Source organism: Giraffa tippelskirchi, chromosome 3, assembly GCF_054371585.1.
Source record: "Giraffa tippelskirchi isolate mGirTip1 chromosome 3, T2T-mGirTip1v1.2.pri, whole genome shotgun sequence".
Taxonomy (NCBI): domain Eukaryota; kingdom Metazoa; phylum Chordata; class Mammalia; order Artiodactyla; family Giraffidae; genus Giraffa; species Giraffa tippelskirchi.
In genome coordinates, this window is record NC_137277.1 from 191,728,234 (window position 1) to 191,798,381 (window position 70,148).

At 53.8% G+C, this 70,148-nt stretch overlaps 1 protein-coding gene across 7 annotated transcripts; it reads left to right on the plus strand.

Moving 5' to 3' along the window:
- The first annotated feature begins 7,445 nt into the window (after window positions 1-7,445).
- Window positions 7,446-59,611, plus strand: PADI2 (peptidyl arginine deiminase 2). 7 transcript variants are annotated; one of them, XR_014078363.1, is made up of 16 exons: window positions 7,446-7,617; window positions 21,128-21,311; window positions 22,653-22,725; window positions 29,457-29,518; window positions 35,371-35,488; window positions 36,232-36,357; window positions 42,197-42,375; window positions 44,660-44,763; window positions 45,428-45,539; window positions 46,045-46,152; window positions 49,137-49,288; window positions 51,226-51,370; window positions 52,139-52,232; window positions 53,889-54,012; window positions 55,796-55,996; window positions 56,623-59,611. XR_014078363.1 is itself a non-coding variant. In XM_081575006.1 (16 exons), the coding sequence occupies exons 3-16, from the start codon at window positions 22,669-22,671 to the stop codon at window positions 56,854-56,856; spliced, it is 1,770 nt and encodes a 589-aa protein (XP_081431132.1). In that variant the 5' UTR covers window positions 7,446-7,617; window positions 21,128-21,311; window positions 22,653-22,668; the 3' UTR covers window positions 56,857-59,611. The 7 variants fall into 7 exon arrangements, 6 of the variants coding, with proteins under 6 accessions (XP_081431132.1, XP_081431133.1, XP_081431131.1 ...); XM_081575006.1 differs by having other exon boundaries at window positions 22,653-22,763; window positions 29,431-29,518; window positions 53,889-53,974; window positions 55,868-55,996; XM_081575007.1 differs by having other exon boundaries at window positions 22,653-22,738; window positions 53,889-53,974; window positions 55,868-55,996.
- The last annotated feature ends 10,537 nt before the right edge of the window (window positions 59,612-70,148 follow it).

A 70,148-nucleotide genomic window follows, 5' to 3' on the forward strand; every position in this document is an offset into this window, starting at 1 on the left:
TAATGCTGGGCAGCACAGGTCTACACAGACCACTCAGCCGACTCTGGCCCTTGGCCACTCTTCAGAGATTCGACCATCACATCTTCTTCAGGGTCTACATTTGTAGTTTTGCTTTAGGGGCGTGGAAGGATTAAGAGGCCAGGTTCCTTCCTCCCACTGAGCTGGGTTTGAATCCCGGGGCTTAGAGACAGGACCATGGGCAAGTCATTTCACTCTTTGAAATGTAAAAGGAGGCTACCTCTGGGGTTGTAGCAAGAATGCCTGGCAGGAAGGACATGACCCATGAATGGGATGGTGACCTCGGCATCAGAGCCTTAGCCTACTTTTTGGCATGGTTGCATGCGTGTGTGCCCAGTCATTTCAGTCGTGTCCGACTCTTTGCGACCGTCTGGACTGTGGCCCACCAGGCTCCTCTGTCCATGGGATTTTCCAGGCAAGAGTACTGGCGTGGGTTGCCCTTTCCTTCTCCAGGGAATATTCCCAACCCAGGGATCAAACCCGTGTCTCCTTTGTCTCCTGCACTGGCAGGCAGGTTCTTTGCCACTAGCGCCACGAAGCCCTTTGGGCATGGTTAATGATGGTTAATTTTATATGCCAGTGTGGCTCGGCTCTGGCTCCCCAGTTGTCTAGTCAGACACAGACTAGGTGTTGCTGTGAAGGTATTTTTTACATATGGTTAACATTTAAATCCATAGATTTTGTGTAAAGCAGGTTGCCCTCCCTACCACCACCACCTCATACTGTGGATGAGCCTCATCCAAGCAGTTAAAGGCCTTATGAGCAAAGACTGAAGTTTCCGGAAGAAGATGAAATTCTGCCTCAAGAATACATCATACAGGGACTTCCCTGGTGGTTCACTGGCTAAGACTCCATACTCCCAATGCACGGGGCCCCGGGTACGACCCCTGGTCTGGTAACTAGATCCCACACACAACAACTGAAGATCCTGCATACTGCAGCTAAGACCCAGTGAAGCCAAATAAATAGCTTTACAGGGAGGGAGGAGGGGACTTCCTGGAGGTTTCGTGATTCAGAGTCCGCCTTCCAATACAGGGCACAGGGGTGTGAGCCCTGGTAGGGCTCACATGCCATGGGGCTTCTAAGCCCTCACGCCACAACTCCTGAGCCCAGGCCACAACTAGAGAGAAGCCTGTGCTCATGAATGAAAGCACCCACATGCCACAGCAACTCAGACCCAATGCAGCCAAATAAATAAATACATTTCAAAAACAAGAATACATCATAGAAACCCTGCCTGAATTTCCAGCCTACAGATTTCAGACTCAAGACTGCAGCATCAACTCTTCCCGAATTGCCAGCCAACCTGCCTACTCTACAAACTTCAGAATTGCCAGCCCCCACAACGGCATGAAGCAATTCCTTAAAATAAATGTCTGTAGGTGACAGTAGCCCCGGAAGGCTTTGAAGGGTGGTTATAGAGCAGGACAGACGTCCCTCATTCTGAATACCTATGGTTTAGTGGCTGAATAACAGCCTTGCTCCAGCCGCTGCCATAAATATAGTGGTTCAACACCCCAGCCCTAAAACTGTAACTATGTTAGTTGCTCAGTCCTGCCTGATTCTTTGCAACTCCATGGACTGTAGCCCACCAGGCTCCTCTGTCCATGGAATTTTCCAGGCAAGAATAGTGGAGTGGGTAGCCATTCCCTTCTCCAGGGGTGCTTCCTAACTCAGGTATCAAACATGGATTTCCTGCATTGCAAGCAGATTCTTGACCATCTGAGCCACCAGGGAAGCCCCAGCCCTGTTCTCTCCCTAAGTGAAATATCCAGCAGGACCAAGGGCTGGAACAGAAGGAGAATTAACCCCCCATCCCAGAGCCCATCCTTCACTGGCTGGCCAGAGACCCCTTCCGAGGGAGTGGGATGAGAGGGTGGGCTTTGCTGGAGAAAGGGGCCGTGAGGGCCCAAAGAAAGACCCAGGATGTGGGGGCAGAGTTGGGGGTTGAGGAGGTCCCTGGGCCCAGAGGAGCTGCCTTGGGGACAATGACCCAGGCCCCGTCACCTCACCGCTCTGGCCTCTCGTCAGAACTCCTGCTGAGTTCAGCCCTCTGTGGCAGGCAGAGTGCTCTTCCTAAAGCCTCCACCACGTCACTGCCGCGTTTCAGAGTCCTTCCTCGGCTCTCCTGTGACAGTCCAGGCCCATCACCTCACCGCTCTGGCTGGTCTCCCATCAGAACCTGTTGACTTTGGCTCACGTGCCAGCCACAGTGATTTTCCTAAAGCACGCATCATGTCATTGCCACGTTTTGAGGTCCTTCCCCAGCTTTCCTGTGACCTTAACATAAAGTCAAAAGTCCTTTACGTGACATAAGATAAGGCCTGGTGTGACACGGCCATGGCAGGCCGGCCTCTCCTCCCTGCAGCCTGGCCAGATGGAGCTCACCGGGCCCTCACATGCGTACTTCCCTCTGCCACCAACAGCCTTTCTCATCTTCCCCTCCCCACGGTCAGCCCACCCCTCCTGGGCCCCCCAGCTCCACGCCCTTAGTCTGCATGGCAGCTCTGCGTCCCCTCCTCTGGGCTCCCAGGGGCCCGCTCAGCGCCCCCTCCCGAGCTGCTGTATTTAAGGATTTTAGACACAGCCATCTGCTTGGGTGGCTTCAGAGGGCCTGAAGATGATCACAGGGCAGCCCCGCTCCTGCCGTCCCCCTCCCTCGAGGCCACAGCTGCACCGTGGCTGCTGTACCAGGTCTCGGACCAGCTGGTGCCTGGTGCAGCCTGGCACACAGGGGTTCACTGGATCATCTCCGCTGCCCCTACCCTGGGTCCCCCCTTCTGCAGTCTGGCTGGGGCACCCTACACCCATCCTTATCTTCTCTGAGTCTCCTCAGCATATTAGAACCCTGCTTTGATTTGCAAACTGTGAAGTCCTGGACAATGTGAACAGAGATTGATGCTAAAATCTTGGTTCCCTGTTCACTGACGCTGAAAAGAAATAAGGATACAGATTGGAGGGGAAATAAAAAAGGAAGAAGAGCTTTATTCTTTGCCAGGCAAAGGGGAAACCGGCTTGTTAGCGCCTCAAGAAATGTGCCCTCCTCCCTGGGGAATAGGGATGATTTGATATCCTCATGAAGGTCTTGGTTTTTTTTTCCTTTTGCAGAACTTCAAACCAGCCACAGCTGGCATCAGGTTCTTTTCTGAAGTTATCAGCCCATGACCTTCTTTCTAAAATGAAGAATGCCGGGTGCAGAGTGTAATTCAAATGGACTCAGCGTAATTGGCTTCATGACGGGCAAGTCCAGCCACAAGCATTTGTTAGTTGTTGTTGTTTAGTCACTAAGTCGTGTCCAACTCTCTGTGACCCCATGGACTGCAGCCCCCCAGGCTCCTCTGTCCATGAGACTCCCCAGGCAAAACTATTGCAGTGAGGTGCCACTTCCTTCCAGGGATCTGCCCAACCAGGCATCGAACCCGCACCTCCTGCATTGGCAGGTGGATTCTTTACTGCTGAGCCACCAGAGAAGCCCAAAGAATAACCAAGATTGCTTAACTCTCTCAGGCCTGTTCATGTTGTTTGCCTAGCCTGTTCATTATTTCCTTGTTTCCCTTGTTTATTAGAAAAGAAGGGCTTCCCAGGGGGCTCAGTGGTGAGGAATCCGCCTGCAGTGCCGGACGTGCGGGCTTGATGCAATGCAGTAGATCCCTGGGTCTGGAAAATTCTGTGACGAAGGAAATGGCAACCCACTCCAATATTCTTGCCTGGGAAATCCCATCGACCAAGGGAGCTGGGCAGACTACAGTCCATGGAGTTGAAAAAGAGTCAGACAACTTAGCGACTAAACAACAATCAGAAAAGTCTCATTTTCACTTGAGGAAAGTCTCACTCCTGTGTTGCTGCGACAGAGTGAGTGCGCGCTGTGACACGCCGCAGGGGTTTTTAAGCGTGTTTTTAACTAACACGTGCAGTTCGAAGCCTGTTTTTATAAAAACTTGACTGTGTGCAGGTGTAGAAAGTAATCACCACCTACCAGCACTTGAGTCTGTGGTCCTGATGTGCTAAGCATTTTGCTAGGTATCAGCTGGTTATTCCTTACAACCCTGTGGGCTGGGTACTGCTGATACCTCCTGTGCAGCGGGAGAAACCGAGGCCCAGAGAGGTCCCCTAGCTACTGAGGAGCTGAACTGGACTTGACCCCAGGTTTGCCAAGTCCAAAAGCCGTGCATGCTTTCACCTCCAGGCTGATCGGTGCCTCTGTGCAAATTAGGGATATTATTAGCTCCCAGCTCATAGGGTTGTTACGAGGATTAAATGAGCTAAGAGGTGTCAAGCCCTTAGAGAAGTTCCTGGCACAGCCGGAGGGCTCAGTAAGCGCAACCGCCCACAGCAGCATCGCACTGCCTTGGCGTGGGCCCTGTGAGATCACCCACCAAAATGTTCACAGTGGTCATCAATGTCCTGGGGTCATGGGAGGCCTTTTTTAAAATTTTTTCCAGAATGATCAGGTAGGGGAATTCCCTGGCAGTCCAGCGGTCAGGACTGGGAGCTTCCAGTGCAGGGGGGCACCAGTTCAATCTCTGGTTGGGAAACTAAGATCCTTGAGGTGGCAAGGCACGGTCAAATATTTGACTGTAGTATGTAATAAGAAATACGTATTACTTATGTATTTCTTTTTAAATTCTTGCTCGTGTGATGCCCTAAGTGAACTTGAGGACAAGGCAGGCCCGTGAGATATCTGGGTCATCTCCCAGCTCCCCTCATGGCCTGGCACAGATCGCCCCCCAGTATAGGGTCCCAGCAGGGAGCAGCTCAGATGGGCTTCTCCCGGCCCAGCTTCTCTGGCCACTTGCTTGGCAGGAGCCAGAGTGAGTCGGGGCTGTGGGGTGCAGGTCGGAGCCAGAACTGGCCCCAGCTAAGCCTGCCCTTTGCTGGCCTTCCCCAAAAGGCACAATGAGGTGCCCCATGGCTCTTCCTGGCCCCAGGGGAGCAGCCGTGATGGGTGAGACCTCCGGCCCTGAATCCACCAACAGCTGTGACCACTTCAGCTATTTTAAACCCTTGCACCCGGAGGCTCCTGTCCCACCAACCACGCGCTCTGACCCAACATCACAGGCCCCAAACCAGGCATGGGAGCCCTGAACGTGGGTCTGCCAGGCCTGGGTGGGGTTTTTTTTTTTTAAGAAGGGGGAATTTGATTTCTTGAGCACTCGCCTTTTACCAGAGACTGCGCTGGTGTTTTCCATACATTGTCTCATAGCAAGTCATCCTTATATCTAGGCTGAGAGATCACTTTGTTCACAGATCAGGTAAATGAGGAAAATGAGGTCCCAGGTCCCACAGAGGCATGAACGGGATTAGAACTTGGGCTTCCTCATCCGCCAAGCAGGGGACAGCATTCCTTCCCTGCTCTTACCCGCTTTGCCCCTACCCCCACCTCACCCCCACACACACCCGGGCAAGTTCCTATCCTGGCTCTGTGCTCGTAGGCGCTATGAGACCAACCAAGGGCAAATTCTTGATCATTTCTGTGGCTCGATTTCTTCATCTGTAAAGTGGTGGGGTTATCGGGAGGGTGTAATGCTCTGATTCTAATACATGAAAAGTGCCGCTGGAGCAGCACCCAGCACACAGAAGGAACGCGTTCGGGGCCCGCTGTTCTTCCTTGTCTCCTGGCAGTCATCGCCTTTGCCTGTTTTTCTCTCTCCCCTGCACCTGTGATGACCCGCCCAGACCTCGGTGGGGGTGCGGTGCTTCCCCCCCATTCTGGGCCCCAGCAGGTGACGTGAGGGTGCTGGATTCTAGGATCCCCGGGAACATGGGTCCTGGCATATGTCCCGTATCTGCACACAGTAGGGGCTCAAAACTAATTTTGGTAAAGGAATGCCCAGACAAGAGTCCACCCTGGGGGCCTCGGGGTTAGTTCTGAGCTGCACAGATATTTTACCACTTTGGCGGGTGGCCACTCCGCCTCCTGATTGGATGGTGCCCCTGGGGGGCAGAGGCACCCCCCCAGCCCAACTCAGGCCTCCCCTTCCCCAGCTGCATGCCTCCTAGACCTCGGCTACCCAGGAGCGGCTGGGCTCTCGGCTATCTCCCAGTGTGGGCCCCCCGAGGAGGCCGCTGGGGTCAGGCGTCTGGGTATGTCTCCACTCTGAGCAGTTGTGAGCCTGAACCCTCTTTACTCAGACGCACCCTGTCCCACGGCTCCCATCCCCCAGCAGACCTACCCCCTTCATAGCCTGCATGTCCTTCTTACAACCTCTGCCCTCTCAGAAACGCCTCACTTCCGGCCCCTTCTACCAAGGGCCACTCGGTCCTTTGTGAATTATCTGGCTTGGCTTCAGAGCTGGAAGGATCTGGGATGGGGACCCCGCCCAATGCCACCCTGCACCTCCAGCGGGCCCACACACAGGCTGACGTCTGCAGGGGCACCCTCTTTGGCCCAGGGCCCCAGTGATCCCTCACTGTCCCTGCACCGGAACATCAATATTTCAGTCCGCAAACACTGGCCAGATAACCCCCTTCTCTCCAGAGCTCTCAGCGGCCCAGCGGGGGTCTTCGTCGACCCTGCCCAGGACACCTCCTGTCACTCCCTCCAGGACAGACAGAAGGGCCTCCTTCAATTCCACCCCCAGCCACTCCTCACTGAGGACACCGTGCCAGGGCTCTCATTGCCCGCCCATCAATCAGCGCCTTGGCTTGGCATTCTGGCCTTACTGCCACCCCCTCCCCATTCCCCCCTGTAACATTGACCTGATTGTTGGGGGGTTAAGAGGGGGAGTCAGACTGTATCTGGCTTCCCCGTTTGGTCAGGAAGCTCTCTGCCCTTCCCCTCATTCTGCACACCCCTCTTTTTAAAAAAATTTATTTATTTATTTTAATTGGAGGATGATTACTTTACAATACTGTGATGGTTTTTGCCATACATCAGTATGAATCGGCCGTAGGTACACGTGTCCCCTCCACCCTGAACCCCGCTCCAGCGTCCCTCCCCACCCTGTCCCTCCAGGTCGTCACGGAGCACCGGCTTTGGTGCCCTGCTTCGTACAGCAGACTTGCCCTGGTTTCGGCAGAAGGACCGAAACAGACGTTTCTCCAGAGAAGACACACAGATGGCTAAGAAACACAAGGAAAGATGTTCAGCATCGCTCGTTATTAGAGAAATGCTAACCCCTCCTTTAAGAAGGCTCACTCCCCAGCCCTGGCTGGGTCAGCGCATCCACTCGCTCTGTCCCCGCCCCTATGGCGTTTGCATTATCTGCCCCGCGGGGTGCCCCGAGGGGCGGCTGGCCCTGAGCCCTGGCGGCGGGCAGCTACTCTGTTGAAGGCAAGAATGAGCAGCTCAGCTGCTGACGTCACCCAGACCACGCGGGGGCGTGGCCACGCTTGACGGACGGGCCCGTGGCCCACTGCGCTAGGAGGCCGCGGGCTGCCCCGCCCACCGGCGGGCCGATAAAGGCGGGCGCGGGCCGCCGGCGGGCGGCTGCGAGGGGCTGACCTGAGGCCGGTGCTGCGCGGAGCGGCCGGGCGGGGACGCGCGCGGGGCCGGTGCTGCGCGAGGATGCTGCGCGAGCGGACGGTGCGGCTGCAGTACGGCAGCCGCGTCGAGGCGGTGTACGTGCTGGGCACGCACCTCTGGACCGACGTGTACAGGTGAGCCGGGCCGCCACGCCCCTCCGCCTGCAGGCTGGGCCCGAAATCTGGGCCCAGGAACCCCGAGACCCTCGCCGGCTCGGGGACACGACCAGGCTGCCTCCAGCCCGAGTCGCCCCTCGTCCGAGGCCCCCGAGCCCAGAAATCCTGAGAACCAGCCCCCAAACCTGTGTCAGACTCCCCCACATCCAGAGACCCCCAGATACGCAGCACAGCATGCGCACCCCCACTACCCCTTCCCCAGACCGCCCCCTCCCCGCCGCTTCACCCCAGCCTTCCCGCCCCCGACCCTCTCCAGCCCTTTCCCCGGGAAGACCCGGGCACCCCTCGGCCACCCCAGCCTCTTCTCTTTCCCCTCCCCGCTCTGCCCTCAGCAGCTCCCGGAAGCCCCCAGACCCTCCAGGCTCACCTCCCACCGCAGCCCAGACCCTCCCCGGACTCCTAGCCAGCTGAACTTCCTCCTGGATCGGCCTGGGGCAGGGCCAGAGAGAATCTGGCCGAGGGGTTGCCTAGGCTCCAATTTCGCCCTGTGGGGGCTCCGGGTGGTGGCCTGTCCCCAAGCACTGGCCAGGAGCGTCCTGTCCCCAAATGCCTTCCCCTGACTTCACCCTGGGGTCAGAGAGGGACCTTGTTCCGCCAGACGGAGGGTATGGACATGGGGGTCTTTGTCAGACGGGCTCTGCTGATTCAGGACCCTGTGCCCACTGGCCCTGTCCTCCTGTCCTCAAACTTTGGTGGGGTGCAGGATTTCTGAGACAGCAGGACGCGGGATGGGGGAATTGAAGTAAGGGCCCCATCGCTCCCGCCCCCGCCCAGGAAAAGGCCAAGTCCCAGACTGGTGGGAACGAAGTGGTGGAGAGTCCCAGGTGGGACCCTGCAGCCGTCAGCTCCAAGCCCTTGAAATGTTCCCCGTTGCTGGCACAGGAGGGATCGGTGCTGAGAGGAGGGAGCATGGAGGACTCGGGGTGGGGATCCCATGCTGATACCTGTGAGGAAATCCCCCGAACCTCTCCGTGCCTTGAATGGCTTACTGCTCCCAAATCATTCTGTCATCGGGCACCCTGCCTCTCCCAGCCCCTCCGACACCCCGTACACCCTCCCCTACACCCTCCCAGCCCATTCCCTCTGTCACCTCCAGTGGCCCTGGCAGCCCTGCCAGGCCAGTCCCCTGCCCCCTTCCTCCTCAGCAGGCACTGGCCTACCCTGAGGGCAAAGAGCCGGTCACCATGCAGACCAGGGGCCCTGTCCACCCGCCGGCCCCTGCCTTCAGTTGTCCATGTGTAAACCTCAGGGTCACAGCTCAGAAGTGCAGTGTGGTCCAGGCCTCCGTGGCCCTGGGGGTGCTCCCCTCCCTTCCCCACCTCCAGGCCTAACTGGGAACTGCCAGCAAGTGGGGTGGGAGCCAGGACGCTCAGGCCTCTAAGCCTCAGCTGTCACCATACCCGTCTGTTTGTCCACTGGGGCACTTTTAGTGCAGCCTGAAAGGCTGGCATGATGCCTCGGTTGGGGGGTGGGGAGTCAAGAAGGGGTTCAGGCTCAGGCCCACCCTCTGTCCTGGCAGAGAGCGGGGGAAGGGTGGACTCATCCCCCCTCTAGCAGGGCACAGAGGTGCGACAGTCCCCTCTGTCCTTTCTCAAGAAGCCAGTCACAGCCCCTGCAACCCTCACCTCCTACTTGCATTTGACCTAAGACCCTCTCACACCCCCCGCAGAGAAGTAGTACACTCCAGACCACTGCTGTCCAGTGGAAATAGAATGCAAGCCACAAATAGAGCCACGTGTGTGATCTTTAATGTTCTAGTAACCGTATTTTTAAGGTTAAAGTAAGCAGGTAAAATTAATTATAATAATATATGTGTGCGTGTTAAGTCACTTCAATCGTGTCCAACTCTTTGGGACCCCATGGGCTGTAGCCCGCCAGGCTCCTCTGTCCATGGGGATTCTCCAGGCAAGAGTAACTGGAGTGGGCTGCCATGCCCTCCTCCAGGGGGTCTTCCCGACCCAGGGAAGATCCCGTGTGTCTTACGTCTCCTGCACTGGCAGGTGGGTTCTGTACCACTAGTGCCAGCTGGGAGGCCCATAATAATAATAAATATACTTTAACCTAATATATCCCAAATAGTAGCATTTCAATATTTAATCAATATAAAAATTGTTCATGAGCTAGTCTGACATCCTCTTTTTCATGCTGAGTGTTGGAAACTCAGTTTGGGTTTTGTATTGTCCAGCACGCCTCTGTGCGGACTAACCGCGCTTCAGGCACTGATAGACACGGGTGGCTGAGACCGCTGTGTGTCCTGCACAGCGCAGGTCCAGAGCGACGCGTCTCAGCCTCGGCACCACCGCATTTGGGCCAGGACGGTTCATTGTCACGGGGGGTGTCCTGGGCATCGTACAATGTTCAGTAGCATCCCTGGCTTCTCACCCCTAGATGCCAGCGCATGCTTAGTCGCTCAGGCGTGTCCAATCTTTTGGGACCCCATGGACCATAGCCCCCCAGGCTCCTCTGTCCATTGGATTCTCGAGGCAAGAATACTGGAGTGGGTTGCCGTGCCCTCCTGCAGGGGATCTTCTCAACCAGGGATCAAACTCGCGTCTCCTATGTCTCCTACATTGGCAGGGGGGTTCTTTACCACTAGTGCCACCTGGGAAGCCCATGGATGCCAGTAGCAACCCCCAGTTGTGACACCTAGAAATGTCTCCAGATAACCCAGCTGTCCCTGGTGGGCCAAGTCACCTCCAGCTAAGAACCACTGGTCCAGTGGTAGGAAGCCCCTTCTGATACTAAGGAGACTGAGCTATTGTCATTCCTGATAGCTGTAGTGATAAGAACATCTGTCAACATGGCGGAGGATAAGATGGTTAGATAGCATCACCAACTCAAGGGACATGAATTTGAGCAAACCGTGGGAGATAGTGCAGGACAGAGGAGTCTGGTGTCCTGCAGTCCAAAGAGTCGGACATGACTTAGTGACTAAACAACAACAGACCAAATGCATTATCTCCTCTTTTCCTCCCACAGACCTTGGAGATTGTGCCTGGATCATCTCATTTTGTAGATGAGGAAAGTGAGGCTCAGAGAGGTGAAGCCATTTGCCTGATGTCACACAGGACTCAGGTCTAGTCCTGTCTGGCTCAGAACGCATGCTCTTAATCTCCTCTCTAACCTCTGTGCCCTCAGCCACTTCAATTGTGTCTGCCTGTTTGTGACCCCGTGGACTGTAGCCCGCCGGGCTCCTCTGTCCATGGAATTCTCCAGGCAAGAATACCAGAGTGGGTAGCCATTCCCTTCTCCAGGGGATTTTCTCAACCCAGGGATTGAACTCACATCTCTTGGGTCTCCTGAACTGCAGGCAGATTCTTTAATCACTGAGCCGCTGGGGAAGCCCCTCTAACCTCTAGTTCAGATTGAATTAGATGACCGTCTTAGCCTGTGTCCCTCCCACCCCCACCAGGGCCCTGAGACACTGCCCCCGGAGACTTCACCCACCCCAAACTGACCTTCCGCTTCCCACTGAGCCCTTCCCCACCCAGACACATGTCCTGACTGAAACCCCACGTGATGCCCCCCGGGTCTCCAGTCTCCAAGGAGACACCGAGGGACAAGGCGGTGGGCTTTGGGCCCTGTCAGTGAGGGAGTGGTGTCTTGACCCCTCAGTCCTGAATCACAAAGATGAGTGAACAGACCTCAACACCCACCCGCCTTCCCAAGGGCTCTGGGTCCCCTTTCCTGGATGCGCACAGACCTCCTTCACCTCCAGACACAGGGCAGGGGCCTCGCCTGCCCCTTCCTCGCTGGCCCTGAGGGTCACCCAGCCTCTCCCAGCAAAACCAGTCCTTTGGGGATGATGACCTGACCCAGCGACATTCTGAGGTCTGGCCTGCAGCAAGCTAAAAACAGATGCACAGAAAGAAGGAAGTAGGACATGTTTTTGTCGAGATTCACTTCGGGATCCTTGTTAAAGATACTTGCTGTTTCCTCTCCCCTCCCCGCCCCCACGCAGTGCCTGATCTGAGGTCTGGTGCGTGTGCCTCATCGCGCAGTCTCCCCCGACGGTCCCTTCAGCCCGCAGCTGCTGCTTTGGTGGGCTGGCCTGGGTCCACATCTGGTTCTGACTTGTTGTTAGAGAGAAAGCGCTGAGTGAGCGGCACCCCCATGTCGATTTCATCCTCCCTGCTCACCTCTGCCAGATCCTCTGGGAGCCTGGAGGGCCTGGAGAACGTGCAGCCTTGGAATAAGTTGACAGGGTAGTTGCACTCTGCCTGACTTGCCCTCTGACTTGCCATATACACTGGTCTGTCACTAGACTCCACCACCAGCCTCAAGGGATGGGCACCGCTGGACAGAGTGGTGGAAGGCCAAGGGCGTGTGACCGAGCTTGGCCAGAGCAGCGTTGCTCCTGAGAGAATGACAGAGGTGGAATTCGGGCCAGGCCAGGTGGCCCCATAAATTAGAACAACACCCGGGGCCCTCAACTCCTAAAAACAAGGAAAGGTCTGGTGCCAGGCTAGTTCCTGGGGAGCGGCAGCTCCCTGCGGTCGAGCCCACCGCCCCCTGCGCAGCTGGGGTCCCCCAGATCTTTTGTCCCTACCCACAGGGCCTGAGTCGGGTGGGAGCACAGTGGCAAGGGCTCACCCCAACGCCCACCCCCAGCTGGACAGGCACGTGGTTCAGCTTCGGGGGAGGCCAGATTTTGGCGGCAGCTCTGTCCTGCCCAGGACACTGACGGCTTGTTTTGGTCACTTATCCGAGGACCTAGGGTAGGATGCCAGCCTTTGGTGTCCCCTCTGCGGACTGATGCCCACCTGCAGAATAAGCGGGGGGCCTCTCGTTTGATCCTTTCCTGACCCAGGCCTGGCACTCCCCCTCCCCCACCGGGTGTCCCTACCCAGAGGATTTTGGGGGAGGACTGGGACCTCTAGACCCTCTCTCAGGACAGGAGCGGCCGGGCCTGGGGCTCAGAGAGCTTGAGTTTATCCCGCGCCCTGCCTGTCTCAGTCTGCCCCTGAGACTCAGAGCGAACGCTTGCCCCCTGTGGGCCTCAGGACGCTCATCTGTAAAATGGGATGACGTTAGCACGGGCCTCGTGGGTTATGAAAAGGATAGACTGAGATTACACGGGCTTAGGACCTGAAACAGTATCTGGCACATAATCAGTCAGTGAATTAGCATTGGGTTTTGTGCATGCTAAGTCTCTTCAGTCGTGTCCGACTCTTTGTGACTCCATGGACTGTAGCCCACCAGGCTCCTCTGTCCATGGGATTCTCCAGACGAGAACGCTGGAGTGGGTTGCTGTGTCCTCCTCCAGGGGATCTTCCTGACCCAGGGATTGAACCTGTATCTCCCGTGTCTCCTGCATTGGCAGGCGGGTTCTTTACCACTATTGCCACCTGGGAAGCCCATTGGGTTTATTATAATATTATTAAGACTGATAATAATAAACTGTGGCCTCAAAAAGTTTACGTGTTCATAGGAGAGAAATGTTGAAGACGTGTTAAGTATTGTTTGAAGCACCAGCAAAGGGAGGGAGAGGTGGGTCCTGACTGATAGAATCGGGGAAGACTTCCTGGAGGGGGTGGCAACCCAGCCGGAGGATGGACAGGGATTCATACCCAGACAGGCCACGCAGGAGCAGAGGTACCTGGCAGGAAAGTAGGGACTCTGGGGGGCAGAAAGGGCATAGCTTCTGTAGCCTGGAGTGTCAGACTAGAGAGGGGATTTGTTTACACCTGGGCTTTGAACGCTAGGGTCAGGCATTAAACTGTGTTCTGCAGGGAGTCGTTGCAGGTGTCTGAGGAGGGAGTGACCATAGATGAGATGGTTTCTTCCCTGAGGAGAGGGCCCCTGGGCAACTGGAGGCACCAGTGCCTAGTGAGAGAGGCCGCTGGGCCTGCCAGGCACAGAAGAGGCCTGGCTAAAAGCAAAAGTTACGGTCTGTCCTCACGGACCCCTGTCCAGACCAGCTGCCTGCTCCAGGGCTCCGGCTGCCTCCACACCAGGAGGCTCCAGGAGGGTGCCCGCTGTGGGGCTGCACGCCAGGCTGGCACCCACAAATCCCCTCAGATTCCTGCAAAGACCTGGGGGCAGGATGTCACACCCAGGCTGCCAGGAGCTAGGCTCACAGCGGAGTAAGCCCCGCTGGTGTTAACGAGGCCCAGGGCAGGTGGACAAGCTGGAGAGCCAGACGCCAGCGAGCCGCAGGCACGTCCTGCCCTCGAGTCTGGGGCTGAGGGAGCGTCCCAGCCCTGCGAGGCCAAGCTGGCCCTCCCCACTGACCAAGGGAGGACCAGAGAGGCTGATGGCTCGCTAGAGGTCACACAGCATTTGTGGGGCTGAGCAGATGTTAGGTTGCAGCACCCAGAATCCCCTTGGGCCAGGCACAGTGAACCCCCCTCTTCTGCATCCGACACTGCTTTCCAGTCTTGCTCAGAGTTCCTTTGTTTGAAGCCAGCTGACTGGCCGCTCCCTCTATTCCCCGGCCAACACCCCGCCCCACCCCACCACCACCGCTCCCTTGGACAGAGGCGGCCACCTTCCCACTGGTTCCCCCACCAGCACCGCTCTCCTGACTGTCTCCCACCCTGCACCCTGGAGGACCTGTCTGCAAGGCAAACCGCTCTCATTCCCCCTGCACAGCAGCCTCGGGGCCTGCAGGGGAGCGGCCAGCCCCTCACCGTGGCCTGGGTCCTCTCCCCACTGCTCTCCCTCTGTCTTGCTCGCAGACTCCAGCCATGTTAACCTCTTTCCAGTCTCTCGCACATGCTGGGCTCACGTCCACCTCAGGCCAGCACCCATGCTGTCCTTGCTGCATGGAAATCTCTGCTCCTCTTCCTCTCCTCACTTTGGGCGAATTCAGCGGTTCTCACGCTGGTCCCTGGACCAGCAGCTTCACCTGGGAGCTTGTTAGCAATGCAGTTGCCTCGCACAATGTATGTGTATCACATCTTCCTTTTATACACTTTAAATATATGCAATTCTATTTGTCAGTTCTCCAATAAAGTTGGGGGGAAGAAATGCAGGTTCCTAGGCACCTTCCCCAACCTGCTGAATCAGAAATTCTGGGGGCAGCCTGACAATCTGTATTTTAACAGGCCTTTCGGGTGTGGCCAGTGCAACTCAAATTTGAGAACCACTGATCTAACTAACTCTAAGCTGTAATTTAGAGTGTAAAATGTAAACTTCAACTCAAATGCCGCGTCTTCCAGGAATCCTCTCTCGACCTCCAGACCAGGACCTCATGGAACCCCATGCTTCTCCTTTAGAGCAGTTTTCACAGCTGTCATCGTAACTGTGCAATCCATCAAGAGTCTTTCTCTTCCACTAGAGTGTTTGCACCATGGCCCCAGAAGCATATTTTCTATTTTGCTCTATCCCAGGGCCTAGCACACGCCTGACACATAAAAAGTCCTCAATAAATATTGTTGCGTGAATGACCACATAAGCAAGTCCCCTCTTCCAGCCCTTCCTGGGGCGAACATTCACATACTGTGTACCTGTGCTAAGCCAGGTGCTGAAAGTGAAAGAAAATACACTCTGCCTCCAACAAGATGAGCTGCCACCAGGGAAAATAAACATGGATGGAGCCAAATCAATTGAGTTGAGTCATCCGGGAAGGATGAGTTGCCAGGCAGAGAAGTCGGGGGGAAAGGATTACAGGTAGAAGGACCAGCACATACAAAGCGCGTGGTGAGATGAGACCGTGCCGGGAGTTGGCAGGGTGGGGGCATTGCAGGCAGTGAGGTGGGGAGTCGGTTTGAGATGCGGTGGTGGAGTACCACTGAGTGAGTATTGCATTTGAATTTTACTGTTTGGTGGTCACTAAAGAGCCACTGAGTATTTTCCAGCGGGCAAGTAACCTGATTTCTTTCCTTTTTTTTAAATCGCTCTGATAATACAGTTTGGAAAACCAAGAAGGGTGGGTCCCTTCATTCATTGATTCCTGAAATACATATATTGAGCATGGCCGTGTCCTGGGTGCTGGGATATGATGGGCAGTGCAGAAGCGGCCCCCGCCTGTTCTTCTGTCCGTGTATCTTTAGCCTCTTTCCTGTAAGCCGGAGGTCAGGGCCACCGCGATCCTTGCTCTGTCCCCTCCATAACCTCCTGAGCCCCTCCCTGCAGCCTCCAGGGAGAAGGGAGTTGCCCACAGCCCCTGGCTCTTGGGTTTCTGCAGGGGATTCTGAGAGGTTCTTCCTGGGGAGGGAAGCAGCCAGCAGGCTCCCCAGGGGACAATGGGTGCCTTTGTTGCTTCTGCCAGGGCCTCTCCAAGAATAGCTGTTTGCTCAGCTCAGAGCAGGGCTGGGACGGGAGGGTGTGGGGCTCCAGAGCTCCAGTGTGGGTGGGCTATTAACCCCCAAGCCTTGGGGCCTCCTCCAGTTTCTCGCTGGCTCAGAGGGACGGAGGGAGGGGGTGGGGAGCATCACTTAGAGTGACCATGGTCAGAGCTGGGCCCGAAAGGATCGCCCTGCCCTGTGCGCTTACAAAGCAATTGTTTTACAGAAACCCAACATATAAAACAAGATGAAATAATCGTGGCTCTGGTGAAAGGGGGTGGGCATCTAGCAGAGAGAGCCCAGCTGGTCAGCACCTCCTTCACCACCCCTTGGTCCAGACCTGCCCTCTGCGCTCCCCGGGCTCCAGCCACCCTGGTCCTGGTCCCATCCTTTCGCTTTACACTTGGTGAGACATGGAGGACAAGCGCTTCACCCAAGGCCGCGCAGCAGGCTTATGGCCAAGCCCAAGGCTTACACTAGAGTAATGTTTCCTGGACCTGAGCGCACAGCTACCCAAACTCCCATGATTTTTACCAAAAGCATATTCTAACTCTAGCATCATTGACTTAAAATTTTTCTTTAAACCATCTCTTATTTTGCTTATAACTTTAAGTGGAGATCTTATATCGTTACCATAAATGCCAAGCCTTTATCAGTTGCCATAAAAGATAACATGTTTAATAAATACCTATCTTCTTTTAAATTATGCATCCGTGTGCCACCTAAAAGTATCTCAAGGGTACCCGCACCTCCTTTTGGGATTTCCTGCCTGGCATGTCTAAAAGGTTCACTTCTGTCCTGCTCAGAAAGTGTGAAAATGTTAGTCACTCAGTCACATCCAACTCTTTGTGACCCCGTGGACTGTAGCCCACCAGGCTCCTCTGTCCGTGGAATTTTCCAGGCAAGGATACTGGAGTGGGTTGCCATTTCCTTCTCCAGGGGATCTTCCTGACCCAGGGATCGAACCCAGGTCTCCTACATTGCAGGTGGATTCTTTACCATCTGAGTGATCAGGGAAGTCCATCCTGCTCAGGTCCATGCCCTCTGCTGAGTGGGTGTGATGTGCTCAGCCCTGTGCTAGGCTCTGGAGGAGACCAGGCCTTGCCCTCGGGGTCTTACAATCCAGAGGAGGACAGACATCCCATGGCAACAGAGAACACCCCGCCCTGAGGAATGAAAGACAAGGCCTGTGGGACAGGAGGGGTGGGTGGTCATCCTTCATCTTATGGGTTGACAAGTGGACACTCAAAAGGTGCAAGGGACACACTCAAGTCCCCCTCAGCACATCAGTGGCAAAACGGGTTGAAGCCAGATTTTTGGCACATACCCCCCAAGCCAGGGTTTCTGCCTTCTGCCCAGACTCTGTGCCACAGCAGACCACAGCCAAGTGTCGCCATGATGGGCTGAGTGGTTTGCAAGAAGACAGGCAAGAAACGGTGATTCTGAAACTTTTTCTTACAATCTCCTTTTCCAGCCCGGGGCATGGGGCTGCCCAACCCTGGCCTACTCTCTCCTGCCGGGGCCCGGGAACCCAGTAGTCTTTGCCAGTAACTCTTACCGTCTGTGGCCTGGATCAGAGAGACCCTGCCTGGGGGTCTCTACAAACTCGCACTCAGGGCCTCGGCCATCCTGTCCCAGGACTCTAAGTGCCAGAGTACATGCTCTGGTGGTTCTCAAACTGTGGTCCGTGGACCAGCAGTCCCAACAGTTCCTGGAAACAGGATAGAAGCGCAGATTCTCAGCCCCGCTTCGGGCCTTGTCCAGCTACTAAGTTGTGTCCGAGTCCCTGCGATCTCCTGGACTGCAGTGTGCCAGGCTTCTCTGTCCTCCACCATCTCCCAGAATTTGCTCAAATTCCATTGACTCAGTCCTACTATCTAACCATCTCATCCTCTGTCGTCTCCTTCTCCTTTTACCTTCAATCTTTCCCAGCATCAGAGTATTTTGCAATTAGTCAGGTCTTCGCATCAGATGGCCAAAGTACTGGAACCTCAGCTTCACATCAGTCCTTCCAATGAATATTCGGGGTTGATTTCCTTTAGGATGGACTGGTTTGATCTCCTTGCTGCCCAAGGAACTCTCAAGAGTCTTCTCTAGCACCACGGTTCGGAAGCATCAATCCTTCAGCCCTCAGCCTTCTTCATGGTCCAGCTCTCACATCCATACATGATTACTGGAAAAACCATAGCTTTGACTAGACAGACCTTTGTCAGCAAAGTGATATCTCTGCTTTTTAATACATTGTCTAGGTTCATCATAGCTTTCCTTCCCAGAAGCAAGCATCTTTGAATTTCATGGCTGCAGTCACTGTCCACAATCATTTTGGAGCCCAAGAAAATAAAATCTGTCACGTCACCCACTTTTTCTTATATTTGCCATGAAGTGATGGAACAGAATGCCATGATCTTCGTTTTATGAATGTTGAGTTTTAAGCCAGCCTTTTCACTCTCCTCTTTCACCCTCATCAAAGGCTCTTTAGTTCCTCTTCACTTTTTGCAGGTAGAGTGGTATCATCTGCATATCTGAGTTTGTTGATATTTCTCTCTGTAATCTTGATGCCAGCTTGTGCTTCATCAAGTCCGGCATTTTGCATGATGTACTCTGCATATAAGTTAAATATGCAGCGTGACAGTATACAGCCTTCTTTCCCAATTTTGAACCAGTCAGTTCCATGTCCAGTTCTAACTGTTGCTTCTTGACCCATATACAGGTTTCTCAGGAGACAGATAGGATGTGCTGTTATTCCCATGTCTTTAAGAATTTTCCACAGTTTATTGTGATCCATGCAGTTAAAGGCTTTCATGTAGTCAGTGAGGCAGATGTAGATGTTTTTCTAGAAATTCCTTTCTTTCTCCATGATCCAGTGAATGTTGGCAATTTGATCTCTGGTTCCTCTGCCTCTTTGAAAATCAGCATCTGAGATGCTGAGAAGGGGCCAGACAATCCATGCTTTGAGAAGTCCTCCAGGTATTGGTTCTGCTGCTGCCTCTGCTCCTAAACTCTGAGGACTGCCGTTCTGAAGCTTTCATTCATCCCTGGCCAGGCGCACTTCCATCATGCCAGCTGGACTCTCTGAGAATGGCACCCACAAATCTGTAGCCTTAAAAAAACAGTGAAGGTTTAAACAGTACCCACTGATGATTCTGATGCCCGGTCGTAGTGGAGAACTCTTTGGGAGCCCAAGAGCACCAGATCTCCGAGACAGCGGCCGTGCCTCTGAAGCCACACTTGTACCTCTATCTTAGTCCTAAACCCACGAGAATCCGCTTAAAGCCCCCTGAGCCCTCTTGAGCTTTTGGGAACCTTCAGACTGCGGCCTGGAGACTCAGCGAACTGTCAGCCCCGGGCGCCTCCCTCCTCTGTCTCCCGGTCCCTCCTGTTATCGCCCTGTGAGTCGTAGTCTTAATCTGCTTGAGCTGCTGAAACAAAATACCATGGGCTCAGTGGCTTAAAAACAAACGCTTGTCTCTCCCAGGTCTGTAGGCTGGAGTCGGAGATCAGAGCACCAGGCTGGTCAGGCCCTGGTGAAGGCTGTCACCCTGGTCCGCAGCCAGGGCCTCCGGCTGTGGGCTCATACGGCCCCGCCTCGGTGCCCGCGGTGGGAGACCACACTCTCTCTGCCTCTTCTTACGAGGAGACAAACCCTATCGCTTAGTCCTTACTCTCGTGACTTCCTCTAATGTTCAACGACAATCACACTGGGGCTCAGGGCTTAGTGTCTGAATTTGGGAAGACGTCTAGTCCACGGCAACCAGCTCAAACCAGTTACTTTCTTGCCCTGAAATCTTGATGGCTTTTCAAGAATTCCAAGACTATTTCCCATTCAATAGAAAACTCCTCCAGAACCCCGGAGAATGACTCTCGAGAATTCCAAGCCGTGAAAGCTGTGGCGGAAAGGAGGCGTCTTTGTGAGGAGCCGGCCCACCCCTGCTCTTCACGCTCCTCGCTCACGGCTCCGTCTGTGCGCAAACCCAGCACCTGGATGCTCGCCTCCTCGCTGGCAGCCGAGCGGCCCTGGTCTTCAGCTCCGACGCTGAACAGGACTTGGGAGACAGAGTTCTAGGCCCAGCACTGTCTTTGGAGCAAACTCAGTCTTCTCTCTGAGCCTCAGACCTCCACACTTACAGTAGCAGGTGGCTTCCAAACTGGTTGCCCACCAGAAATGCAAGGAATCTTGTTAAGAATTCAGGTCCCCAGGAGGGGTGGCTGGGTGGAGCACAGGGAATTTTTAAGGCGGTGAAGCTATTTTGTCTGATACTGTAAGCGTGTATTCTTGACACTGCATTTGATAAAACTCGTAAGACTACAGAGGGAACTATGGACTCTAGTTAATAATAGTACATCAATATTGCTTCATTAATTATAACACGTATCACACGAATGTAAGATATTCATAATATGGGAGACTGCATAGAGGAGAAGGGGTATATGGGAACTCTCTATACTATCTGATCAACTGTTCTATAAACCTAATACAGCTTTAACAACAAAGCCTACTAATTTAAAAAAAAAAAGCAGATTCCCCAGGCCCCAACCTGGAACATTCTGAATCAGTGGGTACTAGATTAGCCCAGGGAATCTGTTTCTTTTAGCTTATTTACTTTTGGCTGTGATGAGTCTTCGTTTCTGCTTGGGCTCTTCTCTAGCTGTGGCGAGTGGGGGCCCCTCTTCACTAAGGTGCGTGGGCTTCTCCCTGCAGTGGCGTCTCCTGTCATGGAGCACAGGCTCTGGGCACAAGGGCGCAGTAGTTTGGCTCCCGGTTCTGGAGCCCAGGCTCAGCAGTTGTGGCGCACGGCCTTAGTTGCTCCTTGGCATGTGGGATCTTCCCAGATCGGGGGTCGAATCCGTGTCTCCTGCGTTGGAAGGTGGACTCTTTCCCTCTGGCACCAGCTGGGAAGCCATATACATACAGACCCTTTTCGAGATTCTTTTCCCTTCCAGGTTATTAGAGACATTGTTCCCTGTGCTCTTCAGTAGGTCCCTGTCTAGCTCTTTTATGTAGAGTAGTCTGTATCGGTTAATCTCAACCTCCTAATTTATCCCTCCCACACTGAAGGAATCTGTATTTTTAGCCAGCGCCCTCTTCACTAACGGGTGATTACCGTACAGCTGAACCCTCTGGGAGACCCGGCAGCCTGGGGGAGCCCTGCAGCCTTGCCCCTCCAGGGTCTCCTCCTGAAGGCCCTCGCCCCGCCTGCTCAGGGGTCCCTGTGACACAGCCTCCTCTCTCCCCACAGCGCGGCCCCAGCGGGCGCCCAGACCTTCAGCCTGAAGCACTCGGAGCGCGTGCGGGCAGAGGTGGTGCGAGACGGGCAGGCTGAGGAGGTGGCCACCAACGGCAAGCAGCGCTGGCCCCTGTCGCCCAGCACCACGCTGCGGCTCACCGTGAGCCAGACGAGCCCCGAGGCCAGCGCCGACAAGGTACCATGGACGGGGAGGCGCTCCTGCATGGGCCTGGGGCCGGGAGCTGGGGGCCAGGCCGGATCCACGCTGCCAGGGGGAGCCCGAGCGTGGGCCACACACGTCGGTTTCAGTTTTCTCACAACCACGTTAAAAGAGCAAAAAGAGGGACCTCCCCGGCGGTCCAGTGATTAGGACGCCACGCGTTCTCTGCAGGGGGCATGGGCATGATCCCTGGTCAGGGAACTGTTAATAAGGTTCCCCTGTACTGGGCGGCATGCTGATAAGAAAATAAAAGAGCAAAAAGAAACAGATGGACTTAATTTTGATGATATTTTTTACTTAACTCCATATATCCAAATACTGTCATTTCAACATGGCTGCTGCTGCTGCTAAATCACTTCAGTCATGTCCGACTCTGTGCAACCCCATAGACGGCAGCCCGCCAGGCTCCCCTGTCCCTGGGACTCTCCAGGCAAGAACACTGGAGTGGGTTGCCATTTCCTTCTCCAATGCATGAAAGTGAAAGTAAAGTCGCTCAGTCATGTCCGACTGTTCGAGACCCCATGGACTGCAGCCCACCAGGCTCCTCCATCCATGGGATTTTCCAGGCAAGAGTACTGGAGTGGGGTGCCATTGCCTTCTCCCATTTCCACATGATATCAATGTAAAAAACAAGACCAAGGTAGCTTACAGGCTTTTTTCACACTGAGTCTAAATCTTCTGTGCATTTCACACCTGTAGCCCATCTCAATTCACACTAGCCACTTTTCAAGTGCTCGGTGAACACCCGCAGCTCGTGGCTACAGCCACAGAAGGATGAATTCATGGCAGGTTGGCATCTTGGGACTCTTAGTACTGACTCTTAGACACTGGAAGTGACAGCCATGGACGTCCTTGGTCTCATCGTGTATTGGATGGGACGCTGGCCGCCCACGCCCAAGAGGTAGGGCCGAGACCAGACCCTTTCTTCCCTGGGCTCTCGAATTATTAACATGAACATCACATGTGTCCCGTGTCAGTGATGGCGCTGGGCGTTGTCCAATGAGAACAGCCTAAGCCCCACGGCTGCCTAGTGGGAGCTAGATACACACCCCGGTAGAAGTGGGGACCGGCAGCAGAATGTACCAGGGGGCAAGTAGCAGACGGCACCCTGGATGCCCTCTGAGAGAGGGGAGTCCCCTGTCTAGTTGGATATTCTGCGAGAAACAGCCCACCAAGCTAGGAGTGCTTCCTGGAGGAGAGGGTTCAGCTGGTTAGAACAGACTGTCGGCTTGACAGACTGTGGGGTGGTCCCTGCAGGTCTTCCTGCCTGTGACCTCTGTTCTCTCCCTCCCCGTGTGCCCCCCCACCCCCATCAAGGTCACCGTCAGCTACTATGAGGAGGAGGGGATCACGCCCATCAACCAGGCTGGGCTCTTCCTCACGGCCATCGGTGAGTCTGCTTGGTGAGTCTGCGTGGCTCCGGCCTGGGTGCCTTTGTTCCCCAGAGGCTGGCATTGCTGCCCTTCCCAGACACTTGGGCTATTCTCAGTGCTGCCGGCCTGGCACTCGGAGCATCCTCTAATAATGCGGGCCTGGGGAATGCTGCGAGGGGAGGCGTGCCTTGGTCCTCCAGGAACTCAGCCGGCTGTCAGAGTCCCCGCAGGCTCTGTGGACGGTGGGGAGAAAGAGCCAAGGCTGCTCCTCCCCCGCCTCTGCCCTGCAGCCCGGAGAAAAGCTCGCTTGTCGTTGAGAGGAGAATGGCCTGTCTACAAAGCCTGCACTGTCCTTCCCAACCCCAGCTACACCCTTGCCTACCCCAGACTCAGCCCTCAGGGGGCAAAGATGCAGCCTAGGTCCTTAACCCACCTCGTCCTAGCCCTTCATTTGATTCACAAGGACACTGAGGCCCAGAGAGGCCAGGGACCTGGTTCAAAGTCACACAGCAGCACTGTGTAGGTTGGGTCCAGAGCTCAGGCTCACCCCTTTCGGGGTTCTTTCCGTTTGCACTGCACTCCCCACCCCACCCCGGATGCATGCCAGGGCACGTCGGACGTGAGGTTCTGGGGCTTCACTCCCTGGGCTCCTCTGCAGTGAAGGTCTTACCTGTCTTTTCAGTTTAGCTCATATAATGTTTAAGCCAGGGAGACATTTCAGTGAGTCCTCAGTTTAACATTGACAGAGTGGCCACAGGTCAGGGGGAGGTAAGCTACCTGTTACTCAGAGTCAGCTATGTCCTGAGGGCTTTAAAAATAATAGTGATGTCTATTTGCTGAACACCTGCTCTGTGTCCAGGACTTTGGCACAGAGGTGGCGTTTACTGAGCACCTACAGTGTGCCAGGCTCCAGCACTAGGTGGGTTAGCTATCATGAGCTCAATCTATTCTCACATCTATTCTAAGAATACATACTATTATAGTCCCCATTTTACAGATGAGAAAACCAAGGTTTGCCTGAGGCCACAACACCAGAAAGTGATCTACGGAACACCCAGCCGTTTCAATTATCTCATATTCTCTCCAGGGGGGGTCTCAGAACTCCCCCCAAAACAACTAGTTCCCAAGCCAGCCCTTCCTTCTCCGACGCTGTGCTTTCAGCCCCTAATAGGCTCGATAGCATTGCTCTCCCACTTCTGAGCTGATTCCCAAACGGGCTTGACTGCTGGTCACCTGCCGTTCTTTCCACAGAGGGAGTGAGTGTCTGGTCTCCGGGGGGGACGGTCCTCAGGGCTACTTGGCAGGGAGGGGCCTTGGGAGACGAAACCGAAGCTTCCAGAGCTGCAGCTGAGGGCTGGCACGCGTGCGAGCCTCACGGGTACACGGTGGCCCAGGCCGTCTCAGGTGACCGTCCCCAGGAAACCCAGCCCCACAGAGACAAGGACACCTGAGGACGCTAGCGGGAAAGGCAGCGGCCCGAAGCCTGGCAGAGGAGGGAGTTCCCAGGGGGCTGATGATGCCACAGACGAGGCTTCCACCAACCACAGCGGGCCCAGGAGGGCGGCGCGGTGACACTGTGAGGAGGCGGGCGTGGCTTCCCTGGTCCTTCAGGGGCAGAGAATCCACCTTCCGATGCAGGAGACATAGGTTCGGTCCCTGGGTTGTTGGGAAGATCTCCTGGAGGAGGAAATGGCAACCCGCTCCAGTGTGCTTGCCTGGGAAACCCATGGACAGAGGAGGCTGGCAGGCCTGACTTGGCGACTAAACAACAGCAACGAGGCAAGTGAGGGTGCCGTAGGGCTGAGACCGCAGAAGATACCAAGTTCATGATGAATGACCAGGCTCTTCCTTCCGGCCTGTTGACGCTCTCACTGAAGAGTTATTTCCTTAACTGCCGCAAGTTCCAGATATTTAGGCTCCATGGGTCAGTAAAATGTCCTCTCCCTTCCCCACCAAATTAGTAAGCCTAACGATTTTGAAGGTTGGCAAAAAAAAAAAAAGACATTAATAAAGCAATTTACCATCAATTATCACCATCGTGTTCACATGTTAGCACCTAAAAAGTAGGCAGGGCGTAATCTCAAAACAGAAGACGGTCGTTCACATTGCAGAAGTAAAGCTTTATGAAAAACTCACCCCACTGAACTTATGTTTCCCCAGGGAGCCTGGTGAAAACTAGGTTTCCCTTGGGACCCACCCACTGGTCTGTCTGACCCATCCAGGTCTTGTCTTCCCTCAGGAATCTGCCCCAGGAGCCCCACAGCCTGAGTGATCATTTGGGGGTGGCGGCTCAGAGGCAAGAGTGCCCTGAATGACCCAGGATGGTGGGACTGTCCCCCAGGGATGTATTAGTGTCCATCTCACCCCACTTCTGTCCTGAGTCCAAACTGGGTAGAAAGAGCCCTGGCCTCAGAGTGGACAGAAATACAGTAGGCCTAAGTTCTGGCTCCCCGCTCCAGCCACATCATGACCACCATTCCGCTAAGCCTCAGTTTCCTCATCTGTAAAATGGGTTTCCAGTGTACTCTTGCACAGTGCTTATAGGGGTTCAGTGGGATGGGCATCCCCAGGCCTGGCAGGGGCTAGGTGCTCAGGTAATGCTCTTTGCTTTTGTCCCTTCCTCTTGGGGCATGGGGCAGCCCATTTTCTCTCTGCCTGTGTGACGCTGAAGAACCTTATTGTGCCTCAGTCATCCTCCTGGTATCGAGAACAAAATCATGATGCCCTTGGTCAAATCAGGCTGTGGTTCTCGGTGCCAGTCTCGGCAAAAACCTGTGATGTGCCCTCCCCCTGTAGACCTCACTTTTTTTGGGGGTGTGGGTACTGTACCACTTGGCTTGTGGGGCTTTAGTTCCGCAGCCAGGGATCAAACCCAGGCCCTTGGCCGTGAAAACACGGAGTCCTAACCACTGGACCACCAGGGAGTTCCCTGAACCTCACTTTTTCGCAGCTATAAAGTGAGTTTCGAGCCCATTGACCCCGGAGAGCCTCCAAGCCCCTGGGTAGGGCTGATTCACAACGTCCTCGCTGTTAAGGGGGCTCGAGGGGAGGATGGTGGAGAGGGGTGTAGCCTCACCCTCTTTGCCGAGGTCCTGTAAAGGGAGGAGCACGTGGACGGGACCCTGGAGGATTTTTCGCATCAACCCACGGCCCTGGTTCCTTGCACCCCCTCCCAGACCCAGGATAACCGCCCCCGGTGACTGTTGGGGAGAGAGTCCCCTCCCAGCCACACCCCACGCTGCCCCGTCAGGCAGGAAGGCCAGGCGCCCCGCCACCATCCAGGGGCTGGCGGCCACCAAAGCGCTCGTGCGGAAGCCGAGGCCAGTGTCTTGATTCCCGGGGCAGGCTGCCTTGAGCCCAGTCCCGGTGACATTTCCAGTTAATCTGCCCCCACCCAGGTGCCACCTGACACCTTGGGGCTATTCTGAGGAGCTGAGGCAGGATTTGGAGCCTCCGGGAAATGTCTGGAGCCCAGAGGCCCTGAAACAGATGTCGCCTACCCCTCCCCAGGGAAGACAGAGCCGCTCCAGGAGGCAGAGCCCTGGGCGGGCCCACAAGCCTGCTCCCATCCCCTCGGGAGCATCCCACTGGAATCCAGTTAAACTGGACATTGAGGGAAACTTTGAAGGGGAGACGTCCTCGAGGAGTGGCTTGTAACTTGGGGGAGTTTCTGAGGGAGCGCGGGGTGGGGGGAGGTGAGGAGGCCATTCCAACTGACCTTGAAGTTTTGTCAAGAGTCACGAGAGAGAAGGTGTCAAGCACTGTGGGAAGTCGGGAGGTGAGCGATAAGGGAGTCCGATTATGTGATTTCATGGGAAGTCAGTGAAATTTGTCCCAATTGAATAAACCGAGAAAAAATAATAGGCATATTATTCAGTATTATAGAGCTTGCCTCAGGCAGGTGAGGGGACAGGCTGAACAAGGAGCCCCTGGGTTTTTTTAGAAGCTGTTTGGTACTCTTTTTGATTTTTTTTTTTTTTTTTTTGCACTTGTGCAAATACTGCATTGATAACAAAAATTTAATGTAAGAAATTCATCATGGGGAGTTCCCTGGTGCTCTGGTGGTTAGGACTTGGCACACACCTCAGGTTCTGTCCCTGGTCGGGGAACTAAGATCTCGCAAGCCACGTGGTGCGGCCCAGAATAACGAAAAGTTCATGATGAAGTACAGGGAAATGCTTCCTGATTTCTCTCCTGTGACCACTGCTTTCATGGACCACAGGAGCCATGATGCCGTGGCACCTTGCAGCCTAGAGACCAAAGCCACGGGGTCTTGCAGCCTAGAGACCAAAGCCACGGGGTCGTCCTCTGGGAACAACCTCTAGAGGAGTGAGTCCTGGGTCTTAGAAGGCGGGCTTTGGTTTTGGAAACAACCCAGGGCGGAGATCAGCCTGAGACTGGGGAGAAACAGCCAAGGGCAGGGGTCTGGAGTCAGAGTCCCGAGTGCGACCCCTGGCTCTGCACTGTCTGGGGCCTTCATGGTCACTGCCCTCCTGGGTACCTCGCTTCCTCCTGTTTATGGCAGGATGGCTGGGAGGGTGGTGACTGAAGGGAAAACACCCATGGGAAGTGCTCTCTTGTCCACAAAGAACTGTACACCCAGGAAAGATTGTCATCTTGAAAAGCACAGAGTGATTCCTGGAGGAGGCTGGGTCTGCAGCAGGTCCCCTGGGAGAAGCTTCAGGAAGCTAGCCTCCCCAAACAGCAGCATTCCCTGGGGAGTGTCCTGCTGGAAAGTTCGTGGCTGTCTGGGAGCCAGTATCAATATTGGTCCTCCCTCTGAGCCTCCCATCTCTAACAGTAGCTGGTAGGGCCGCCTTCTCCACTTTCTCCCTAGAAGTCTTATCCCGCACCAGCCCCCCAGATCATCAGCCCGGTTTGCCGACAAGTGACATCTCCAAGTTTGAGTTTTCTCACTTGTAAAGTGTGAACAATAATATTTATCTCATAGGACTTCCCCTGGTCGCTCAGACAGTAAAGAATCCACCTGTCAATGTGGGAGATCCGGGTTTGATCCCTGGGTCAGGAAGATCCCCTAGAGAAGGAAATGGCAACCCACTCCAGTATTCTTGCCTAGAGAATTCCATGGACAGAGGAGCCTGGAGGGCTACAGTCCATGGAGTTGCAGAGTCGAACACGACTGAGCAACTAAGTACACACACATAAGACTGGGGGCTCCTTGAGAGAGCAGACACTGCCGCCCGATTGCCCACCCCGATCCCCGTGTGGGGCCTGGAGCACAGTCGATGCTCAGTAGTGATTTGCTGCGTGAATGGGAAGGATGGGAGGAGTTTATATAATTATTTTCTACAGCATCTAACGTGGGGCTGCAGAAGCGGGGATACTGCCTCCCTCTCCCAAGGACCCGGCGCCCTTAGAACCCCCCCTCCACCTCCTTCCAGACCTGAAAATTCCGCATTCAGGGTGAAAGGGAAGCCCTCCGTAAAGTCCCTGACTTAGGAAAGAGAGGAGGCATGCCTGCCCCTCCAGGGAGACAGCTCAGCTGCCAGTGGGACTGACCAGGAACCCAGTCGTTCTCACCCAGCTCCAACCTCCGTCCAAGTCGTGCTCAGCCTGAGGCCGAGCCCACAGGGCCGTCCGGGACCTGGGCTGTCCGCGACCTGGACCCAGCTCGCCTCACTCCGCATGTTGCTCCCACCACCTTCCCAACAATTCCCCTGCCTTGCCCTCTTGGTCTCTAACTCAGGGGCCCATGTTGCCTCCCAGGGGACCTTCGGCAATATCTGGAGACCTTTTGGTTGTCTCAGCTGGTGGGATGTTACGGGCATCCAGGGGTGGAAGCCAGGGATGTGGCTAAACACCCTGCAATGTGCAAGGTAGTCCCCACCACAACAACGACGGCGACAATCGGGCTCAAAACGTCAGCAGTGCAATCAGGGCGACTCGTCTAAACAGGGAAGCGCCTCATTTTTCAGGTAGAGCGACCGGGGCTCAGAGAAGCTATCTAAGCTGCCCAGTGCCACACAGCTTACAAGCCGGAGCCACAGTTCAAACTCAGTCCCATCTGATGCTGGACTTTGGGCTCATTTCACTGCCCCACAGAGTCCCCACAGCAGGCCTACGAACAGAGACGGTCCCTCCCCCAGAGGAAGGACAGCGAGGACCCCACCCTGGGTCCTCTGTCTGGCAGCTTGGCCTCTTGGGCACAGTCAGATCAAGAGGAGCTGAAGATCCAGTTTTCCACCCAAAGTAAAACCCTCAGTCCTTAGAGGTGAGGTCTAGACCCCTGGGAGTTCTGGAAGAGAAACACACAAATGCACGTGTGTACACACACCCAGGACAGGCCAGGAAAGGCGGGTAGGGAGCCCCGTGAAAGTTTCCAGCATCTGAGCTTTGATTCGCACCAAATGCAGTCTATGCTTCAGATCTCCTCGTGTGACCTTGTGCCCCGGGCACGCGCCTTGACCTCTCTGAACTCCCAGATCTGTCCGGTGCGGCTCATCCCGCCCACCACCCAGAACAGTAAAGGAGCAGCAAAGAGGTGGGAGACCCCAGACCCACCTGACAGCACCTTCCTGAGTTTCACAGTCTGCACGGTGTCTGCTTGTGTTTCCATCCAGCAGTGGGGTGTTGAGGCAGGGGGTTGGCTAAGATGACCTCAGCACAGCTCTTCCCTCTGGGAGCCCAGAAAATGGGTGAGCTGCACCCTAACCCCATAGGTCTTTCTCCTGTCCCCGCCCCACTCTCTCTGGCCAGCTCAGCAACTCACCCATTTGTCTGTCCCCAGAGATCTCCCTGGACGTGGATGCAGACCGGGACGGCGTGGTGGAGAAGAACAACCCAAGAAAGGTACCTCACTCCCAGGGCAGGCGGCCCTGAATGGGGGCTTCCAGGGCCGGAGCCCCAGGCTGGGGCCTGCAGGCAGCCACAGTCCTGCCAGCAAACTCCGACAGCTCACACTTTACAGATGAGAAGACAGGTTCCAGACACACACACACCATTGACAGAGCCCACTGAGAAGCAAACTCCTTAGAGGAACAGCCACGGAGCTGGCCCCCAAGTCTCAGTGGCCCCATCCAGAGGGTGGGGACACCCAGTTCGTAGAATTGTTGTAAAGTATGAAGGTCCTGCCACAGAGGAAGTGCCGCCAAAGCATTTGCTGTTCTTATTTTGCCTTTTTGTTTTCTTGGCCATCAGGAGCAGAAGATTGCAATGATCATTCCCAACTCAAGGCATGTCATCTCTAAAGATGCATGCACACCATCTTCCTGGTTTTGTTTATTCATTTATTTGTTCGTCTGCGCTTCCCTGGTGGCTCAGGCGGTAAAGAATCCACCTGCAATGTGGGAGACCTGGGTTTGATCCCTGGGTTGGGAAGATCCCCTGCAGGAGAGCATGACAACCCACTCCAGTCTTCTTGCCTGGAGACTCCCATGGACAGAGGAGCCTAGCAGGCTACGGTCTATGGGGTCACAAAGAGTCGGACACGACTGAGCACATTCGTTCATTCATTCCTTTATTCTCCTCGATCCTACATTCCTCGCTCCCATTCTGCTCCCCTGCAAAGGACCACTTGAATGATTTTAATGCATCACTTTCTGTTCTTGTGATTCTTGCGAAACATGCTGTGTGGTTAGGGTGTGTGTATTTTTAACTTGTGCAGACGACGTGTTCTCCAAGTCGTTTTCCTCACCCTTGTTTTGTTTTGTTTTTTTAATTTATCTATTTTTAATTGAAGGATGATGGCTTTACAATAATGTGCTGGCTTCTGCCATACATCAACACGAGTCAGCCACGGGTATAGATACATCCCCTCCCTCTTGAGCCGCCCTCCCCCCTCCCCCCCCACCCCTCTAGGTTGTCACGGAGCCCGTTTGAGTTCCCTGAGTCACACAGCAAACCCCCACTGGCTGTCTAGTTTATATATGGTGGTGTGACTCTCAGCCCCATTTTTAAGTGCCGCTGGTTTGCTCTGTGACATCTGCGCTTCTATTTTCCATTTTCTGCCCCTCTAGAGTACTTAGATGTTTGCCATGGGCACACACTACTTTTGTAATAACAACCTATAGCCTGGTTTAAATTATAGAGAGATGGATACTTTAAAAAGGAAATAAATATAGCCCAGTGAAAAGCCTGGGGCCTGGCAGCCAGTTCCAAACTCTCCACACACCTCTGGGGGTTCCTCGGGGCTGTAGGGGACCCCGCTCCCCAAGGTTCCTGGTTGGGAGGGGGCGTCCGCCCAGCCCTGCCTTCCTGAGGCCGAGTCAGCCCCGCATATCTGTGCCCAGTTTCTGAGGCCGCATGCTGGCAGGCCCCAGGGTGGCCCCTGAGGTGTCCTGCTGCTCCCGAGGAGCTAGGGGGTCACCCAGCCCCTGTGGGCCTGGACTTACCCTGACTTCCTTCATCTGGGCCAGTGCAGTTTAATGTGTCTTCATTCATCTCATAAATTTTTTTTAGCATTATTGAAGTATGATTGATTTACAGTGTTGTGTTAGTTTCTGCTATACAGCCAAATAGATCTATCTATATATTCTTCTTCATGTTCTTTTCCATTACGGTTTATCACGGGATATGAATACAGCTCCCTGTGCTAAACAGTAGGACCTTGTTGTTCAGCCGTCCTGTATATACTCGTTTACACCTGCAGATCCCTCACTCCCAGTCCTTCCTTCCCCACCTCCTCGGCAACCACAAGTCTGCTCTCTGTATCTGGGAGTCTGCTTTTGTTTTGTAGATGTGTTCATTTGTGTCGTATTTTAGATTCCACCTGTAAATGGTATCACTGGTATTTGTCTTTCTGTTTCTGACTTACTTCACTTAGTATGCTAATCTCTAAGCCATCCATGCTGCTGTAAACGGCAGTGTTTCGTTCTTTTTAACGGCTGAGTAATACTCCACCGTGCATGTGTTCCACGGCCTCTTTATCCGTTTGTCGTTGATGGACATGCAGGTTGTTTCCATGTCTTGGCAGTTGGGACTAGTGCTGCTGTGAACGTGGGGGGCATAAGTCTTTCCATATTATGGTTCTGTCTGGGAATATCTCAGGTGTGGGATTCTTGGATCATGTGGCAACTCTATTTTTAGTTATTTGAGGAACGTCCATACTTTTCTCCACAGTGGCTGTTTCAGTTTACATTCCCACCAACAGTTCCCTTTTATCCACACCCTCTCCAGCATTTGTTATTTGCAGACTTTTTAATGATGGCCGTTCTAACCAGTGTGAGGTACCTCATTGTTGTTTTGATTCATCCCATAAATATTTTTTCAACATCTCTTACGTTTCAGGACTGGGTCAGGCCTTGGGGATGCCAAGAGAAGGAGAGACAGGCAGCTCCTGCCATCAGGGAGCCTGCAGTCCAGGAGGGATGGGGGCACATTAAATGAAGCGTGACTCTGGCAGCTGTTTCATCACAGTTGTCCTAAGTCTGCCCCAGGAGGAACGCGTACAGTGTCGTAAGTGTGAACCAGGGAAAGCTGCTTTGGTCTGGAATATCAGAGAGGCTTCCAGGAGAAAGGAGTGGTTATGCTGTGTGACCGGAAGGAGGGGTGGAGTTGGCCAGGTGAAGCTAGACAGGACCGCTTTCCAGGCAGAGGAACCAGCACGCAAAGGCCTGAGCTTGGAGTCTTCTGGGAGCCAGGAGGCGGCCAGCGAGGGGGACGCAGACAGAAAGAGGTGCCGAGGTGGGCAGGCCTCACGGGGCCCTCCAGCCCATGGTGAGGGCCAGGAGCTTCATCCCGAGTCAACAGGGGGCCCCGGACAAGGCGTGAAGCGGGGAAGCGACGCGATCTGGTTGGAGTTTGTCCTAATATCGCTCTGGCTGCAGTCTTGAAAAGGGATCACCTTCCAGGCCCCATTTGGAGCACTCAGAGCAAGCTTGAAAATGGCCGGGTATCTGTTCACCCAAGAGCCCGGAGCCCCTCTGGGTACCTCTTTTCTCCTTCCGGTGTTATTGAGGTATAATTGACGTATGTCACTGTGTATGTTTAAGGTATACAGCAGAATGGTTTTATTTATTTATTTAGGCTGCATCGAGTCTTAGTTGCAGCACTCGGGCTCGCCATTACATCATGTGGGATCTTCTCTTACAGTGCGTGGTCTCTCTAGTTGTGATGCGTGGACTCAGTAGTTGCGGTGCGTGGGCTCAGTAGTTGTGATGCGTGGGCTCAGTAGTTGTGGCGCGTGGGCTCAGTAGTTGTGGAGCGTGGGCTCAGTAGTTGTGGTGGGTGGACTCTCTAGTTGTGATGCGTGGGCTCAGTAGTTGTGGTGCGTGGACTCTCTAGTTGTGATGTGTGGGCTCAGTAGTTGTGGTGCGTGGACTCAATAGTTGTGGTGCGTGGACTCTCTAGTTGTGATGTGTGGGCTCAGTAGTTGTGGTGCGTGGACTCAGTAGTTGTGGTGTGTGGGCTCTCTAGTTGTGGCACGTGAGTCCAGAGCACGCGGGGGCAGTAGTTGTGGCGTGTGGGCTCAGTAGTTGTGGTGCGTGGAGTCTCTAGTTGTGATGCGTGGGCTCAGTAGTTGTGGTGTGTGGGCTCTCTAGTTGTGGCGTGTGGGCTCTCTAGTTGTGGCACGTGAGTCCAGAGCACGCGGGGGCAGTAGTTGTGGTGCGTGGAGTCTCTAGTTGTGATGCGTGGACTCAGTAGTTGTGGTGCGTGGAGTCTCTAGTTGTGATGCGTGGACTCAGTAGTTGTGGTGGGTGGACTCTCTAGTTGTGATGCGTGGGCTCAGTAGTTGTGGTGTGTGGGCTCAGTAGTTGTGATGCGTGGACTCAGTAGTTGTGGCGCGTGGACTCTCTAGTTGTGACGCGTGGGCTCAGTAGTTGTGGCGCGTGGGCTCAGTTGCTCTGTGACACACAGCCTCGTGATTTGACTCACGTACATCATGAAATGGTCACCGCACTCAGTTCGGTGTAAATCCATCGTCTCATATAGACACAAACTTGTTGTTGCTCTGTGGCTCAGTCGTGTCCGACTCTCTGCGACCCCATGGATGAAGCACGCCAGGCCTCCCTGTCCATCACCATCTCCCAGAATTTGCTCAAACCCATGTCCATTGTGTGGGTGATGCCATCCAACCATCTCATCCTCTGTCGCCCCCTTCTCCTCCTGCCCTCAATCTTTAGAAATAGAAAAAAAAAGTTTTCCTTCTGATGAAAACACTTAAGATTTACTCTCTTCACAGCTTTCATTTATAATATATAGCAGTATTTGTCTCTCTCTGACTTACTTCACTTAGGTTCATCCATGTTGTTGCAAATGGCAAGATTTCATATTTTTTTGTAGCTGAGTGCTATTCCATTGTGTATATACTGCATCTTCATTGTCTATTCATTATTGATGGGCACTTAAATTCCTTCCATACCTTGGCTCTTGTAGATAATAATGCAATAACACAGGAGTACATATATCTTTTCTAGTTTGTGTTTTTATTTTCTTCAGATAAATACCCAAGAATGGAATTTCTGGATCACATAGAAGTTCTATTTTTAAGTTTTTGGAGGAATCTCCATGCTTTTTTCCATAGTGGCCGTGCCAATTTACATTCCCACCAACAGTGCACAAGGGTGCCCTTTATTCCACATCCTCGCCCACGTTTATTCTTTGTTGTCTTTTTTTGTGATAGCCATTCTGACAGGTGTGAGGTATTTCACTGTGGTTTTGATTTGCGTTTCCCTGATGACTAGAGATGTTGAGCATCTTTTCACGGGCATGTTGGCCATTTGTATGTCCTCTTTGGAAAGAATGTCTGTTCAGCTTCTCTGTCCGTTTTTAAAATCAGGTAGTTTTTCGAACTTGAGTTGCATGAGTTCTTTGTATATTTGGGGTATTAACCCCGATCGGATACATCTGTTACAGGTATCTTCTCCCGTTCAGTAAGCAGCCCCTTTATTTGTTGATAGTCTCCTTTGTGGAGCAGCAGCTCTTTAGTTGGATGTGGTCCTGTTTGTCTGTTTTTGTTTCTGTCGCACTTGCCTGAGGAGATAGACCCAAAACCGTGTTACTAAGACTGACGTCAAAGAGCACCCCGCTTGTGTTTTCTTCAGAAGTTTTATGGTTTCAGAGCTTACATTTAAGTCTTTATTCTAAATTTATTGCTCTGTATGGTATTTGTAAGAAAGCAGCCCAGTTTGATTCCTTTACATAGCTGTGCAGGTTTGCCCGGCACTGTTTGCTGAAGGAGCTGTCATTTCCCTGGTAGTCTTGCCTCCCCTGTTGAGGACTGATTGCCCACGTAAGTGTGGCTTCATTGCCAGGTCTCTGGTCTGGTCATCTGTGTCTGCTTTGGTGCCCTCACCATACTGCTTTGATTACTGTACCTTTGTAGTATGATCTGCAATCAGGGCTTTTGTTGCCCGTCATAAAATGTCTGCCTGTCCATTTCTCTGGCTGTCTCACCCTGCCTCCCCCGCCCCACTCCAGGCAATGGCACACCAGATGTGAGGCTCGTAATGCCCGAGTCAGCCCTCTGTACCTGTCTCTCTGCCACTGTTCGTCCCACCCTGAACCTGCCTTTGGTGCTTACCCTGACTCTCTCCAGGCGCCAGACACAGGACTCATGTTTGCCGGGTCCCAGCTGCCCCCGTGGCTGCTCTTGAGTCTCACCCTGGGGCTGTCTGCCCAGTGTCCTGTGGGCTCTGCACTGAGGTTGGGAACATCCGCAGAAGTAGGGAAAACAGCGTTGACCTCTCTCCTCTCCAACGCAGGCATCGTGGACCTGGGGCCCTGAGGGCCAGGGGGCCATCCTGCTGGTGAACTGTGACCGAGACACACCCTGGCTGCCCAAGGAGGACTGCAGTGACGAGAAGGTCTACAGCAAGGAAGGTGCGCGGGGTCTGCACTTGGGGCAGGGAGGGGCAGAGGCACGTTCATGCCAAGTCTCGGGCAAAGCAGCGGGCGGGAGTGAGCTTGGGTCTCCTGAGCACTGGACTCAGGTGTCCACTCTTGCTGAGAACAGATGAGGAAACTGTCAATGCCGTCTGGTTGGATTGGAACCACGGTTTTTACAAAGTTGCACATATGTTAAAAAACGGAGCAGAAAGATGTTCCGAATACGTTATGGGAGGTCATCTGTGGTATTGGGGATAGCAACTAGTTTTTACGCTTTTCTATAGTTTCCATAATATATACGTTTGGGGTTTGCTTTGTCCTGATTATAAAAGTAACAGGCCAGAGTTCCAGCCAAAATTCTCCTTTGTTTTTTTTTTAATTGAGATAGGATTGACATACAGCGCTATGTAAGTTTAAGGCACACAGCTTAGTGATTTAATTCCCATACATCACGAAGTGAGTATCGCAAGAAGTTTAGTAACCATCCATCGTCTCACATAGGTACAAAATTAAAGGAATAGAAAAAAATTCTTGAGAGGAGACCTCTTAGGATTGACTGTCTTAACGACCTTCATGTGAGACATGCAGCAGTGTTTGTGAGATTAGCCATGTTGTGCCTCACATCCCTGATGGAAGTTGGTACCTCCCGAGTACCTTCATCCAGGCCCCCCACGCCTCCGACCCTCGCCCCCAGAGCTGTTCCCTCAGTTCCAACCTCCTCCTGCCTCCGCCCGCAGACCTGAAGGACATGTCTCAGATGATCCTGCGGACCAAAGGCCCCGAGCACCTCCCCGCCGGCTACGAAATCGTTCTCTACATCTCCATGTCGGACTCGGACAAAGTGGGCGTGTTCCACGTGGAGAGTGAGTGTCCCCAGCCTGCCCTCCAGCCGCTCCCGCCCCTCGGGGGAGCGCACTCCACCCTCTAAGGCTCCCCAGGCCCCCCTTAGTCATCACGGGGGCAGGTGGCTGGAGAGGTCCAGGACTGGCCTCTTGGTAATGGACCACCAGCCAGGGTCACCGCGGCCCTGTGAACCCAGGGGGACCCAAGGGCGTGGCCTCTCCTCCCTCAAGGAGTCAGCAGTGACAGAGTCACGGGGGGCGCAGAGGAGCGCCGCATGAACCAGGGCAGGAAGGGCTTTGCGAGTCATCCTTCCCAGACTCACATCACCTTCGTGATGCCTGAGGCAGGTACCCACCGTCTCCCCCTGCCAGCTGTTTTCTGCTCATCTCGGACTTTCTGAAAATGAAAAGCTGCCCCCGACTTTGTTTTTGGCACGCCAGGTCTTCATGGCAGCGTGGGGGGTCGTTGGCACGCCAGGTCTTCGCGGCAGCGTGCAGGGTCGTTGGCACGCCAGGTCTTCGCGGCAGCGTGGGGGGTTGCTAGTTGCGGCACATGGGCTCTAGTTCCCTGACCAGGGGTCGATCCCGGGTCCCCTGCAGTGGGAGCGCGGAGTCTCAGCCACTGGACCACCCGGGGGGTCCCCCTGCCTGGCTTTGAAAGAGCCCCTGAGGATGCTGCGGGCACCCTCGAGGAGTAGGCCCCTTGCTCGTCCTGCCAAGGACAGGGCATCCGGGCCCCCTGTGTGGGAACATGCTTCTGGAGGGGCTAACGCCACAGCTGCCCGCTCTGTCTCATTCCTTCTGTGACTGGGTGTTGAGCCCCTCCGCACCAGGATCCCTGGGTCAGCACCCTGCCCTCAGGGAGGAGACAGTCTGTGAGGGAGCCGTCACAGGGAGCAGGATGAGGCAAGGACGTAGACTGAGTAGTAGGGGACAACAGGTGGAGGCGGGAGCCACTGGCCTAGAGGGTCGGAGGCCTCCCCAAGTGGGCAACGTCTGAGCCGAGACCCAAACCAGCCGTGAGAAGTGCTGAGCGCTCAGTCACTCAGCCGTGTGCGGCTCTCTGCAGCCCCAGGGATTGCAGCCCGCCAGGCTCCTCTGTCCATGGGGATTTCCCAGGCAAGAATACTGGAGTGGTTTACCATGCCCTCCTCCAGGGGACCTTCCCAACCCAGGGATCGAGCCCAGGTCTCCCGACAATGAGAAAGAACCAGCCATTCCCGAGCTGAAGGACGAGTGTTGCAAGCAGAGGGGACCGTGCATACAAAGCACAGAGGAGGGAACCAGTTTGCAGCCCGAGGGGAGCAGACAGCAGACCGCAGCAAGGGATGTGCTGGAGTCCAGGTCAGCAAGCTGGGCAGGGGCCAGGGCAGAGAGAGGGCTTGGATTGACTCTAGCAGCAGAGAGCCATCAGAGGCTTTTAAGCAAGCAACGGTCAAGCTCTGATGTATGTGTTAAAAAGCTCTCTCAGCAAAGTAGTTCGCTTTGCGCTTTGCCGTGGTGCAGGGTGGAGCTGCCCTGCGCGCCGTCCCTCTGGGGAGCCTGGGGTCTCCTGCTCTGGAACCCACCTGGAAACAAGCCCACTCAAAGCCGGGGCAGGTCCCGGTGGGCCTGGGCCCGCACCTCCAGGAGGGGTTTCGCCAGGACCACAGTGGACAGCTGCCACCTGAAGCCAAGCCTCCTCCTGATCCGCCCCTGGATTGGGCAGTGACCTCCGCAGGCTGGAAGGCCCACAGTCAGGCCAGCTCCGCTGCCCCAGGGGGCCCGAGCGGTTGATGTTTACCCCATCCAGGCCGGGGTTGCCACAGTGGATGGGGCTGCTGGCCTGGGCGGGAGCCTCCGAGGTCACATTGTGACACTTGGCCTGCTGCTACCGGCGGCCCCTGGCCGTGACCTAGAGGCCTTTCCGAGGGGGGCGGTCGGCTGAGGTCTGGCTCGTGATTACGTCCGTCCCCGTTGCTGCCTTCCGAGCTGGGCCCTGAGCAGACAGGAGCCGCTGCGGGGAGCGCTTCGTCATGCCATCCCCAGGCTGTGTTATCGGGCTGCCATCCCGCAGTGGGGCACGGCCTCACTGACGCAGCGATGAGCCCGGGAGAGTCCGTCTCCCCCAGAACCGAAGCCCCGAGTGAACACTCGGAGCCCCAGAGCGGGGTGAGGGGGTGAACCCTCGGCGCCCCAGAGCGGGGTGAGAGGGGTGAACCCTCAGCGCCCAGAGCGGGGTGAGGGGGTGAACCCTCGGCGTCCAGAGCGGGGTGAGGGGGTGAACCCTCGGCGCCCCAGAGCGGGGTGAGGGGGTGAACACTCGGCGCCCCAGAGCGGGGTGAGAGGGGTGAACCCTCAGCGCCCAGAGCGGGGTGAGGGGGTGAACCCTCGGCGCCCAGAGCGGGGTGAGAGGGGTGAACCCTTGGCGCCCCAGAGCGGGGTGAGGGGGTGAACACTCGGAGCCCCAGAGCGGGGTGAGGGGGATTCGCCGGCGCCCCAGAGCAGGGTGAGGGGTGAACACTCGGCGCCTCAGAGCGGGGTGAGGGGGATTCGCCGGTGGCCCAGTTTCCCTTCCTCCCTTCTGTGGGACGCCTTGAGGTCTCTGTCCAACCCCAGTGCAGCGTGGATGAGGCTGTGTGGTATCAGCAAATGTCACGTGTCGCTCCTGTACCCCAGCGGCCAGGGGCTGGGATAGGGGCTCAGGGACCCTGAGGGGCGTTCTGGAGCCCGGTAGGTGTGGGCAAGTCTCCTCAGCAGGCCAGGCCTTGGGTACCTCGTGTGGGATGTCATGTGGGACTAAGGAGAGGCCTGACTGTCCCTCTGGTGACAGAGATCAAATAAGAAACACGTCAGCACTCGGTAGCTGGTCCATGGAACGCTCCCCGTAGATGACACTTGCTTCTTTCAGGGGATCGTTATTGTGATCGTTAATTATAGTCACTGACGTGGACAGGCGTCCCCAGTGCTGTTAGGGAGACCCAGGAGTGTGTACCCCAGCCTCGGATTCTGCCGTAGGATCTCAGAGGTCAGCAACTGACCTCTTTCTACAGGGCTGCAGTGACCAGCTTGTCCCAGTTTGCCCAGGACTTTCCTGGTTTTTGCACTAAAAATCCCTCATTCTGAAAAGCCCCTCAGTCTTGGGCAAACCAGGACAGTTGATCACACTATCAGAGTCTGCTTGGGAGGTGGAATGACTCCACACTGACCGGAAGGGTGAAGCCACATGCCAGCCTGCAGGGCCAACACCTGAGGCTAAGGAGAGGTCAGGGTGGCTGGCGGGGCCAGCCCGAGGCGCGTGGGCCACGCCATAGAGGGGCCTTGTTGGTTCCTGAAGGGGGAGCTGGCCATGCGAAGGCGGGCCTGCGTCCAGCTGGGGATGGGAGAGAGGGGAAGGAGGCTCCCAGGACAGCAGCTGATTGTTCCCACCGAGTGATCAATCTTCCCAGAGCTGGCCCGAGATGAGGCTCCCGGGACAGCGGCTGATTGTTCCCACCGAGTGATCAATCTGCCCAGAGCTGGCCCGAGATGAGGCTCCCGGGACAGCGGCTGATTGTTCCCACCGAGTGATCAATCTGCCCGGAGCTGGCCCGAGATGCCAGGAAGAGAGGCACGTGTCAACTGTGGGCCATGGACAGAAAAGATATACGCAGATGGGCCAAAACACGCCCTTCTACCCCGCCCAGGTCCCCTGCCAGAGCCCCACCCTCCCAGGCCCAGGGGGAGCCCGCACACACACACATCCCACCTAGCTGCCCCGAGCCGTGGGAAAGTTCTGGAGCTTTCTGGAAAGACAAGTCAGCTTCGTGGCCTGGGATCGCTTTCCCAGCATCAGTTGACGTGCAGCCCGGAGCACGTGGTCATGGGAGGCCTGGGTCCCTGGGGCAGAATTTTCCTCAGTGATGCAGAGCCGTCGACCTCGTCGGTGGCTGGGACGCAGGGCGCGTGTCTTTTCTGCGTGAGAAGGACGTCACCTTTTGCATTGAGCTGTGACAAGTCCCTTGGGACACGCGGTGTCTCGGTCTGTCTCCCTCACTTCTTGGGCCCACCCACAGGAAGGGAGGTGAGGTATTTTTTCTTTGCCGTCTATTCCTAAACCATTCAACGAGAAGGTCGTGAGTTTTTCAGTAAAGGGTCTGCCGGCACGTTCACAGGTTCTCATATAGTAATACCAACGGGTCCCAGCTGTGTTACCGACCGTTACCCTTGGTTACCAAGCTTGCCTCAGTTCCTGATGCTGTGTCGTTTTATCTTGCAAGGACCCTGTGGCATAAGTGTAGCTGTCTCCCATTTAACAGATGAATAAACTGAGGCTCAGGAAGGTTAAGTGAATTCCCTGGGGTTTTGCAGCTTGAAAGCCAGAGAAGTACTTGAACCCGCATTTCTCTGGCTCTGGAAGTCATAACCACTAGGGTAACCCGCCCTCAGAGAGATGTATTTATCACCAAGATCTAGTTGAGCACCTTGGCCTACGTGAGGCGCCATCCTGAGTCCAGGCTTCGCTGGCTTCTCTGTTCATTTTGCACGTTTTAATCAAGCACCCGATTCATGCTGGTCTAGTTACATGCTGTAGCCCTCCGGCACCTGCTCATTAATCGTTCCCTTTGTTGCTGATCCTAACTCTGCCCTCCCAGCTCTGCAGGCACAAAGGAACTGCTCCTGGAACTGCACAGGGTCCTACCTCCATGCGTTTGGCAATGCAAGTATCGCATCTCCTCCCTGTGCCCACCTCTGCCGCCCCCAAGGGCACCTCAAAGGCCGCCTTTCTCCGCTCAGACACCTCCCAACCCCTCCCTTCCTCCGGCTCCCAGTAACTCCTCGGGCTTACTCACCGCACAGCTGGGCTTACTCACCGCAGAGCTCTACTGTGACGCTTCCTCATCTGTGCGATCTTATCATCAGCTTAGCCTTGCTGGCGGCCGCTTCTTGAGCCTCTCTGTCTCCCCCACAGGTCCTTGCCCATGTGGTCAGAGAGCAGTGACTCAATATATGCGCTCTGAATTGGCCTGAAAGTTCTCCCATTCGGAGTGACATGGGAGCACTGGTGCATTCGGTAGATGTTTATCAAACGCAACCTGCGCCGGGCCCTGCCGGGCCTGTCTCAGCCATCATGCAGGTGACAGGCTCCTGGGGCCAACAACCGAACACTGAGATCGTGTCCGTTTGACGGCTGGGATGAGGAAAGATGGGGGTGCAGACGCTCTGGACAGAGCCCCTGGCTTGGTCTCTGGGGGATCTGGGTGCAGTTCCCAGAAGCGGCACAATGAAGGCCTGAAGGAGGGAGACAAGCCTTCTGAGCAGAGGGAACAGCGCTGCTAGAAGCCCAGTGACTTCAGTGGGCTAGGAGTGCGGGAGAAACCGGCCTTTCCTCCCAGCCACAAACGTGTGCAACCAGGAAAAAAAAATGCACAGCGAGAGACCCCATGCTGATATGGCTTCCACTATACGGAGGGGAGTTGAGGGCACAAATGGGTGTTTTCTTTATATAAAGGGGAGGAGAGGTTGGGGTTCAGAATTAGGGATTTGAGTCCCAGCTCAGCTACTTACTGGCTATATGACTCCAGACAAGCCATTTGCCCTTCTGGGACTCAGTTTCCTCCTCTGTAAAATGGGAACAATAATTCCCTTCTTCGCCACCACTGGCTACCCAGTGCTCAGCTTCTCTCATTTCATGTCTCCTTCCTGGGGAGGAAGCCACAGGGCTAGGGTCCAGCAGGGCTGGGACGATGACCAGACCGCGGCCCTTCCAGTGGCATTTGCTGCTTGCGCTTTTCTCTCTGTGTCTAGAGGACAAGGGACTTGGCTGCCGTGCCCCCATCAGTGAGCCCGCCCCACGGTCGGCTGGGGGAGGTGGGCCTGACCTGGGCCCTTCTTCCTGCAGACCCCTTTTTCGGCCAGCGTTACGTCCACATCCTGGGCCGGCGGAAGCTCTACCACGTGGTCAAGTACACAGGTGGCTCGGCGGAGCTGCTGTTCTTCGTGGAAGGCCTGCGTTTTCCCGACGAGGGCTTCCCGGGCCTGGTCTCCATCCACGTCAGCCTGCTGGAGTACATGGCCGAGGTGAGGGCCTCCACCGGGAGGGGCTTCCAGGGGCCCGAGCGGGCTCCCCTTGGAGGAAGTCCAGGTTTGGAGATCTAAATGCTCCCACCCCCTGCACACATCTGCCAGGGTCCTCCGAGCTCTGCCCTGGGGGTGCTCCTCACTGTACCTCCTCCCCAGGATGCTCTTCGGGTGTCTCTGACCTCACGCCTGTCCCCAGGTCTGCCTGCTGCCGAGAGTGTGTGTGTGTGTGTGTGTATGTGTGTGTGTGTGTGTGTGTGTGTGTGAGTGTGTGTGTGTGTGTGTGTGTGTGTCTGAGTGAGTGTGCTCAGTCACTCAGTCGTGTCTGGCTCTTTACAACCCCGTGGACTGTAGCGAGGTGCCCAGAGCAAAAACAGGAAGGCCAGGTCCGGCTCAATTATCACGTGAGCTGACTTGAGGAGAAAACTTTGATGCAACGAGATCAGACGTTAGTTGAGGAGCCAGGCTCCCCTGTCCATGGGATCTCTTGGGCAAGAATATCTGGAGTGGGTTACCATTTCCTTCTCCAGAGGATCTTCCAGACCCAGGGATCCAGCTTGTATCTCCTGCATTGGCAGGCAGATTCTTTACCACTGAGCCACCTGGGAAGCCCCCATCCCTGTCTAGGGGGGTGTAGTTCTGGGCACAGGGACCAGTGGTTAGCACAAGGAGCAAGCTAGGCCATGCACGTGTGCCCTGTTCTTCCCTCCCTAACTGGCCCCGCACCCTTGCTGTGGGTGCTACCGACTCTGACCACAGGCCGAACCCCGAATCCCAGTCCCAAACCATGACCCCTCCCTGTGGCCTGACGTCTCACGCCTGTGTGCTCCTGGTTTGCAGGAACTGAGCCAGGAGGCGAGTACCCGCCCCCCCAGGGGAGCGGTGCCCCCAGCCTAGGCTGTGTCCCACCCGTAAGGATCTCTCACCAAAACAGCAGCCCCGGAGCCCTGGCTCTCAGGCCCCCTCTGCTCAGATAGAGGGAGGGCTCGGCTGCCCCTCAGACACGGGCTTGCTCCTCTGCTTTGCCTCTAGACCACCTCAAGGCTAGGTGCCGTGGGCTCCGCCGCAGGTGACGCTGGGCCTCAGGGTTATGAGAAGGGGCTCGAGTCAGACTGCCCGGGTCTGAGCCCACGAGACACTGGGCAAGTGAACTGACCCCGTGCACCTTGCTTTCCCCGCCTGGAAAATAGAAATGACAATACTTCTGCTTCCTGGGGTGATGTCAGCACCCACGCTTGTAGGAACTCATTCACAAAGTGCTCTCGAGTCCCCGGGGGGAGGGAAAGGCCGAAAAACGGAGAGAACGAGACGGGGTGAGGACGGGCTGCTCCTGCACCCCCAGTGCCTACAGCAGCCTGGCCATCAGGGTCACAGAGCGGCCCCTCCAACAGACACCAGCAAAAGACAGGCCCGTGCGGGAAGGGCCACCCCCAGGCTCCCCACCAAGGGCAGGACACGGTTTCCTGTAGCTTGCCAAAGCCAGCCATGCAAAGAAATCTTATCTCGTCTTCCCTCAGGTTCCGGGCAAGCTTCCCAAACCTTTCCTTAAAGAAAAACCTGGACAGAGCAGTTTCCCCAGTGACGTTAGAACGCTCACATGCAGAAAAGAGCAGGGTGCCCAGAGCAGAGACCGAGGAAGGCCGGGTCCGAGGAAGGCCGGGTCCGAGGAAGGCTGGGTCTGAAAAGACCAGGGTGCCCAGAGCAGAGACCGAGGAAGGCCGAGCCTGGCTCACTCACCACGTGAGCCGATTTCAGGGAAAGAACTTTGATGCAACAAGATCAGGTAGCAGTTGAAATTGGGCTCAACGGCCAGACTGTCCGGGTTTAAATACAGGCTCGCCCACTTCCTGATCACTTGACCTTGGACAGCTATGTACAGTTTGTGATCAGAGGTCTGTGACTCGGTTTTCCCATCTACAAAACAAAGATTAAAATAGTGTCTACCCCTGAGTATGGCAGAAGTGAAATCTCACCAGTCAAAATAAGACCTGGCATACAGCAAGTGCTCAGTAATTACTACTGTTGGGAAAGATTGAGGGCAGGAGGAGAAGGGGGCAGCAGAGGATGAGATGGTTGTGTGGCATCACCGACTCGATGGACATGAGTTTGAGCAAACTCCAGGAGTAATGGAGGACAGAGGAGCCCGGCGCGCTGCAGCCTCTGGGGTTACAGAGTCGGACACGACTGAGAGATTGAACAGCAGTTACTGCTCTCACCCACTTGGCTAGGCAGGAGCGAAAAGCGCCCTGACAAGGCTTCCTGATCTCCTCTCTTCCACGCCCAGGAGATCCCTCTGACGCCCATCTTCACGGACAGCGTAGCGTTTCGTGTTGCTCCGTGGATCATGACCCCCAACACCCTGCCTCCCGTGTCGGTGTTCGTGTGCTGGTAAGCGGGAGGCACAGGGCAGACAGGCTGGGCTGAGGCTGCGGGAGGTGAGAGGCCTGGGTTCAGGTCATGCTTGTTACTTCTCAGCTGTGTGACCTGGAGCAACTAACTTGACTTCTCTGGGCCTCTGTTTCTCTGAGATGGTGACATCACAGAGCCACAGCGAGGATTAAGTGAGATGAGGCAGGCAAAGCATTCGTCAAGGTCCTGGCACAGAGTTTTTTGTTCTTTGCCGTATCTTTCGAGCCCTTACCGTATAGCAGGGAACCTTCCTCTGTGATGGGTATTCAGGTTATCTTATTCACCCAGCAGTTTTTCACCCAGTGTGTTATGTGCTAGAGAGTCCGTGATGCTGGCCACATGCCCCTGTGTCCTCAGCCCGTCCCCTGCCCCCGGGTTAGGTTAGCTGTTCCTTGGAAACCCGGGAGTCAGAGGTGGAAGGCTTCGGGGAGGCGGGTGTCTGCTCATGACTGTGGCAGACACCGTAGGAAGGGCTGAGTTTGCACAGCTCTTGACTCCAGCAGCCTGTGCACAGGTGAGCACAGAGGGGCTTCACCTGCCCAGCACGGCCCACCCCAGGTGCCCGTGGCCGTGCCTCCCCCGTGGTGGGCCTGTGCCTCCTCACGCTCCCTCCTGGCCTCTCGCTCTTGCCCACGCTTCTCAGCATGAAGGACAACTACCTGTTCCTGAAAGAGGTGAAGAACCTGGTGGAGAAAACCAACTGCGACCTGAAGGTCTGCTTCCAGTACATGAACCGGGGAGACCGCTGGATCCAGGTGAGGCCCCCCGGGCTGGGAAGGACACGCACGGCTCAGGACTCAGGCAAGAAGAGGCGGCTTAGTGTCAGCACCCTGGCACCCAGCTGCTCCGCACGTGTGAATTCTGTGTCAGATCACACGTGTACATATGCACAGGGACATAAGCACGCCAGGAGATTCACTGCAGCTTCTGTGAAACAACCAGAACTTCCATCCACAGGGGAAGGGGGTGACCGTATGACCGGATGGCCTTCCTGTGGAGTACTATACAACAGTTAAAAAGAAGCCAGTCTGTAAATACAGCATGGCTCTCAAGTTAAGGTGTTACTTGCAGGAAGATGTACACAGGATGTTACCAGTTGTGTTTTTTAAAGCGGGGTCAGTGTGAGTGCAAGCATGCTGGGGACGTGCAGACTCGGAGGAAGGAAGCACCGTGTGTGAGAAACCACTGCCGTGGTTGCAGGGGAGGAGAGCTGCGGCGGCCGGCTGGGCTCACCGGTGGCTCTTCCTGGTGTCCCCACAGGATGAAATCGAGTTTGGCTACATCGAGGCCCCGCACAAAGGCTTCCCTGTGGTGCTGGACTCCCCCAGAGATGGAAGCCTGAAGGATTTCCCGGTGAAACAGCTCCTGGTGAGAGGCTGAGGGCCGCCTTGCAGGATGGGGCCGGGGTGCAGCCCTGGAACTGCTACAGGGCAGAGCAGTAGGGAGGCCTTGGGCACCCCTCTGTCCCCGGGATTCTCCAGGCAAGAACCCTGGAGTGGGTTCCCGTTCCTTCTCCAGGGGATCTTCCCGACCCAGGGATCAAACCTGCGTCTCCTGCGTTGCAGGCAGATTCTTTACCATCTGAGCCACCTGGGAAGCCCCTTGGCAAATTAGTCTGTTGCTTCCATCTTCTCATCTGCAGAACGGGTCACTGGGATGGTGACCTCTGACATCCTCTCCTGCTCTCATAACTGATACTTCTCCAAAACATGGAGAAATGAGAGCTATGGCAGACAGAGGCCTGCCCCTGCCCCCACCCCCAACTTGCAGCAAAATACATTTCAAGGAGGAAAATTATATTAATAGTTAAGCAATTGTTGAAAAGCGTGGTTCTGACTTCAAAGCTCGTTAGAGCTGTGATTTTTCAGTTCATGAGTTTTTAAAAAAAAGCAATCTAACCCCCACCCTTGATTCTAGAGGTCATTACTACTCTCCTTTTATGCCCTCAACAACCAACTGAATGAGGAAAGAACCAAAAGCAGTCTTCTCTGTCCTTACCTTCTGCCCTGAACAGACAGGGGGAGGCTTGGATAGAGCATAAAATGTAGGTTAGTGGTCTTTCCCAAGGTACCGTGCAGGACAGCCTCCCGTGAGACGTCGGAGCTGCTCAGAGGCAGCCCTTCGCCAAGTCCACACCTGCTGCTTGAGAACATTCACTAAGCTTCCCCTCATCACGGGAGATGGCAGAGCCAGTGGTGTGAGCACACAGCTCTGGAGCGCCAGACGGAGCTGGCCTTGAGGCCCAGTTCCACCCCTCAGCAGCAGCGTGAACTCGGGCAAGCATCTTAACCTCCTCAAGCCTCAGTTTGCTCATCTGTGAAACGGGGATGGAAACAGCATCCACCTCACAGACTTGTTGCGAAGATGGAAGGCGTGATCTAAGACACCCGTGCTGCTCCCGACACAATGACTACCGTTAGCTGTTGGTCTGGTTCTCGTTCCACAGCCCTGGACGCTGTCCTCAGTGCCGACCGTCCACTTCCTCCAACACGAGGGGCAGTCAAACCGGTCAGCAGTTGCCACAGGCCTGAGAACCGAGGCCTCTCAGATCCTGTCCTCACTCTCTCCCCGAGGCACCACCTGCCTTCAGTGTACCAGGCTGGCCTGGTACCAGTGCCCTGGGCTGCATTGTTCCTGGAGGCCCAGGCCAAGCCCGGCTCTGTCTGCGTGCCTGCCCGCCTGTGTGAGGCTATGAAACCCCAGCTGCCCCAGCCTCTGGCAAATCACACCTTGCCATCTGGGCTCCCGGGAGAGAAAGCGCTAAGCTGCAGCCATTCCCCTCTCTGGGCACAGCTGTCCCTTGAGCCTCTAGGCTGGGCCAGGATAAGCCACGTCTTCTCACTCTATGATTTTTATTAGCAAGGATGTTTGTCAGATGAGCTTCGTTCCAGTCCCAGTGCGAGCTCTCAAGCAAGATCCCTACCTTTTTACCAAAAAAACTGTCATGAAAGGAAACTTAAAATTCAGGGAGTCACAGGGGCTTCACCGTGCTCATGACTGGGGCTGCGTCATGAAACTCCAGTCTGCTAGAGCTCTGAGCCAAGGAGGAGGCTGAGGCTGCATCTGGGCTCAGTGAACAAGTATGGCTGGCTGGGGCTGGGTCGAAATTGTGTATATGTTACTTATCTGACATTCTTGCATGTATTGATCCGCTTTCGCTTGGTAAGACTGTGGCAACAAACAGCCCCCATCTATCAATAGCTAACACCCACCTGTCAACAGCTAACATCAGCAAAGGTCTGTCTCTTGCTCACGTTAACAGAGGAACAGGGATGTCAATGGCACAAAGCAAGGACCAATCACGAGATCACCAGTATGTCTGTGTGTCGATGGACATGAGTTTGAGTAAGCTCCGGGAGGTGGTGATGGGCAGGGAGGCCTGGCATGCTGCGCGCAGTCCATGGGGTCGCAAAGAGTTGGACACGATTGAGCGACTGAACTGAACTGAACTGACGCGCTGTGTTTAAGAAATAGAGACAGATGCAGAGACTCAGATACGCGCGCGTGCGCACACACACACACACACACACACACACAGTCACACTGACGTGCTCACATACTGAGCCTCCCCAGAAATAGAGACAGATGCAGAGACTCAGATGTGCGCACGTGCACACACACACACGCACGCACACACACGCTCACACACACTCACACACTCACACACACATGCACACACACACACTGACGTGCTCACAAACTGAGCCTCCCCAGAAATAGAGACAGATGCAGAGACTCAGATGTGTGCGCACGCACACACTCACACACACACTCACACACACACTCACACACACACACACTCACACTGACGTGCTCACAAACTGAGCCTCCCCAGAAATAGAGACAGATGCAGAGACTCAGATGTGCACGCGCGCGCGCACACACACACACACATACTCACACTGACGTGCTCACAAACTGAGCCTCCCCAGAAATAGAGACAGATGCGCGCACGTGCACACACACACACGCACGTACACACACTCAGGCTCACACACACTCACACACACACACATGCACACATGCACACACACACACTGACGTGCTCACAAACTGAGCCTCCCCAGAAATAGAGACAGATGCAGAGACTCAGATGTGTGCGCGCACACACACACACACTCACACGCTCACACACACACACACTCACACTGACGTGCTCACAAACTGAGCCTCCTCGTGCCGGGTTCCTACTCTTCAGCGGGAGTAAGAAGCAAATGGACAACCCCCCAGAAGCTAAGTGCTCACAGGGCCAGACCAAAGGTGGTGAGAAGTGGTCCTCAGAGGGTGGCTGGGCTGGGACTAAGGGCTCCTGGCCACGGGAGACTAACCACGGGTGTGTGCCCCCTACCCAGGGCCCAGATTTTGGCTATGTGACCCGGGAGCCGCTCTTTGAGCCTGTCACCAGCCTTGATTCCTTTGGGAACCTGGAGGTCAGTCCGCCAGTGACCGTGAACGGCAAGACGTACCCCCTGGGCCGGATCCTCATCGGGAGCAGCTTTCCTCTGTAAGCGCAGCCGGGGAGGGGCTGGGGAAGTGGGGGTAGTGGGTAGTCGTTGCTTCTGTTGGAGCGGACTGGGCTGCTCAGACGTGGAGTGATTGGCTGGGAGAATTAACCTCGCCCGTGACTGACAAGATACACACATTCTTGGAAAGAAAATCAAGTTAGCCTTTACACCTTAGCATGAATTAGGATCTAGCATAAAACTAAGTAAATGACCCTCCTCCCCAAATGGGACGGTATATAATGGGATGATGAATAAGGTGGGGAAGCGATGCAGGAGTGCAGAGAAGAAACAGTACTGAGGGAAGATGAGTGGGGGTCCGCCAGCAAACCCCCAGGAAGCCCACCCAGAAGACACACGGGAAGACACGGCCCTGCCCCGGAGCCTGAGCCCCTGGCTCTCCGCCTGCCCGCAGCGCCGCCCTGCCTCCCCAGGTGACCGGCCAGTCAACGGCCTGAGCCCCTGGCTCTCCGCCTGCCCGCAGCGCCGCCCTGCCTCCCCAGGTGACCGGCCAGTCAACAGAAAGGCAGGTTCGTCCTTAGCTAGAGCAGTCGCTGGGGAGGAAGTGAGGACTGTGGGTCCCCACTTCACCAAAGGGGCTGCCAGGAACCTGCACGTATGCGGTCAGCCGGGATCTGGCTCCCTGTGGGCCACATGGATGCTTTGGCTTCTGAGAGGAGGCCACTGGCACAGATAGTGACCATTTGCCCCCTCTGCCCACTTTCTCTCTGCTCTCAGCCGTCACCCATCCATTCAGCAGATATTTCCAAAGCCCCAGCCAAGTGCTAGGCCCTGTGACGGGCATGGGGTTTCAGACATGAAGCCCAGCCTCCACCTTCCAGGAAATGGTGGAGATAACTGGCATGAAACCGGGGGTGGGTGCATACAGTGACAGAACAACGCAGAGCCAGGGAAACCCAAGGAGGAGCCCCTAAGGGAGCTCCCCCTTAGGGGAGTTCAGGGGGCTTCTTGGAGATGAACATCTATGGAGGGTCTCCTCTGTGCCAGGCATTGTTCTAGGCTCTGAGGAAGCAGCCGTGAGCAAAACTAAGTCCCAGCTCTTGGGGAGTTCTCGATTAGGGGTCGGGACAATATAGAAAATAAACATGGAAGCAAGCAAATAAGTAAGATACTTTTGGGTGCTAATAGGTGCAGTGAGGAAGATAAAATAGGTACATGGTAAAGAGTGATGGGCCAGGGGCACTTTGGTTTTTGTGGTTTTAAGGAAATGACTCTGGTATTGAGGCTTGAATGATGAGAAGGAAGCAGCCATGGAAAGATCAAAGGGAAAGAGCATTCCGCATAAAAGGGGCAGCTGGGGAAAAACATTCAAGTGGTAACAATCTTAGCACCTGGCTGGCTCAGACAGAACAAGGAAGAGTGAGGTGAAGTAGGAGAGACAGGCAGGGGCCAGATCAAAAAGGAATTTGCCAGCCACTGTGAAGATCTTGGGTTATAGTGTAAGGGTAAGGAGGAGATTGAAGACCTCAGGGAGTGTAGAAGTCAAGAAGGGCTTCCTGGAAGAGGCGTCACTTGATTGAAGATTGAAACTGAGAATTTACTATCCTAGAGGGACATAGGCAGGGGCAGATTTTGGAACGCTGCCTGAGCCTTAGCCCCCTCCAGCCGTCCAAGAAGAACCCCTGAGCACAGAAGCTGGCCACCCTATACCCGCTGACACCCTCAGGGGCTAAAGGCCGGGCTCCATGCCCTTCACACACACCATGGCTACAGCTGACACTTCCTTCTCCCCGCTGGGCTCAAACGCCTTTCTGCCTGTGCCAGTGTCTCTGCAACTCGAGCTCCTTCTCATGACTTTTCTGCTGAAGCCATGCTGGGTCCAGGCTGGGTTCCAGGGACTGAACTCCTGCAAGCCCTCTGGTGAGACAGGCACCACGGGCAACCTTCTGAAGAACTGCCCCCTCCCAACCCCACCCAGGTCTGGTGGTCGGAGGATGACCAAGGTGGTGAGGGACTTCTTGCAGGCCCAGCAGGTGCAGGCGCCCGTGGAGCTCTACTCAGACTGGCTGACCGTGGGCCACGTGGATGAATTCATGACCTTCGTCCCCATCCCAGGCACCCAGGTGAGCTGAGCCCTGGGGCTGGAGTGAAGAGGCTGGTGCGGAACCCCTGCCCAGCAGCTCTTGTCAGCGGAGGGGTTATCTAGTGGAAGTGGACTGTATAGCGGAAGAAGGAAGTAGGCTGAAGCTGGATTGTATGTTGTTGCTGTGGCCGGTAAATGTTGAACCCAATAAATCTGAAATTTTAGCATTTCAACATGTAATCATTATAAAAAGTATTAATAAGAGGTTTTACATTCTTTTTTCATACTGAGTGTTCAGAATTGGTGTATATTTTATTATTCACACATCTCAGCTAAGACCAGCCACAGTTCAAGTTCCAATAATCCCACAGGGCTAGTGGCTACTGTACTGGCCATAATGCTCTAGAGAGCGATGGGATATGGGCCTGGGGCCCTAGAGAGATTCTTTCATTTTCTGAAGTGAAAAGAAATGTCTGCAACTTAATAACCCTGGAAATCTGGAGGCCTCTGGAAATCAAATGGTCTGGCCTCTTGGCCCCTTGGATAAGCTCTTCCTCTCTGCCCAAGGTCACCTTTTACTCTGAGCTTCAACTTGACGGCGTTGCTGAGGCAGGAAAATTTCTGTAGCAGGAAGGGTGAGAAACATTCCTCTGAAATAGAGAAGACCCTGCCAGGCAGCCTTTGCCACTCAGCGCGGGTGGCTTGAGACAATACGAAGGCGGGGCCCGAGGTCCGCAGGGCAGGAGCCCCCCCACGTGGCTCGGCCACCTGCCCTCTGCTGACCAGCCGGCTGGACGGTCTCTTGCAGAAATTCCGGATGCTCATGGCCAGCACCTCAGCCTGCTACAAGCTCTTCCGAGAAAAGCAGAAGGAGGGCCACGGGGAGGCCGTCATGTTCAAAGGTGAGTGCCCACCGGGCCCTGGCAGTGAGCCAGGCCCCTGGGGAGCCTTTGGGAGGGCGGGGCCGGTGAGCGCTTTGTCCTGGACACCCACTGGCTCCATCCGGTCGTCCAGCCTGCTCCGAGGCCGTGGGGTCACCCTGGCGGGAGGCGGCCCTGGCCTCTGTGGGCCTCGCGGCGGTCAGCCGCACCCTCAAGCTGCCCACCGCCCCTTATGATCATCGACAGCGGCCTGTGGTTCTTCGGGACCCGGTGTGGGACACTTCAGATGGCACCAGCCCCCGAGGAGGGTTAAATGGCTCAAAACTGAAACGCGATGTGCGCTCAGGGACCTCGCGTTTGGGAAGGAAGCCAAGAGCAGAGCATGCGCTGCGGTGTCGGGGCAGGAGGAGAGTGGGAGCGACAGGCATGATGCACAGTCAGACGGCACCACTGTTCGTCCCGGGGTGAGAGTCCGTCTGCTTAATTCAGACATCCACGTAGCTGAGACAGACAGACTGGGATGAGCTCTCCTCTTGAATTAATTATGGAAAGAAAGAAAGCTGATCAGGTGGAGACAGTGAGCCAGGTTAGAGACGCCATGACCGGTTCTTAAGTGTTTTTCGTAAATTACTTTTTGTCACTTTTCAGGCTGGCATCTCTAATCCACCTGCTCCCAAAAGTCTGTATCCCTCAGGCTGGTTGATACATACATACATACATACATGACCACCTTCCATGTCCAAAGGCAGTGTTCCTGATAGTGACTAGCGTCTGGGATGGACAAGACGAACTTAAGACCACTATCCTTTTTAAATTCCCACCGATAGGAAATTTTTTTTTAGATTGGCAGGCATGAGTCTCAACTTTCTGGAAGCTTGTTTCTATATTAACCCCTCAAAGCTACTGATCCGGTACAGGAACTATTATCTTTGTACAAATAGATCCAAAGGGTTGGAGACAGCTCAGCAGCAGCCCGCATCTGCCACTAACAAGCTACAAAACTAGGAAACACAATGGACCGGCATCGGACAGGGAAGAAAAGAATTAATAGCTTAGGCTCTGGAATCAGACCTCCTGGTCTGCTTGCTGGCTCAGCCACCAGCTGTAAGGCCTCCGATGAGTCCGGGAACTTCTCTGTGCCTCCGTGTCTGCATGTTTAGTGCTGGAAGCTACCTGATAGAAATGGGGGGAAGACTACTGAGTTACTGCAAGTGAATACCTGGAAGACTCCCTGCAACACTGCAGATGCTCCCTAAGCGTTAGATGTCACCAGGCAGAAGCCGCATGGGCCACCACGAGGGGACAGGAGGTAGATGCCGGCCCAGAACAGGAGGAGGGCCGAGCGTGAGGCAGGTCTGAAACAGGCGGGTGACACCGCCTGGCACCCTGCTTCTGCCACCCTGCCCCTGGCCCGCTGCTCGTCCTTGGAAGCAGGCTTCTTGTGCTACCCCTCCCTCCAGCCAGAGAGAGAGCCAGGCAGCCGCCCCCCGCTTCCCTGGCCCGGGTGACATGGCCAACCCTGGGGAAAGGAGTGTCCGCCGGGGGCTGCCCTCCCACGCTCCTGCCTGTCCCAGCTCCATCGCCCTCATCCTGAGAGGGAGCCCAGAAGCTGAGAGTCTTGGCAAAGAGGAGCACCAGGCTGGACATAGCCCGTCCCCTGTCCTCTGACCCCCACAGGCTTGGGCGGGATGAGCAGCAAGCGCATCACCATCAACAAGATTCTGTCCAATGAGAGCCTCGTGCAGGAGAACCAGTACTTCCAGGTGAGTGCGGGGCAGGGCCTTGTGGGAGGGGAGAGGCTGTGACCGATGGCGCCTGTCACGTCCTTGGGGCTGCCCTAGGGAATGGCGAGGAATCCCTCGCACACAACAGAGGGAAGGGCCTCGAGGAGCGTGCGGTCCCGCCTTCCTGATTGACTCCTGTCCTGGAAGCTGAGATGTGACAGTGGGGGTGTGCAGGTCAGCAGAGGCTAAAGCAGACAGGAGACCTGGAAGGAAGATGTATCAGGTGGTGCTCAAGAGCCGAAGAGTCTGTAAGGCTAGAGCCTGCAACATTTGGGGGAGACCCACAGTCACCAAAATATGAAAACTACAGACCTACTTCCCGGGGAAACTCTTATGAAGATATGCCCTGAAGTTTTATTTTTTAGGGGTCACAGATTCCTGAAGTTTTCTGTCTATGGATTAATCCTACTTTCTGAATCCCTAAATCTCAAAATTATATCCAGAAGTAGAAACCAGTCAACAGGGTCCTATTTAGTCAAATTAGATCTCTCTTTATTTGCATGGGCATATTTAAAGCACCAGGTTTAAAAAAAAAAAAACTCAGACATGTTTAAACAAAAGGGCATGAGTGGCTCATACAAGTGGAAAGTTCAGCGGTGTGTGGCTTTCAGGCCGAGGTCGATCAGGGCTCCGGCTCCACCCCTCTGCACTTCTTGGGCTCTGCGGGTACCCTCATGGCAGGAGCTTAGTTGCAACAGTTCAAGGTCTCCTATCCACCCCCCTATACCATCCACAAAGAGAGAGGTCTTACATGCCCCCAACAATTAAACAAAAGCCTTGCATTTCACTCTGATTGTGCCAACCTAAACCAATTCTTGTAGCCAGAGGAATTCCATATACTGATTGCCTTAATCCTAGTTTATTACCCATCCTTGAACTGATCCCTGGAACAAAGAGGTAGGGGCACTAGCTGTCACCAGGAGGTGGCAACCCACCCCAGTATCCGGCTGCTGCACTTCAAGGGGAGGGTGGACTGGATGCTGGAGAGGCAACCCCAAGTTTCCCAAAGTTCCCCGAACGCCTCGTGGCTGTTTGAAAGTCGACTTGATCGCGACTCCTCCCTGTTGGCGTTTTTTGGCATCAGGTGGATCTGAGGTCGGACCGTGACCCCTCACTTTCGGCACCAGGACTGTGGGCCACTCACTAAGGACTCTGAGTCTTAGGTGCCCTCATCTCTAACACACAGAGATGTGTGTGCTCAGCCGCTCAGGCACGTTCGGCTCTTTGTGACCCTGTGGACTGTAGTCCACCAGGCTTCTCTCTCCGTGGGATTTCCCAGGCAAGAGTGCCGGAGTGGGCTGCCATTTCCCCCTCCAGGGGATCTTCCCGACCTGGAGATTGAACCTGTGTCTCTGGCGTCTCCTGCCTTGGCAGGCAGGTTCTTTACCACCAAGCTACCTCGTCTCTAATAAGGGGATACTAATAGCGTCCACCTTGTGAGATTGAGGCTTAAATAAGTAACGTATGTAAAGCACTTAGAACCATACACTTAGGGTACTTGAACATGTTAGTTTTTATTAAGATTGATCAAAATCATCGTCACTGTTATTCTTACCACCTGGGGTGGCCTGAGGAGTCAGTGGGATACTGCATGGCCAGCACTTAGGGTCTGACTCGTGGCTGGGGATCAGTAAATGAGCACTGAGTATCATGTCTGTGAGCTTCCGGTATGATTCCTGTAACTTTCTCTCGTTCTCTATTACTCCCACTGGGGGTGGGAGGGGCACCGAAGAGGTGGCCACGTGCTGGAGGAGCCCTGGAGGCTCCCTAGAGTGCTGGGGCCCAGGTCTGATGCTTCAGGCAGGGGTGAGGTGGACAGAGGTGTCGGGGTGCCCCTCACTCGCCTGCCCTCCCTTCTTCCCCGTCACCCAGCGCTGCCTGGACTGGAACCGCGACATCCTCAAGAAGGAGCTGGGACTGACGGAGCGGGACATCATCGACCTGCCCGCCCTGTTCAAGATGGACAAGAGCCGCCAGGCCAGGGCCTTCTTCCCAAACATGGTGAGGTGCTCTGGGCTCCGGACCTCACCCGAACCGTCAGTGGGGGCAGGCCAGACCCAGAGGGACCCCTCAGCTGAGGCTGGCCAATCGGGATGCCCAGGCCCCAGGCCGGGCTGAGCTGCTGTGTGGCCTCCCACCCCAGCGCTCACCCTGCCGGCAGGACTGCTCATCCTGGTTGCCCCCTGGGATCCTGGGGGAGCCTTCACCTTAACACAGTGGAGAGTGCTTTGTAAATTCAAAAGGCCTTTACAGACGAGAGAGATTCTTGTTATCATAGAGGAGAGTCTTCTATGAGCTAGAAAGAGGTTAAAACACACATACACAAGAAACATAGATGCATAAATATGCACATGAAAACACACGTACATGCATGCATGCAATGCACACACTGACGCATATATATATAGCTGCATGCACATGTATGTCCATACACATACATACAGGGGTGGGTTTCCACTTAGCTCTGCCGTGTATGGAGTTGCTTAGCCCCCCGAGCCTCAGTTTCCTCATCTGTAAAGTGGGGGTAATCACAGTCCCTAGATCACAGGGTTGTTGGAGGGCTCGGAACAGGGTGGTGCACAGCAGGTGCTCAGTGAACGTAACTGCGGCCCCGCCTCCCCGCCCAGGTGAACATGATTGTGCTCGACAAGGACCTGGGCATCCCCAAGCCGTTCGGGCCCCAGGTCCAGGAGGTGTGCTGCCTGGAGACACACGTGCGCTCCCTGCTGGAGCCCCTGGGCCTCTGCTGCACCTTCGTGGACGACATCTCCGCCTACCACAAGTTTCTGGGCGAGGTGCACTGCGGCACCAACGTGCGCCGGAAGCCCTTCACCTTCAAGTGGTGGCACATGGAGGCCTGAGCTGCCACGGGTCAGCTACCCGTGCTGGGACCGGAGCAGCCTCTGTGGTTCTTAGTATGATTGCAGGATGCTCTTCAGCAATAGCTCTTGGGGAACTTGGGGGAAAACATTTCTACTTTCAATTTTACTTTTACTTACAGGCCCTGGAAATTACCTGGCACGCCTGGGGCCACACAGCGAGATCATGGGAGGAGAGAGAACCCACGAAACTGGGCTTCTGCTCGTATGGGAGTTGAGGGTGGCGGTCTGGCTTTTCGAGGGCTTTCTCTTTCTTGGTGAATTTTAAATGGAAGAGTGGAAATTTGAAGGTAGGGAAGAGGGGGAAAGAAGGTGGCCCCAATGGTCGGTTATCAGAATCAACTAAGATCTCTAGAAGAAAGGGCCTCAGTGAGGGGAGGCGGCCTGGCTCCTTACTCAAGGTCACCATATTTGAAGTGAGTACTCAGCAACCAAAGCTGAGGCAGGCGCTTGTATAACAAAAAGGAGGAAACCCAGCTGTCGGGCTGACACCACAGGGGCCCGAGCGCCTCCCTCCCTCCCTGACTCTCCAGGCTCTGTACCCCCAGAGCACCCCCCTGCCTGAACTGGACTGCAGGCCACCATTGAGGGGCCTTCAGGCAGTGGGGAGGGATGTGGGGTATCCGTGCCCTGCCCTCCCTCAGAAGGGCCCCAGCATCCACAATGTAACCTCCCGCTGTGAGCCTCCACACTGACCTTCCTGAAAATAGCTGAACATTTGGCCAGAGTCTGTATAGCCTTGATGTGAAAAACAAAACAAAAAACCCCAGTACCCAAAACCTTCCCCCCAAAATCTTTAGTCTGTTGTCCAAAACTGAATGGGAAGAGAACGGAAGGAGGCTCTGGGGTGACCAGTTTGCCCAGTAGCCATGCCCCGAGGGTCACGGTCGCCGCATGGAAAAGGATTCTGGAATCCAGCTGCACCTTGACCTGCCATCACCCTTTGAAATTCACTGCCCTTGGGGTGTCCAGGGGGCCACCCCCATGTATTCGTTCCCTACCAGCCTCCCTCAGATCCCCTTGGCTTGCTCTCTGCAGTGCAGACACCACTGGCCAGCCTCCACATTCCCTGAGGGTCCAATCCTCAAGTTAGAACCTTCCCTGGAAGCAGCTTTTTATCAGCACAGCCTTCTCTGCTTCTAAGATGCTCCTTATGCCTCATCTTTCTCATGGACCCAGGCTCTCCCAGATGTTTGGGAGTTCCTCCCCACACCAGCGTCCTTGTGGCCTGAGAGTTCAGTGTGCAAAGATGTCCCAGGGTGAGCCGTGTAATCCATCTTCTCTGCCGTGTTCTCGGTTCTCTGGCCGCCCCTGACCCCTCTCTTCTCACGGCCTCCACTTCCCACTCCGATGCCATCTCTCCAGGCAGCTACAAGGACTTCTTCCCCACCAGCCACACTCAGACCTCCGCGCCACAGGACATAATTAAGACCCACCTCTCCCCTCCAGATGTCAGATGCAAGACATAAAGACCCTGCCCTAACCTCCAGCCTGAACAGCCAGTTCCGGGCCAGCTACTGGCCTTAGAGATGTACCGATGATCCCCACTGAAATTCCTTAGTACATTTGCTGAAAATCCTCTCACTTGGACATAGTCAGATTCATTCTCTGGCTCCCACTGAAAAGACTTAGTTTCAGCTTTAAAATTTCCTTTAAGGGCAGCTGACTTCAGAGAATAAGTGAATTATAATTCCACTTCGAGGGTTAAAAAGGAACTGATTTATAACCAGTGAAAAGGTTGTAAATTTGGATTCTTGAAGAATGAGATTTTCTTCTTGGATCATTCATTCATTCAACAAACCTGTATTGTGTGCCTAAGTACCAGGCACAGTGGTGGGCTCTGAGGGTACAGTGCCCAGTAGCAAATGGGGTCTGGCCCTTTCCTCAAGGAAGCAGCCACCCACATTTAAATGGCCAGCATTTGCCCTTTCGGTGATGCGCTCTTTAGAAATACCAGTTCGCTATATTCAGGAAATGCACAGAATGCAGAGCTTCCTCAAGCCACTATCTCTGAAATAAGAGGGGTGGGTCTTCTTTAAACAAGCCTCCTGCCTGTCCAGCTGGGCCAGGACCCCCCAGCAGATGAGACCCCAGTGCCTTCAGAAGCTGTTGTCCCCGCTTTGGGGACCATGGCTCCTGCCTTTGGGGGCCCAAGCCCCAGGGTTCTCCAACCCCAGAGCTGAAGACACCCAGTGCCTATTTGTGAGTGTTTATCTGGAGACTTAGAGTTTGCTGTGCGTTTGTGTTCGGTTAATGTGTGTTTGGCGGCTTTCTTTCATTTTTTTTTTTAGTCTGCCTTAAGGGGAAGTGGGCACTTCCTGTGTGGAGACGGTGTGTATTTCTAGATTTTTCTAAGGCTCTCCCCATCAATAAGTCAGCAGTTTCTGATGATCCTGAAGCCCCAAGCCTCAGACAGCCTTCCTCATCTCGCTTGCCTGCCCGTGTGACCCCCCGCCGTGGATGTCCCCTCAGCACCCCTGGATTCATCATTCTTCCCCACCCACCACTCTATAAACGTTCGCCTAGAACACACTTCCGTGTTGCAAAACTCAGCCAAGGTCCTGTTTCTATCTTTACTTTGAAATATTTTAAATAAGAGAGCAGAAGGTATCATGAAGATAATGAGAAGTGGGACATGCGTTCAACTCTCTGGACGAGAGGCGATGCTGGAGATCACGACATGTTTGGGAAAGAGCCCAATTAAACAGCAACAAAATAAATGGTCGGAGGGAAGCCATGTGGCCGTTGGTGTGCTGTTCATGGTTGCTTCATGGCCATGGCCTGGAGGGAGGCAGGCCACACACGGGCCCTCTCCTGGCCCTGCGGTCTCTGCCCTTCTGCACACACAACCAGGGCTCTCAGCAAGAGTATCCCAAGGGTTTGAATCCCACACACAGTCGATGGGTGTGTATTACCTGGCCCCCAGCCAAGGTTAACACCAACACCCACAGTCAAGTCTGACTGTTTCCTGGTTCCCCAGAAGGAAAACCAGAGGTGAGCTTTTGCGAACAAGTGACTTAAGGAAGCGCCTCCAAAAGAAGCCAGGAAGGGAGTGCAGGAAGCAGGGCCAGAAAAGGGGAGAAGCCAGGAGTGTGATTTCAGACGCAGCCTCAGCCTGGCCACGGGAGGGCTCTGAGCAGAAGCAGCAGCTCAGTCATTCCATCTGGGGCCAAGTCTCATGACCCACACCCGTCAGTCGCCGGCTGTGGGACTTTGACTCTCTGAACAGGCAATCATCTAAAGGGGATCACAGCTGTAGTTTTGTTTCGTGTTTTGCCTTGCCTTTCGGCTTGCAGGATCTTAGTTCCCTGACCAGAGATTGAACCCGCACCCCTGGTGGCTGTAAAAGCGTAGGGTCCCAACCCCTGGATGGCCAGGGAGTTCCCCACAGCTGTGCTTATTAGCAGCAGAGTCCCAGGAGCTGGGGAATGGGTTCCCAGAACCAGAAAGGGATCTGGGCATAGCACTAGTGGTGCCCACTGCTCTGAGTAATATCACGTTCTCATAATGTGGAGTTGTTGCACAGTATTTATGATTTAATCCATGGCATAAAATCCATGGGCTTCCCCGGTGGCTCAGACTGTAAAGAATCTTCCTGCAATGTGGGAGGCCTAGGTTCGATCCCTGGGTTGTGAAGATCCCCTGGAGGAGGGCATGGCGACCCACTCCAGTATTCTTGCCTAAAGAATCCCATGAATAGAGGAGCCTGGCGGGCTACAGTCTGTGGGGTCGCAAAGAGTCAGACAGGAGTGAGTGACTAAGCAGAGCACATAAAATCCGTAGCCATGACACAGCAAGGTCTTTGTGAATAAGCTCCTGAGGCCCTAAAACACAATCACCTATTTGGTTGCCGAAACTAGAAGCCACGTTCAAGCTCTTTGGGATGCACCTGGAGGCTTCTCACCTCTCAGCCCCATCTTGGGTTTCTGGACAGATATTCTGGTGCAGAGTGAAAATCGCCAGTTCTCTTATTCCTGGACTTCACCCACGGGTCCAGCCCTCTGAGGTCATTCTTCCCTTTTATACCCAACTAACATGGCCTGAGCCAATCCTCGATGGGGGTTTCCTGACTCACCTATGTCTGGAACTTCCCAAGGGATGCTAGCGTGCTAAATCCATCCTGCTGGTGGTGTCACATCTTGGCCACTCACCTCAAAATTGCTGAAAGTCATCCGGAGACTTCTGGAACAGCACCTTCCAGTAGAAACACAGTGCAAGCCACATATGTAATTTTAAATTTCCTGGCAGCCACATTTTCAAAAGTGAAAACCAGGTGCAGTTAATTTAATAATGTCCTCTTTATTGCAATATGTCCAAATTATTATCATTTCAGTAGGTAATCAAATTTTTAAAATATTAATGAAATATTTCACATTCTCTTTTTTGGTAGTAAGTCCTTGAAAGCTGATATACATTTTATATTTAAATCACATCTCTCTTAAGACTAGCCACATTTTAAGCATTCAGTAGCCACAAGTGGCTACCATATTGGGCTTCCTTGGTAGCTGGGGGTAAAGAGTCTGCCTGCAATGTAAGAGATGTGGATTTGATCCCTAGGTGGTGAAGATCACCTGGAGGAGGGCATGGCAACCAACTCCATTATTCTTGCCAGGAAGATCCCATGGACAGAGGAGCATGATGGGCTACAGTCCATAGGTTTGCAAAGGGTCATACATGACTGAAGGAACTGAGCACAAGCTTGGGCACAGCCACCACAATGGATGGCAGAGTGATCGACTCATCTCCACCAGGCTGAGCACAAGCTTGGGCACAGCTACCACAATGGATGGCAGAGTTACAGACTCATCTCTACCAGGCTGAGCACAAGCTTGGGCACAGCCACCACAATGGATGGCAGAGTGATCGACTCATCTCCACCAGGCTGAGCACAAGCTTGGGCACAGCCACCACAATGGATGGCAGAGTGATCGACTCATCTCTACCAGGCTGAGCACAAGCTTGGGCACAGCCACCACAATGGATGGCAGCGTTATAGACTCATCTCCACCAAGCTGAGCACAAGCTTTGGCACAGCTACCACAATGGATGGCAGAGTTATAGACTCATCTCTACCAGGCTGAGCACAAGCTTGGGCACAGCTACCACAATGGATGGCAGAGTTATAGACTCATCTCTACCAGGCTGAGTCCCAGTTGTAGAAATAGTTACATTCCTTAAATCCTCAGAATCCAGCGAGACTGCAATGGCTAACAAAAGTTGATTGTTATAATACCAAAAAGAGAAATAGAAGATAGATATCAGCCCTCCTTGGCCCTGATGTGCAGCATCTTGCCCCTCCAGAAGGTTCTCTTGCCTGAATCTTGTCTGCTGCCATATTACCAGGACTGGCCTCTTGGCAAAGGGAGTGCCTTTGGCCAAGTCCCCTCTGCTCAATTCAAGAAGAGAATCCCCATCAGCACCGTGGAAAGGGAAAACATAACTCCCTCACCTCCAGCCTCCTTCCTATCACCATTCCCTGGGATACAACTTGATTCTGCATTTTAATATATCTTCTGTTCTCAGTAAGGGACATTGGGGTCCCCATTATCTCAGCCTCTTCATTCCAGATGGGATCTGATCCACACCCTGGCATAGCCAGAAGCCTGTGGAAGTGGAATCCCTCCTCCCCAAGCAAAAGATCAGCCAGGGATGAACTCTGCCTGCCCAGGAGGACTTATCCAGGATCCTTGTCCAAGGGGCATCAGTTCAAGGAAAGGGCTGACGGCAATGTTACTGATAACTCAATACAGTGTGGTGATACCAAATGACGGCATGTGGTATCTCTTCTCCAGTTGGACAACCAGATAAAAGACATGTTCAGGCAGAAAGCCCAGCTCTGCAGCCTTGTCTCAAGCCTGGATGATGTGAGCAATATGATTTTCACCTGTGGCTCACTCCCCAGCCAACTGGGTTCCTGTTCAATCCTGATGTTTTGCACACCAGGACCCAGAGACCCCACAGAGACTGAGACAGAACTGTATCGGAGTGTCTCCTGAGGAGGTCCGGGTTAGCAGTGGCCTGCTGCAGGGGCAGGGGCTCTGGGTGCAGCAGACCTGGGTATGGCATAAACCCTCGTGGAGGAGGTCGCCATTAACCCCACCATAGAACCGCCAAAACTTACGCAGGACGAGGGACACAGACTCTTGGCGGGCACAGACAGAACCCTGTGCGCACCAGGACCCAGGAGAAAGGAGCAGTGACCCCACAAGGGACTGACCCAGACTTGCCCTGAGTGTCCAGGAGTCTCCGCCGGAGGTGTGGGTCACGGTGGCCTGCCGCAGGGTAGGGGGCACTGAGTGTGGCAGTGTGTGGGGGGGGCCTTTTGAAGGAGGTTGCCATTATCTTCATTACCCCCACCATAGTTTGGCCCCAGGTCATATAACAGGGAGGGAACACAGCCATGCCCATCGACAGAAAATTGGATTAAAGATTTACTGAGCATGGCCCCGCCCATCAGAACAAGACCCAGTTTCCCCCTCAGACAGTCTCTCCCATCAGGAAGCTTCCATAAGCCTCTTATCCTTCTCCATCAGAGGGCAGACAGACTGAAAACCACAATCACAGAAAACTAACCAATCTGATCACATGGACCACAGCCTTGTCTAACTCAAAGAAACTATGAGCCATGCCATGTAGGGCCACCCAAGACGGACAGGTCATGGTGGAGAGTTCTGACAAAACGTGGTCCACTGGAGAAGGGAATGGTAAACCACTTCAGTATTCTTGCCTTGAGAACCCCATGAACACTATGAAAAGGCAAAAAGATAGGACACTGAAAGATGAACTCCCCAGGTCGGTAGGTGCTCAATATGCTACTGGAGATCAGTGGAGAAATAACTCCAGAAAGAATGAAAAGACAGAGTCAAAGCAAAAACAGCACTCAGTTGTGGATGTGACTGGTAATGGAAGTCTGATGCTGTAAAGAGCAATATTGCACAGGAACCTGGAATGTTAGGTCTCTGAATCAAGGCAAATTGGAAGTGGTCAAACAGGAGATGGCAAGAGTGAATGTTAACATTTTAGCAATCAGCGAATTAAAATGGACTGGAATGGGTGAATTTAACTCAGATGACCATTATATCTACTACTGTGGGCAAGAATCCCTTAGAAGAAATGGAGTAGCCCTCATAGTTAACGAAAGAGTCTGAAATGCAGTGCTTGGATCCAATCTCAAAAACAACAGAATGATCTCTGTTCGTTTCCAAGGCAAACCATTCAATATCACGGTAATCCAAGTCTATGCCCCGACCAGTAACGCTGAAGAAGCTGAAGTTGAACAGTTCCATGAAGACCTACAAGACCTTCTAGGACTAACACCCAAAAAAGATGTCCTTTCATTATAGGGGACTGGAATGCAAAAGAAGGAAGTCTGGAAACACCTGGCGTAACAGGCAAATTTGGCCTTGGAGTTCAGAATGAAGCAGGGTAAAGGCTAATAGAGTTCTGCCAAGAGAACGCACTGGTCATAGCAAACACCCTCTTCCAACAACACAAGAGAAGACTCTACACGTGGACATCACCAGATGGTCAACACTGAAATCAGATGGATTATATTCTTTGCAGCCAAAGATGGAGAAGCTCTATACACAGTGAAAATAAGACCGGAAGCTGATTGTGACTCAGATCATGAACTCCTTATTGCCAAATTCAGACTTCAATTGAAGAAAATAGGGAAAACCACTAGACCATTCAGGTATGACCTAAATCAAATGCCTTACAATTATGCAGTGGAAGTGACAAATAGATTAAAGGGACTAGATCTGATAGACAGAGTGCCTGAAGAACTATGGACAGAGGTTCATAACATTGTACAGGAGACAGGGATCAAGACCATCCCCATGGAAAAGAAATGCAAAAAAGCAAAATGGCTGTCTGAGGAGGCCTTACAAATAGCTGAGAAAAGAAGAGAAGCGAAAAGCAAAGGAGAAAAGGAAAGATATTCCCATCTGAATGCAGAGTTCCAAAGAATAGCAAGGAGAGATAAGAAAGCCTTCCTCAGCGATCAATGCAAAGAAATAGAGGAAAACAACAGATTGGGAAAGACTAGAGATCTCGCCAAGAAAATTAGAGATACCAAGGGAACATTTCATGCAAAGATGGGCTTGATAAAGGACAGAAATGGTATGGACCTAACAGAAGCAGAAGATATTAAGAAGAGGTGGCAGGAATACACAGAAGAACTATACAAAAAACATTTTCATGACCCAGATAATCACGATGGTGTGATCACTCACCTAGAGCCAGACATCCTGGAATGTGAAATCAAGTGGGCCTTAGGAAGCATCACTATGAACAAAGCTAGTGGAGGTGATGGAATTCCAGTTGAGCTATTTCAAATCCTCAAAGATGATGCTATGAAAGTGCTGCACTCAATATGCCAGCAAATCTGGAAAACTCAGCAGTGGCCCCATGACTGGAAAAGGTCAGTTTTCATTCCAATCTCAAAGAATGCTCAAACTATCCCACAATTGTACTCATCTCACATGCTAGTAAAGTAATGCTTAAAATTCTCCAAGCCAGGCTTCAATAGTACATGGACCGCGAACTTCCAGATGTTCAAGCTGGATTCAGAAAAGGCAGAGGAACTAGAGATCAAATTGCCAACATCTACTGGATCATCTAAAAAGCAAGAGAGTTCCAGTAAAACATCTATTTCTGCTTTATTGACTATGCCAAAGCCTTTGACTGTGTGGATCACAACAAACTGTGGAAAATTCTTCAAGAGATGGGAATACCAGACCATCTGACCTGCCTCCTGAGCAATCTGTATGCAGGTCAAGAAGCAACAGTTAAAACTGGACATGGAATGACAGACTGGTTCCAAATAGGGAAAGGAGTACGTCAAGGCTGTATATTGTCACCCTGCTTATTTAACTTATATGTAGAGTACATCATGAGAAACGTTGGGCTGGAGAAGCACAAGCTGGAGTCAAGATGGCTGGGAAAAATATCAGTAACCTCAGATATGCAGATGACACCACCCTTATGGCAGAAAGCGAAGAACTAAAGAGCCTCTTGATGAAAGTGAAAGAGGAGAGTGAAAAAGTTGGCTTAAAACTGAACATTCAGAAAACTAAGATCATGGCATCTGGTCCCATCACTTCGTGGCAAATAGATGGGAAAACAGTGACAGACTTCATTCTGGGGGGCTCCAAAATCACTGCAGATGGTGACTGCAGCCATGAAATTCAAAGATGCTTGCTCCTTGGAAGAAAAGTTGTGACCAACCTAGACAGCATATTAGAAAGCAGAGACATTATTTTGCCAACAAAAGTCTGTCTAGTCAAAGCTATGGTTTTTCCAGTGGTCATGTATGGATGTGAGAGTTGGACTATAAAGAAAGCTGAGCACCAAAGAATTGATGCTTTTGAACTGTGGTGTTGGAGAAGACTCTTGAGAGTCCCTTGGACTACAAGGAGATCCAACCAGTCCATCCTAAAGGAAATCAGTCCTGAATGTTCATTGGAAAGACTTATGCTGAAGCTGAAACTCCCAATAATTTGGCCACCTGATGTGAAGAGCTGACTCATTTGAAAAGCCTCAGGATGGGGAACACATGTAAACCCATGGCTGATTCATGTCAATGTATGGCAAAAACCACTACAATATTGTAAAGTAATTAGCCCCCAACTAAAATAAATAAATTTATTTAAAAATAAATAAATAAATAAATAAAATAAAAAATAAAAAAGACAAAAAAAGAAAAGCCTCTGATGCTGGGAAGGATTGGGGGCAGGAGGAGAAGGGGACGGCAGAGGATGAGATGGTTGGATGGCATTGCCAACTCAATGGACATGAGTTTGAGTAAGCTCTGGGAGTTGGTGATGGTCAGGGAGGCCTGGTGTGCTGCAGTCCATGGGGTCGCAAAGAGTCGGACAGTATTGAGCGGCTGAACTGAACTGAGATGGTAGGTGTCCCTTTTTAGGAGTTAACCATATGACCTCATCCTGTATTTGTTAAACATCAGGTGGAAAACCACCAGATCTAGACCCATTTACCTTCTTATGTCCCCCTACTTCCCTGACAGCTCAGGGGGTAAAGCGTCTGCCTACAATGCGGGAGACCTAGGTTCGATCCCTGGTTTCAGGAAGATCCCCTGGAGGAGGAAATGGCACCCTACTCCAGTACTCTTGCCTGGAAAATCCATGGACGGAGGAGCGTGGTGGGCTACAGTCCATGGGATCGCAAAGAGACACGACTGAGCGACTTCACTTTCACCTTCTTATGTACAGCAAAATAGTCATTAAACCAAGTTAAAACATGATCAAAATTAAAAGTTACATTATGTCCATAGTTAAAGTACAAAGTGTTGCACCAGTCCATTTTAGGATTGCTGGATATCATCAGATTAAAGAGAGGCGTCACACGTGATTGCTGGTGAAGGTAATAGCAGGCCCACCTAGATTCTCAGGCCCATCTCACTTCCTGACTCAAACAGCAGCTTGTTTGACTCAAAGGCTGGGTCAGGAGTCCCCTCCCAGAGTTTCTGTAATGTCTCTTGAAAGGCTGAAAGCTGACTCACATAGTTAATTCTAAGGCTTCGGGGTCTATAACAGTGTCTGTGCATAAGAAGGGTCTTCCATAGATACATTCAAAGGGGGACAGTCCTTCCTTTTTAGGGGCAGTCCAAGCCCTCATTAAAGCTATGGGTAGAACTTTAAGCCACTTGTCCTGAGTCTCTTGAGTTCATTTATGCAAATGTCTCTTAATAATGTCATTAGCCTTTTCAACCTTTTCTGGAGTTTGGGGTCTCCAGGAACAGTGTCAGTGATATTCTATTCCTAGAGCTTCTGACACCCCCTGAGTTACAGCAGCTTTACAGGAGGAGCCACTGTCACTCGGGACTTTAGAGTTTAAGGTCCTGCTTACATCATGAGAAGTATGTACAGTAAGATTTTGCCCATTCCTTAACCTCGGGCTTTAGTGGATACTGCTTTTGGTGTGAAAATAGGTGAGGGTCTTTGAGCTTGACAACGACAGGAACAGCATTTTGTGCTCAACCCACAGTTGTTTCATCAGCTCACACTCTAGGATTTACAGTTTGTTTCGTTAAGAAGAGCAGGCTCCATATTCATGAAAACAGAGGCCTGGACCTTGCTCAGTATATCCCTTCCCAGGGGGGTGAGGCAGACTCTGGCACGATCAGAAACTCGTGAGAAAACAGTAGAGTCCCAGTTGCCACTTAAAGGATGACTAACATTATCATGTTTGGCTCGTGCAGACAGTCCCATTACGGAAGCGGATCGGGAGGACAGCGGGCCAGGGGCTTCCGTGAGCGCGGAGAAAGTTGCCCTGGTGTCCAAAGGGAAATCGATGGATTGGCCCCCACAGCTACTAATCCCCGGGGTTCCTCAGGTGTGATTAGGACGGGAGCGAGTGTGGGGACCCCTGGGCACCTTCAGTCCTGATTGTCCTGAGAGTCCGACCCCTGAAACCTCCGCCTCTGGGGGCAGTCTCTCCTCCAGTGGGGTCCTTGCAGACCGCACCTGGAGCCGGGGCAGCTTAGATGCCTGAGGGCAATCCCGCATGAGATGCCCCTCCTTTCCACAGTAATACCAAGCCCATCCCTTTTCACCTGGGTTCCTCTGGGCATTTTTCTCAGGCTGTTTCAGAGCAGGTCTCACAGCCATTGTTGGGGTGTCAGTCTTTTGCCTGGTTCTTTTTTTGCCTCTTATTTTCCTCCTCATATTCTCTACCGTAATATACCGTCTGAGCCACTTGCAACAGATTATCTAAAGACTGATTTGGTCCAAACGCCTGTTTTTGTAATTTAAGGCAGATATCTGGAGCTGACTGAGTGAGAAATCTTTTAAGATCATTCCTCCTTCTGCACTTCCAAGATCAATGTCAGTAAACTTGTGGAGAGCCTCCATAGTCCATCTAGGAATTTACCAGGAGTTTCCTTCTCTCCCTGATCTATGTCAGCCAACTTAGCATAATTTAAAGTCTCAGCATGCGCTTGCTAAATTTAGTCCTTCAAGAATGCATCCGGCAAGTGACTGCCATTGGAACCGCTTGGCCCCCAGTAGGAAGGAGGGCTATTTCGTGTTTTCTTTTTCCCCTTGCCTCACGCTCAAGCCATTCATCTCCAAAAATACTAGCTTCTCCAAAACTCAAATTGTCAAGTCAGGAGTCAGCGTCTGTCCTAAGACATACATTACATCTCTTCAAGTAAGCTCATAAAGTAAAGTTAGTCCTGTAAAGGCTTCTGTGTACTTTTCTGGATCCTCTAAATAGTCTCGACCACAACTGGGACTGTTTGAATTTCTACCGAGACTGAGGCAACAACCCCTCCCGGAAGGGTGCCTGACTCTCAGCCCGTTCAGTTGGGAGCCCCAGATACAGGGGCCAAGTCAGAGAACAGGAGGGAGCTGAAGGTTTCATGCCCAAATCTGCGCCCTTAGGACACAAGTCTGGCATATCTCGCAGAGAGATAAAGAACAACACATTCTTCTTTCCCTTATTTTCTACAGAACTGGTCTAGTCGTAAAACAGAAATAATTGAGACCCTTCAACAGGTCAGTGTTCCCCATCTTCCAAAGGATACTGTGGCCATTCAACATCACAGAAGATCAGGCATGTCTTTTTAAATTCTGGGGATCAAACTTCTCCCAGTTTTTTAAATGCATTTTAAAGAAGTGGTTCTGGAACTGCTAGCTCCCATCTGTAAGACAGAAGAAAGCGGCACCCACACCGTGGCTTTTTTCCACCAGAAGCATCCCTCTCTGCTCTAGATGGGGGTGTAGACGGACTCTCCAGCAAAGCTTTCCTTCCCTGGTCAGACCTAGTCTGTCCCTTACCGACGCAGGCGTCTTACTCGTCCCTCCCAGTTCTGCCACCAAGGCGGGGTGGAGATGCCCCTGGGGTAGACCTGATGGCATCCCAGACTGACCAAGGCCTTTGTTTGATTTGCCCTTTTCTTCTGATGCCACCCGGGGTGGAGCCGAGTAGCTTTCCCAGAAAGTTTCCCAAGCTAGGACTCCTGGGGAAGTGTGTGAGTCATAAGGGGACAAACAACAACCAAGATGTCCCTCCTGAGTGTCACCACGCCAGGGTATGTGAGAGCAAAAAGGTGGTGGAGGGTTGGCCAGCGAGGAAAAAGTGATTTTTGTTCTCGAACTATTAGGGCCAATCCTTCCGTTTCATTTCCACAGATGCCACAAAAGGGATATCTAAGGAGTTGAGACAAAAGCCGTCAGAGAGCCTCCCCTGGCCCACTAAGCGCTAGCGCTACCAAAGGAAGAAGCCCACTGTACTTCCACTCTGACCAGATC

Bases quoted from the DNA above. Each gene is read 5' to 3' on its own strand.
- PADI2 (XM_081575003.1), top strand. From the start codon at position 7,526: ATGCTGCGCGAGCGGACGGTGCGGCTGCAGTACGGCAGCCGCGTCGAG. The intron at 36,358-42,196 runs GTGAGTGTCCCC...TTCTTCCTGCAG, and splicing joins GGGCGTGTTCCACGTGGAGA to ACCCCTTTTTCGGCCAGCGT. The intron at 45,540-46,044 runs GTGAGGCCCCCC...GTGTCCCCACAG, and splicing joins GGGGAGACCGCTGGATCCAG to GATGAAATCGAGTTTGGCTA.